The sequence below is a fragment of the Sapajus apella genome, unplaced genomic scaffold (assembly GCF_009761245.1).
Source record: "Sapajus apella isolate SASKATOON/1434 unplaced genomic scaffold, GSC_monkey_1.0 scaffold31, whole genome shotgun sequence".
Taxonomy (NCBI): Eukaryota; Metazoa; Chordata; class Mammalia; order Primates; family Cebidae; genus Sapajus; species Sapajus apella.
In genome coordinates this window covers 15,372,291-15,437,896 of record NW_022436971.1, presented here as the reverse complement: position 1 = coordinate 15,437,896, position 65,606 = coordinate 15,372,291, and the positions used below count along the sequence as shown (strand labels likewise).

At 50.7% G+C, this 65,606-nt stretch overlaps 1 protein-coding gene, 2 long non-coding RNA genes and 2 other non-coding genes across 10 annotated transcripts; 2 read left to right on the top strand and 3 right to left on the bottom strand.

Moving 5' to 3' along the window:
- Nucleotides 1-4,997: 4,997 nt before the first annotated feature.
- Nucleotides 4,998-31,402, top strand: RRM2 (ribonucleotide reductase regulatory subunit M2). 6 transcript variants are annotated; one of them, XR_004273722.1, is made up of 12 exons: nucleotides 5,067-5,247; nucleotides 5,336-5,410; nucleotides 5,725-5,868; nucleotides 6,040-6,156; nucleotides 7,041-7,174; nucleotides 9,218-9,312; nucleotides 9,441-9,574; nucleotides 10,843-10,947; nucleotides 11,033-11,146; nucleotides 22,433-22,512; nucleotides 24,241-24,516; nucleotides 31,253-31,402. XR_004273722.1 is itself a non-coding variant. In XM_032294151.1 (11 exons), the coding sequence occupies exons 1-11, from the start codon at nucleotides 5,149-5,151 to the stop codon at nucleotides 24,317-24,319; spliced, it is 1,179 nt and encodes a 392-aa protein (XP_032150042.1). In that variant the 5' UTR covers nucleotides 5,076-5,148; the 3' UTR covers nucleotides 24,320-24,517. The 6 variants fall into 6 exon arrangements, 3 of the variants coding, with proteins under 3 accessions (XP_032150044.1, XP_032150042.1, XP_032150043.1); XR_004273721.1 differs by having other exon boundaries at nucleotides 5,076-5,247; nucleotides 5,722-5,868; XR_004273723.1 differs by having other exon boundaries at nucleotides 5,077-5,247; nucleotides 5,722-5,868; nucleotides 22,433-22,923.
- A 981-nt stretch (nucleotides 31,403-32,383) lies between these two features.
- Nucleotides 32,384-32,517, bottom strand: LOC116562159. Its single transcript, XR_004273807.1, has one exon. It is a non-coding gene; the product is annotated as a small nucleolar RNA SNORA2/SNORA34 family (small nucleolar RNA).
- A 6,407-nt stretch (nucleotides 32,518-38,924) lies between these two features.
- Nucleotides 38,925-49,021, bottom strand: LOC116562039. Its single transcript, XR_004273720.1, has 3 exons — nucleotides 48,929-49,021; nucleotides 43,159-43,164; nucleotides 38,925-38,935 (listed from the first exon to the last, which is right to left on the bottom strand). It is a non-coding gene; the product is annotated as an uncharacterized LOC116562039 (long non-coding RNA).
- Nucleotides 49,022-50,693: 1,672 nt separating this feature from the next.
- On the top strand, nucleotides 50,694-57,480 carry LOC116562038. Its single transcript, XR_004273719.1, has 3 exons — nucleotides 50,694-50,896; nucleotides 56,175-56,284; nucleotides 57,279-57,480. It is a non-coding gene; the product is annotated as an uncharacterized LOC116562038 (long non-coding RNA).
- Nucleotides 57,481-61,703: 4,223 nt separating this feature from the next.
- On the bottom strand, nucleotides 61,704-61,811 carry LOC116562146. Its single transcript, XR_004273797.1, has one exon. It is a non-coding gene; the product is annotated as a U6 spliceosomal RNA (small nuclear RNA).
- Nucleotides 61,812-65,606: the final 3,795 nt, after the last annotated feature.

The window sequence follows — 65,606 nt, the reverse complement described above, 5'->3', positions numbered from 1 at the left end:
AGCTGGGCGCTGCCTTGCTGTGCTACGTTGGGAACGTTGAGCTGGGCTCAAAGGCTCATGCCTGTCATCCCAGCACTTTGGGAGGCCAAGGTAGAAGGATTGCTTGAGCCCAGGAGTTTCAGACCAGCTTGGGCAATATAGTGAGACCTCGTCTACACACACAAAAAAAACAAAACAAAACAAAACAAACAAACAAAAAAACCCCGAAAACAATGTAATTTGCAGTTCTTTTTTTTTTTTTGAGACAGAGTCTTGCTCTGTCACCAGGCGCCAGGCTGGAGTGCAGTGGCGTGATCTCGGCTCACTGCAACCTCCGCCTTCCAGGTTCAAGCAATTCTCCTGCCTCGGCCTCCTAAGCAGCTGGGACCACAGGTGCATGCATCAGCACACCCAGCTAACTTTTGTATTTTTATTTATTTTTATTTTATTTTATTTTTATAAAGACGGGGTTTCACAATATTGGTCGGGCTGGTTTTGAACTCCCGACCTCAGGTGATCCGCCCGCCTTGGCCTCCAAAGTGCTTGGATTACAGGCGTGAACCACCACGCCTGGCCTAATTTTTGTATTTTTTAGTAGGGACGGGGGTTTCACCATGGTCTCAATCTCTTGACTCGTGATCCGCCCGCCTCCGCCTCCCAAAGTGCTGGGATTACAGGCATGAGCCACCACACCTGGCCTGCAGTTCATATTAAAACAGAGTTTTTGAGAGTCTGGAATTCTGGAGTTAGTCAGACCTGGGTTCAAATCCTAGCTGTAGGGCTGGGTGTGGTGGCTAATGCCTGTAATCTCAGCACTTTGGGAGGCCAAGGTGGGCGAATCACAAGGTCAAGAGATCAAGACCATCCTGGCCAGCATGATGAAACCCCGTCTCTACTAAAAATACAAAAATTAGCTGGGCGTGGTGGTGCATCTGTGTAGTCCCAGCTACTTGGGAGTCTGAGGCAGAAGAATCACTTGAACCCGGGAGGCAGAGGTTGCAGTGGAGATCGTGCCACTGCACTCCATCCTGGTGACAGGGCCAGACTCCATCTCAAACAAACAAGCAAACAAATCCTAGCTATATTATCACCTAAGACGTCTTCTTGCCAATAACTTTTAACTTAAGTTTAATAAAGCCTTCTTTTTTTTTTTTTTTTTTTTTTTTGAGACGGAGTTTTGTTCTTGTTGCTCAGGTTGGAGTGCAATGGTGTGATCTCGGCTCATTGCAAATTCTGCCTCGCAGGTTCAAGCAATTCTCCTGCCTCAGCCTCCCAAGTAGTGGGAATTACAGGCACCTGCCAGCACATCCAGCTAATTTTTCTATTTTTAGTAGAGATGGGGTTTCCCTATGTTGGCCAGGCTTCTTTCAAACTCCTGACCTCAGGTGATCTGCCTGCCTCAGCCTCCCAAGGTGTTGGGATTACAGGCGTGAGCCACCGAGCAGGGCCTAATAATAAAGCCTTTTGACCTACTTCCAGTGTAGAGTACAGGGGTCAGGAAAACAAGTTAATCGACACGATGAATAAACAATCAGGCAAGTATAGAATGTGGGACATTCTACAAGAGAACTGGCTTGCACTTCAAAGTCAATGTTGTGGGGAAAAGAAGTGGAGGAGCTTTACTAAGAGACTAAAGCACATATAATAACCAAATGCAATGCACGTACTGAATTAGATCCTGCACGGAAAAAAAATCCAAAAAAACCCTGAGATTTTTGAAACAAGTGGAAAAACAGGAATATGGACTGGATATTAGGTGACATTGCAGAATTATTTTAGCTTTCTGAGGTGTAAGTGTGGTATTGTGGTGATGGTAGAGTGTGTCCTTATTTTTAGGAGCTGAAACATGTGGGGGGAGTCATGATATCTATCCCTCACTTTCAAATGATCCATAAAAAAGCATAAGCTTCACATACCCACAGAGGGTATTTGCTTTATTTGCTGGAAGCAAATATGGCAAAATGGAAACAGCTGTGGAATCTGAGGTGGTGGGTGAACACTAGAAATCTTTCCATTATTCTGCATGTAGAAAACAATCATCATAAAAAGTTAGGGTAGAAACGTTCTGGTGTGTGACCTTGTGCAGTTTCCTTGCCTCTCAGGCCTTCATTTCCCTACTGGTGAAACAAGGTTAAAAATACCAATCCCGGTGGGTCGGTGCTCATGCTTGTAATCTGAGCATTTTGGGAGGCCAAGGCGGGTGGATGGCTTGAGCCCAGGAGTTCAAGACCAGCCTGGGTAACATACTGAGAACCCATCTCTACAGAAAATTTAAAAATTAGCCTGCCGTAGTGGTGCATGCCTGTAGTCCCAGCTACTTGGGAGGCTGAGGTGGGAGGATGGCTTTAGCTCGGAAAGTCGAGTCTGCAGTGAGCTATGATCGAGCCACCAGCCTGGGCAACAGAGCGAGACCCTGTCTCAAAACAAAAAACACAAAAACCAGCCTCACGTGATCCAAGCGCCCAGAGGCTGTGGGTGTTGCAGCCTTAATTATTATTATGACCACCCTCAGCATGGCGTCTGGTACACAGGGAATGCTCAGCTCCCCGGGCCGCGGTTTTTCCACCTTAATGGTGGACAGGTAGGAACGGCCTTTTGAAACCCGCGCTAACCTTGGCCAGGGACCTGCAAACCTGCCCAGGCAGGGCGTGTAGTCCTGAGCACGCGCAGCGGAAACGGGGCGGGGCGCCCGAGGCTGGGAACGCAGAGGAGCCTTCCGGGGGGCGGGGCGGGACCTCCCGTGCGGACCAATGGTGGGGCAGATGCCGATGTCAAAACGCGCGCTCAAGTGGCTCCTGCCAGGAATACCGGCTCTTAGGGAGGCGGAGGAGGTAGGAATGCCTGGGGCCAGCAGTTTGAGACCAGCCTGGGCAGTCTAAATCAGTCTCCTCTGTTTACTTAAACAAAACCAATAAAACGAGCACCGAGGGAAAAAGGAGTAAATCTCGGAGCTATCAGCAGCCCTGCGCTTGCAGCGGGCGCCCTCCCAAGAGTGGCTGCATCGCCTGGCACCCCCAGGGGCGGAACCGCATGGCCCTGGGCGCCGAGTGACCCTGGGCGCCAGCACCTCCTCCGCAGTGGGGCAAAGATGCCGGACCTGGGGGGAGGAGGGCCACGCCAAGATGACACAGGCTCGCGCGGGAAGGGAGGATGGCGACATCACCCGGCCTCTAACACGTATGCATCTTTCCACTACTTCTACAGTGGCTATGTTATTTACGTGGCCAGGAACTAAACTATAAAAGAAGCCACCTCTGGCTGCTTCAGTTACAGTGAGTATAACAGAAGCAAAAAAGCACAGAGCGCCCCAGGGCAACCGAAACGAGGGCTTTGGATGTTGATTACGGGAAATTGAAATCTGAGTTGGGTATGAAATGACACCAACAAATTATAATTTTGTTAGATAATGGCTTTATCAGCCATAAAATTGTCAATAAAAATACCAGTTTCCTGGAGATGGATGCTTTAGTGTGTTGGGGTGAAACTGGCATTGTCCGCAAGTTGCTTTAAACAAATGATGCTACATCAAAGTTTTAGTTGTGACTTTGTGTAAGGAATGTGATGCTCACTACTTATCCCCGCAACACGAGAATACTTTGAATACAAGTCTATAGTACTTTTAATTAATGGGAGAAACAGAGCTAGGTGGTGAGGGTTCCTGCCCCACGCCACCCTCTATAAAGTATCTTATCTAGAAAAGGCTTTGTAAAAAAAGTCCAGAATCTCTCTAAATAACAGCACCCGAGGGCAGCTGTTGAAGGTTTCTTAGGTTAATGATTTATTTCCTGGATCTTAAAGTTTCTTTCTTCTCCTTTATTTTTGGCATTTTGCCCATTGCAGGGCCTGGCAAATCAGAAAGCCAGTGAGTAGTATACTAATTCCTAGCTCTAAAAATCATTCTGTGAGCTGTCTCCCAGGAGTTTTTGCCCACTTTGTAATTAAACAACTTTTTTCTCCTTTTTTTTTAATGGCGGGGCGTGGTCTCACTATGTTGCCCAGGCTGGTCTCCAGCTCGTGGCCTCAAACAATCCTCCCGCCTGGGCCACCCAAAGTGCTGGGATTACAGGCGTGAGCCACCGTGCCCAGCCATTTTGCAGTTCTTAAGGCGAGGGTGACAATACGGGACAGGCGCCTGACAGGAGACAGGATTTCAGTGGAAAACTGCACCATGGGCCTTCTCTCCGTGTCCTGGAGTTTGAAGGTTTACAAAGGACTGCACATTTTCATGAGTCATCTCAACGAACACGCTTCTCACCGCCCCACGCGGTGGGTACTGTTATAAGTCCCATTTTACCCACGGGGACACCGAATCTGTAAGAAGTCTGGTCGCTTATCCCATTCACAGCAAAAGAAGCCGTGGGGCTCAGCGGCCCTAACTTTTAGGTTGTAGGGTCCTCGCCCACCACCCCGCCAAAGTGTCAGGCCTCCGGGCCCTTGCATCCCTACCCCGGGACACGGATCGAAAGGGTCGCAGCAACGCCTCCCCTGCAGCTGGGAGCGTTTTCCAGGCCGTTGCACCAACCTCGTTGGCTAAGCCCCCCGCTCGGCCGCCACCGGGCTGGGAGGAGGCACTTTTGGGAGGCGGCACTTTTGGGAGGCGGGGCCGGGGCCCGGGGATACTCTCGCGCCGGCGGGCTCCAATCGCTGCGCCTCACGCAACCCCAAACGGTTCCCTGGCGAACTGGCGCCCGCGCGCGCCAAGGCCTCCGAGACCCTCAGGGGCTGCGACCCTGGTCCCATGGGACCCATGGGGGCCCGGGCGGCAGCGCCCCCGACTCAGCCAGCGGATGGGGGGGTATCCCGGGAGGTCCCGGGGGCGTCCCCGGGGGTCCCCGGAAGGCGCCGGCGGAGGCTCCCGCGCAGCGCTTGAAAATTGCGCGCGGCCCCACGGCCAGCCTGGGTAGGGGCAAAGCGCAGCCAATGGGAAGGGTCGGGGCACCGCATAGCCAATGGGAAGGGCCGGGACCCTTGCCAGAGGTAGACCCAGGCCCGACTCGCCAAGGGCAAAGCGGGGCCCATGGGAAGGGCGGAGGCAGCGCACAGCCAATGGGAAGAGCGGGGAGTGCGCGGCGCGGGACATTTAAAGGCGGCTGGGTCGGTGTGCTGCCCGTGCGCCCCTTCCCAGCCGCCCGGCCCCGACTGCCAGCTCTCCTTCGTCGCGCCGCCACCATGCTCTCCGTCCGCGTCCCGCTCGCGCCCATCACGGACCCGCAGCAGCTGCAGCTCTCGCCGCTGAAGGGGCTCAGCCTGGTCGACAAGGAGAACACCGTGAGCGCGCGGGGCGGGCGCTGCGGGCGGGGGAGGGAGGCAGGGAAGGCGAGGCCGGCCGCCCCTCACTCACACGCGTGTCCCGCAGCCCCCGGCCCTGAACGGCACCCGCGTCCTGGCCAGCAAGACCGCGAGGAGGATCTTCCAGGAGCCCGCGGAGCCGGTGAGTGGCGGGCGCGGGGCAGAGGGGCGGGGGCGGCCTCGAGCCTCTTGGCGCCAAAGCTGCATTGTTTCCTCAGCGGTTCCCACTCCCGCGCCGGCTCGTTTCCCGCCAAGGCGGCCCCTCCCCCGGGCGGCCGGTTTCCCGGTTCGGGCGTGCGCGCCCCTGCTGTGACCCACGGAGCGCGACGGGGCAGCCCCGTTTCCTTCTACATGGGGCGCCACGAAATTGCCGCCAATGGAACGGACTTGGCCCGGGAACACGACAGTTTCACGAGGTTCGCCCGTACTTCAATGCTTGCTCTTCTCCCCCAGCAGAAGACCAGAGCGGCCGCCCCCGGCGCGGAGGATGAGCCGCTGCTGAGAGAGAACCCGCGCCGCTTTGTCGTTTTCCCCATCGAGTACCACGATATCTGGCAGATGTACAAGAAGGCGGAGGCCTCCTTCTGGACCGCCGAGGAGGTGAGCGGAGGACCCCCGGAGAGCCGGGCAGGGGCCCCCGGGACGCCTCGGAAATGCACTTGGGGGTTCGGGTTGGCGAGGGGGGCTGACTGTAACCTCGGAGTGGTCGGCGTGAGTCCTGCAGGCTCCGCTCTCTTCCTTTGTGCTGAAATTGTGACTGCCGAACCGCAGGTGGACCTGTCCAAGGACGCTCGGCACTGGGAATCCCTGAAGCCCGAGGAGAGACACTTTATATCCCACGTTCTAGCTTTCTTTGCAGCCAGCGATGGCATAGTGAATGAAAACCTGGTGAGTCTCCAGAACAAAACCTTGCATTCACTTGACGATCTGGGGTCGGACCAGTGCGCTCTCTTTGTCTCTCTTTGTAAGTCCAACATTTTCCTCGCTGAGTGCATATGTGTGTGTAAGCTGGTTTTTATATTACATGGCATTTCCTGTTTTTAACACACTTTGCAGTTCTTTCTTTTGCATGGTATTTTCCTGACTCTAGAGAAACTGAGGCCATGTTAAGTGGTAGTAATAGGCTGACTCCCTGTGGCCACCACATCTGCTCCCGCCTTTTTTTTTTTTTTAAAAAAAAACGGAGTCTCACTGTCACCCAGGCTGGAGTGCAGTGGCGCGATCTTGGCTCACTGCAACATCTGCCTCCTGGGTTCAAACGATTCTCCCGCCTCAGCCTCCTGAGAAGCTGAGATGACAGACGTGCACCACCACGCTTGGCTAATTTTTGTATTTTGAGTAGAGACAGGGTTTTACCGTATTGGCCAGGATGTTCTCAAATTCCCAACCTCAGGTGATCCGCCCGCCTTGCCTCCCAGAGTGCTGGGATTACAGGCGTGAGCCACCATGCCCTGCTCTGCTCCCTCCTTTTGGTGGCTTTGCTGTTTTAATAGCAATTTGGTTGTATCTCTTATTATGAACAGATCTTTCTTGACATAAATTAGGATTTCTGTGAGCGCTCAATTATTTCCTAATTTATATGTTTCTATTTCCTGATCTTAAATTGAGCATATGATACAAAATATCACATTTTATCACAGAACTGTGAGGAATTGGATGAAATATATATAGAAAGAAATATAATGGTACAGAACGTGATGCTTCCACTATCCATTTACAAGAGTTGCTGCGGCTAGTTTTTTCCCAAGCTTGACTTTGTGTTTTGCCACTAGGTGGAGCGATTTAGCCAAGAAGTTCAGATTACAGAAGCCCGCTGTTTCTATGGTTTCCAAATTGCCATGGAAAACATACATTCTGAAATGTATAGTCTCCTTATTGACACTTACATAAAAGATCCCAACGAAAGGTGAGTATTCAAGTGGTATGCCAAGATTTTTAGGACTCTTTAATTGTTGATTTATGACAAAGTTTTAGTTCATGTAGGGATAAAAATGACTCCAGAATGACTAAGCAGACAGTCATAGACATTTCCAGCACCTGTGGTCATGTCTGCTCTTAGCAAGGGGCCTAAATTCACTTTATAATTCACGTAGAGTTGTGAAAGTGCTCCACTTTTAGAGTTGAATGCCTACCAATCTAAAGCCTTCTTTTAAAGGAATTCCTACATGTTGGGTAAGACAAACTAAAACCTATGTCTGACCATCTTTGGTCATTTGGTAAATTTGTTGAGAAACTAGAATGTGGGGCTGCAGCAGGATGAAGGGCGGGGAGGACTTCCTGCTAAGGAGTTGCAGTACACTATAGGCAAATAAGAGGAGTTACACAGGCAGAGGCAGCAGTGAGCCCTGAGATTGATTTAGGCATGCAGCAGTTTGGCTGAATAAAGGTAGCATAAGGTCTGTTTTATGTTTTGGAGATTGATTGGAGGCGATGGGTTAGAAACGGGCTGTTGGAGTAGTCTAGACACTAAGGTCAGCTTTAGGGACTGGAGCCTCTGTATGGAGTAGAAGTGGTGCTGATACCTAATGTGGCTGTTGTAAAATTAGAAGTACGTGAACAGGAAAGTGGTAACTTGAAAGGACTGAGGAAACTCGTTCTGGGTGAAGAGATTTGAATATGTTTATGTAGGTGGAAATTGAGAAACGAAGGCAAAGATTGGGGGCAAATGACCAGAAGGAGAATGGGTGGGATCAGGAAGTTCTGCTGGAGAAGCCTCAAAAGCAAGGGAGAAGCAGACCCAGGTCTCAAAGAGAAGGACAGTGAGATGGAAAGAGAATAAAAGGCAGCTGGATGCGGTAGTGTGAGCTGGTAGTCCCAGCCACTTGACACAGTGAGGCAGAAGGATGGCTTGAGCCCAGGAGTTTGGTTTTTTTTTTTTTTTTTTTTTTTTTTTTTGAGACGGAGTTTTGCTCTTGTTACCCAGGCTGGAGTGCAATGGCGCGATCTTGGCTCACCGCAACCTCCGCCTCCTGGGTTCAGGCAATTCTCCTGCCTCAGCCTCCTGAGTAGCTGGGATTGCAGGCACGCACCACCATGCCCAGCTAATTTTTTGTATTTTTAGTAGAGACGGAGTTTCACCGTGTTGACCAGGATGGTCTCGATCTCTTGACCTCGTGATCCACCCGCCTCGCCCTCCCAAAGTGCTGGGATTACAGGCTTGAACCACCGCGCCCGGCCTAGGAGTTTGGTTTTAACATGAGCTATGATTATCTCACTGCACTCTAGCCTGGGCAACAGAGTAAGACCCTCATCCCTTAAATAAATAAATAGAAATGAAAGCTGCCCAATGTCTGGTGACCTTGGCTTCAGAACACAAGGTCATCTGGGTAGGAACAGGCTGGGAAATCAGCAGCCTCTCAAGGTGGGCACCAGAATAAAGGGAGGCAGAGGTGAGTGGTAAGGGAGACCCACTTAACTGTAATACCCATGGATTTACTTTGCTGACCTGGGATTGACAGTATAGGACAGAATTTTAGTAGGAAGCAATCTTAGTTTATTGGTTTAATTATTTTATGATACAGATGTGGCAATTGGGGCCAAGTAATGCACCCAATGATAGTCCGATAATAGCATGGCAGTTAGGATTTTATGGTTTTTTAAATTTAAATTTTATGGTTCGTCACATGGAACTATGATCTGGACTTGAAATAATAAAGGCAACAAATGTCCCTGCTGTACTGAACCACGTTTTACTGTTTGTAGACCCTGAAGCTCCATATGAACTACAGAATACCCACATTTGTATTAACGTAGATCAAAAGTTGAGACTTAACACTGGAGGGAAAAGCTGACCAGTAAAATAAAACATTTCGATGTGGGTTCTTCCTTTGGGAAGAGAATCAGCAAATACTTGAATTTGGCCTTTGTCCCAGAGCTCTTATCTAGCAGCTGGTAATCGGGGGTCTTTCACTGTAATGCTTCAATTGCTGATGCTGTGTGTGCCTACTAGGGAATTTCTCTTCAATGCCATTGAAACGATGCCTTGTGTCAAGAAGAAGGCAGATTGGGCCTTGCGCTGGATTGGGGACAAAGAGGCTACCTATGGTAAGGAGACCCTTGCCCCTACTTCAACCTGAGCTGCATTTTCCGTGTAATGTTACTGGATGGTTGACTCTTCCTATGAATACCAACAGTTACTCACTAGAATAATATTGCTGTTAACTCTTAAATAGGTGAACGTGTCGTAGCCTTTGCTGCAGTAGAAGGCATCTTCTTTTCTGGTTCTTTTGCATCCATATTCTGGCTCAAGAAACGAGGACTGATGCCTGGCCTCACATTTTCTAACGAACTTATTAGCAGAGATGAGGTGAGTCTAAATCAAATCATAGGGTAACCTGAGCCCCAAACACACCTCGGGCATGCTCTGGTGTTTACTGATGGGGACCTGAGATACTAGATGGCATATATCCACGTTTAATGTGTGAGTTCAACCGTACACATACTTTACAAAAGAAGGAAATACTTTACTGAAGTTACTTGTATTCTCTATAATACATTACTACATATGTATTGCCTTATAGGCTTTGAATGCATAAAAAAGTACAAGTTTGTTTTTTGGGTGGATGGAATCTTGCTCTGTCACCCAGGCTGGAGTGCAGTGGTGCGATCTTGGCTCACTGCAGTCTCCGCCTTGCGGGTTCAAGCGATTCTTCTGCCTCAGCCTCCCAAGTAGCTGGGATTACAGGTGCCCATCACCATGCCGGGCTAATTTTGTATTTTTGTAGAGATGGGATTTCACCACATTGGCCAGGCTGGTCTCGAACTCCTGACCTCAGGTGATCCTCCCGCCTTGGCCTCCCAAAGTGCTGGGATTACAGTTGTGAGCCACTGCACCTGGCCAAAACTACAAATTCTTGATGGGATTGGGATTTTTAAGGGATGTTTTATTATTTTTGCGTGGTATTATATGTGACCCCCTTTTCCATAAATGTTCATAGTAGCCATTATGTTTCTCCTGTTTGATCTAGAAATTACCTCTCTACTTCAGTGTTAGCATCTCAGTGGAATGAACATACATTTTGGTCTAGCGTGTGTCTTTGGTTAAGTCACATTTGAAAAGGAAGAAGCCAAACTTGGCTGGTCTTACCTTATAGGAAGACCTTCCTTACTGGATTGGGAGATAAGTTGTAAAGCTTGGGGTTTAATGCGCTAACTTGCAAATTTGATTTACTTGAAATTGCATACAAATTTCTTGAACATATAAAAACTAACCTTATCACTGAATTTTGCCTTTCCTGCTGGGAGTAGTGGCAAAATAAGTGTTCATGGCTGTAAAAAGAATATTTTGAGTGAAGCTCTGACTCCTCCTTTGCCACCACACAGAGCAGAGCAAGAAATAGACTGCCTGTTTTTATCTAGGTGGCAACTTTGAGGGCCTTAAGTGGGACTGAGCTTGCCTTGGTGACATCAGCAGAAGAGAAGCCATTAGTTAGTCATCTTCCCATTGAGAGTTGAAGTGCTCTCAATATGAGTATGTTGGATAAAGAGAATGCAGAAAAGGATAAAGTAATTTCATATTCTATGTTAATGACAGAAGTCCTCTGGCTTTAGTGATCTTGAACTTTTTTTTTCTAGGGTTTACACTGTGATTTTGCTTGCCTAATGTTCAAACACCTAGTACATAAACCATCAGAGGAGAGAGTAAAAGAAATAATTATCAATGCTGTTCGGATAGAACAGGTAAGTGGGTGAGGAAAGGGGTCATTCAAGCTTGCTAGAAAATGTCTGCTTTCGTTGTATTCAGAAGCTGTATTTTGGTTCCTAGGAGTTCCTCACTGAGGCCTTGCCTGTGAAGCTCATTGGGATGAATTGCACTCTAATGAAGCAATACATTGAGTTTGTGGCAGATAGACTTATGTTGGAACTGGGTTTTAGCAAGGTAAAGTATTGTTTACATAGCCTTCTGCTTGTTTTGAAACTGGTGCTCTGTATTTATATCTTGATGTGAACCTTTTCAGGTTTTCAGAGTAGAGAATCCATTTGACTTTATGGAGAATATTTCACTGGAAGGAAAGACTAACTTCTTTGAGAAGAGAGTAGGCGAGTATCAGAGGATGGGAGTGATGTCAAGTCCAACAGAGAATTCTTTTACCTTGGATGCTGACTTCTAAATGAACTGAAGATGTGCCTTTATTTTGCTGATTTTTTTTTCCATCTCATGAAAAAAATCAGCTAAAGTGTTATCAACTAGCTACACCATGCATTGTCCATAATGTTCATTAACAGCATCTTTAAAACTGTGTAGCTACCTCACAACCAGTCCTGTTTGTTTATAATGCTGGTGCTATCACCTTTTGCTAACAGGCTGGCTGGCTGTTACTTACCATAGCAGTGACAGTGGCAGTCTTCTTGGCTTTAAAGTGAGGGGTGACTTTCTAGTGAGCTCAACACGGCAGGATTAAACATTTCATTTAACCAGCACAGGCAGTTGAAAGATGCAGCCTCACTGCTTCAATGCAGATTTTAATGTTTACTTAAATATAAAACTGGCACTTTGCAAACAAACATTGTTTGTACTCAAAAGATGATAATAACTTGATTTATTTGGTTTCTACACCAAGCACAAAGCATTCTCCTGACCACTAACAGGAGCCAATTCACAATTCACTAAGGGACTAAATAAAGTAGGTTAAACTTGTATAGACTAAGCATGTAATTTCTTTTATTTTAATGAATTAAAATACTCATTAACCAACTTTAAAGTCAATACTGTGTTTACCTAGATATTAGTCTGTTGGTGCCAGATACAAGATGGGTTGTGTGTTTCTCCTGTGGCTTGGGTAGTGTTCTGGGATTCTCTGCCCCATCTGAGTAGAGTGTTGTATGATCAAGGAATCTCTCAGGGCAAGGAGCTTCTTAAGTTAAATCCCTAGAAATTTAGGCATGATCTGGGCCTTCATATGGGTGAGAAGCCGCTTCATTTTATTTCTCACTGTAGTTTCCCCAACTTCTAGTTGATAAGATCCTTGAAGAGTTTTCATATGTGGGAGCTAAGGTAGTCTTGTAAAATTTCAAGTCATCCTTAAGCAAAATGACCCACCTAAGATCTTGCTCCTGTTAAGAGACAAAATTGTTGTTTATTCTAGTTTTGTTTGTATGTAAGTAGGTTGTGTGAGTTAATTCATTTATATTTACTATGTTTTTTAAATTAGAAATTTTTAAATTATGTCCTTTTAGATTTGCCTGTAGTTCATACTTTGAAATAATTACTGGTGTCTTATTCTAGCATTGTCTAAATCTGACCATCATCTAGGCGAATCTTAAACTTCAGTAGGAAACCATGAGTTATAAATACAGTTTCCATTCCAATATTCATTTCAGACAGAAACAAATATTTTTTTTTTTTTTTTTTTTTTTGAGACAGAGTTTCGCTCTTGTTACCCAGGCTGGAGTGCAATGGCGCGATCTCGGCTCACCGCAACCTCCGCCTCCTGGGTTCAGGCAATTCTCCTGCCTCAGCCTCCTGAGTAGCTGGGATTACAGGCACGTGCCACCATGCCCAGCTAATTTTTTGTATTTTTAGTAGAGATGGGGTTTCACCGTGTTGACCAGGATGGTCTCGATCTCTTGACCTCATGATCCACCCGCCTCGGCCTCCCAAAGTGCTGGGATTACAGGCGTGAGCCACCGCGCCCGGCCAAAACAAATATTCTTAATAGGGCTACTTTGAATTAATCTGCCTTTATGTTTGAGAGAAAAGAAAATCTGTCTTTATGTTTAGAAGCCGTGAGTCATTAATACAGTTTCCATTCAAATATTAATTTCAAAAGGAAACAAACAAATATTCTTAATAGGGCTACTTTGAATTAATCTGCCTTTACGTTTGGGAGAAAAAAGTTGAGACATTGCTTGAAAGATGATGCAAGATAAATGTTGACTTTTGGCCCCATTTGTTAATTGTATTCACTATTTGAACATTGTTGTGTTCTGTTGTTAGTTTTCATCATTTATTGTATAGTCAATTTTTAAATCTTTATATATCTTTTCCTAGCTTGTGAGTTATTATCAGGTAAAGTTAATGAATCCAGATTAAAATAAAGAAAGGCTTTGCCTTGCATTGTGGGATACAGGCAGAAGTTAGAATCAGGTTTTAGGATTCTGTCTCATTAGCTGAATAATGTGAGGATTAACTTCTGCCAACATAAAGTATGTTTTGTAAAGGCTAATGAGTTCATTTGCTTTCCACTGGTTCTGGGCAAGAGACTTGCCTTGTGCCTGTTCTGGCACATGGTATATAGGAGACAGGTAGACCCAAAAGGTGGTGCCCAAAATTAAAAACTGCCATAGTGCATGTGGGGTCTGTGAAGCCGGGGCCAAGGTAACCTCGCCACTGTGGGAAGCCACTCCTGGGCCTCTTTTCCCCATTTGCAAAACAGGCGGGGCTACAGGTCTTCCCAGCTGGCGTTTTGCTTTGCTGTCCCTCATCTGACTGACCTGTGTGGACTCCTGCACAGGTTGGGATCATTCCCTCTGTCTATAAAAGCCCTTTCCTGACTTGGAATCCTACCCACTTTCATAAAGCCTTTTAGAATTCCTGACACCCATCCATCCCCAGATGAACCAATTATTATTCCTTGTACCTCAGGCCACTGCCATTCAGTTCATTGAACAAGCAGCAGCTCTCTCAGGTACCATGTTCCACCTGCATTTTAATTCAGGAAGATAGGTCCTGAGCCAGAGGGGAGGCCCTTCTTTCTGGAGCTCAGGTTTACTCCTAGAGAGGGAAACTGATGGATGAGTAGATTGGAAGTGTTGGGCAGTGAATGGGAGCAGCAGAGAATTCTAAGGTGGGTGGGAGTGGTTGGGAGAGGCCTCATGGGGAGACGATGTATCCTTGGAGGGGTACCTGGGACTAGTGTTTGAAGTGCTGCTTCCCACTCCTGCTTCCTCATTAAGATTCCTTCCCCCTTCCCGTGCTGCTCTGTAAGAGAAAGTTGTCTTTGAGGACACACGTTTTTACCTATCTCTAATTTCTAAGCACAAGGCCTTCAAGGGTCAGGTATTTAAGTGACTGATGCATGAGGAAATAAACGAATTGGAACTGAAGTATTTTGGGATGGATGGTAACTTTGGTAAAGGTGTGTTCTGTGTCCCAGAGGACCCTGGTAGAGAGCTTTGCCTTTGCACCTACAGGTGTTCAGTGAAGGTCATTTGATTTGTAATGTCAGGTCTGTTGCAGAAGTTCAGGGCAGCCAGGCTTCAAGATGATGACCAACTACAAGAACAGTTCCCCTGCGGGTGGCCTGCAGCCCTGTTCTGCTCCCCTGTCCCCAAGCCAGCTGCCATACTCTATAGAACATGTCTGCCATGCTGCCCGAGGAGGGCCTGCAGAGTTCGGTGAGTGGTCAGGCTGCTGAGCTGATTGTCTTGGGTACTCATTAGATCATCCTCCCCCTGAATCAGTCTGGGGGTAAAACCAGGGACCCTGTAATCTTAATGGGAGATCTCAGACATTTCAGATTAGGTGGGATGGGCTGCTGACATACAGGTCAAACCAATGGGTTTCAGCCCTGGATGTGAATTATAATCACCTGGGGGCTTTTAAAAGCTACCAATTTCTGGCTCTCACTTCTGGAAAAGACAGCCCTGCTCAGTTTTAGCATGTTCCAGATGTTTCCTGATGTGCATCAGTTCTAGACATGTTTATGTAAGGGTTACATTTCATTGTGTGTGCACGTTCGTGGCACTGCCCAGCTGCAGTGGCCCTGCCTTGCTGCTAAGAGCAGACCTGCAAAAACCTCCCTTCACCTGCTGGTACTGCTGTGGCCTCTGACCTGAGGACTTCATCCTTACGAAGCAGGAACCAGATGGGTGTTTAACTGCCACCTGACTGGGGAGATAACTGGCTGTATTTTGAGGATCAGTGATCCTGCCAGTGTTGGTCTGGAGATCCCGATAATGGTTTAACGCCTCTTAGCAAGACAGCCACAGGCCCAGCCCCTCATCAGTGAGTGGCCACAGCAGGACTGTGTGGCTTGGTCTCTTCCAGCTGTCCCTCTGGAGTGCAGAGGGCTACCCTCCTGGTGTCTGTCTGGACACAGGGAACACATCAGTGGTGTCTCCCTGCCATTCCCTGGAGGGAATATGTTACATCAGGATTTTTTCTTTAATTATGAGAATGGCTGAGCCCATTGCTGCTTAAGGTTCATTAGTCATGTTTACCTTAGCCTTGGCTCTAGAGACTGGAGTGGCTCAAGCAAGGTGGTGGACTAAGGAACCAAACTCCTCCTGCTTCAAACACCTGCGTATGATAAATAGCACAGCAAAAAGTTAAGTAGGTAGGCCAGGTACAGTGGCTCACGCCTGTTATCCCAGCTACTCAGGAGGCTGAAGCAGAATTATTTGAACCTGGGAGGTGGAGATTGCAGTGAGCCGAGATCACACCATTGCACTTTGGCCTGAGCAACAAGAGCAAAACTCCATCTTGGGAAAAAAAAAAAGTTAAATAGATGGTCACCTCTTGGGAAAGGAGAATGACCTCTTTGGGGAACAAAGGAAGTGACCATGGAACCCCAGAGCCCATAGCAGCCCTAGGAGTGGTCATTAGTCCCTTAGAGAAACTGAACAGTGACAGCTGATGGGCAGTTGGATTTGGAGGGAGAGGTTGATCTAAACCAGGGGAGGAGTTGGGACCAAAACCTCGGTATAAAGTCAGGGCCCCAGTAACACAACAGATAAAAGGAAAAAATAACATGGTACGGTGAAGAAATACGTTTTCAGAATCAGGAAGAATGGGATACAGCGTAACTATTGGAGTTCAGGCTCAGAGCTCTTTCAACACAGCTTAGATTAGACAGCTGAGGAGTGGGCGCATGAACTGGAAGGGATGTGTCTGAGGGAATTATTGGAAAGTAGATGGAAGAAAGCATGGAGAGTGGACAGGCAGTGTTTGAGGAGGTAATGACTGGTGACTTTCCAGAATGGACTCATCCTTGAGATCAGGAAGTCCACAAAGAATCACAAGTGAGAAGCTAAGACACATTCATTCCTAGGCTCATTTGAATGAAGCTGCAGAACATGAACAAAAGGAAAAATCATTAACTGAAGATGTCAATAGAAACCAAAAGATTTTTATGACATATCTTCAATGCTGAGGGAATCATTGGACTAAACTGTTTAGAAGTAAGATACATTTGCATGCCAAGGTTTTGCCATTCACATCCCTGAATCAAAATAATTCCTAACAAATTGAGCCAAAAGAAAAGATGGTGGTAAGCAGAGATACTGGTTGGTCCACAGTGAATCGCCAGGATCATAGGGAAGCTGGGCATGATGGTGCATGCCTGTGATCCCAGCTACTCGGGAGGCTGAGGTGGGAGAATCACTTGAGTCCAGCCTGGGCAACAGTGAGACCCAAACTCAAACAACAAATGGAACTAGAATAGTGGACACTGCAGGGGATAAAGGATAAAGATTGAATTTCAGCTTCCAAAGTGGGTGGTGGGGTGGGGGGAGTTAAAGCTTGATGGGCTTGGTAGAAGGCAGAAAGGGTTAGGTGGGGCAGCAGAGAACAAGTCAAGATGGTAGAAATAAAAGCACAGTAGATGCAAAGAGACTTAAGAGTTAAAACTCAAGGCTCAAATTCTGGCTATAAGTGATTTACAGACAAAACAAGAATGTAAACAATTGTGATAGAAAAAAGACTAAAGCAAAAAGCCCATTGGAGATGGAAGTTACTGGCCTAAAGAATGATTGTTCCTCTGTGAAAACACAATGATAACAATATTTGGATGTGACCTCAACCCTGCCTCCCCAGGCACTGAGTCCGGTCTTAGGCTCAGAGCGGTGAAGCCAGGTGTTGTCTTGGTGCTCCCACATCCCCTTTAGTCATGTGTTTTTTACGCATTGTCCTCTGGTCCTACACATGGTCCCTGGGTTTGCTTTTATGCCACTTGCGGAGACTTCATGGCTCTACAGGGAATTGCGTGAGAGCTCGCATTCCTACCAGATGTGAGAAGATGCTCCATCCTGTGTCCAGGCAGGACCGTCGGAGTGGGCTGGGGCCAGCCTAGATGGGGTAGGGTGTGGTCAGATGACTGCTCACAAGTGAATGGTTTGGATTATGCAGCCTGGACACACTGGAATCTTTAGGGGCAGGGGGTGAAGCCCGTGTGATGCCAGGTGGAAAGCCAGGTTTGCAGATGTGCCTTGGTGGACATGTTGGGGCCTCTTAGTCTGGGGCAGGCTGAGCCCTCCTGAGTGTGGGTGGGCCTCCACCGTGTAGGGTGCTGTCCTTCCAAGCTTTGGCAAGATGGAATCTTCCTCAATGGAATCTGTGTCAGGTGTGGGTGTGGTCTTGAAAAGGCATCCTCTCCCCTAGAGGCTGCTGCTTGACACCCTGTTGTACTTTATTAGAGGTGTGGCTGGGCGTGGTGGCTAGTGCCTGTGATGTCAACACTGGGAGGATTGCTTGAGGCCAGGATTTCAAGACCAGCCTGGGCAACATAAGGAGACCCTATCTTTACAGAAAAATTTCGAGAGATTAGCTATGTGTGGTGGTATGCATCTGCAGCCCCACTACTCAGGAGGCTGAGGCAGGAGAATCACTGGAACCCAGGAGGTCTAGGCTGCAGTGAGCCATGTTTGCACCACTACACTCTAGCCTGGGCAACAGAGCAAGACCCACTCTTAAAAACAAATGCCCTGACCATAGCCTCTGAGATTCTAGATTCCATACAACCAGGACCCCATGAGCCACACTTAAAGGCTTTTACTTTGTGGGGGTGGGGAGAAGGGAGGCTGCACCATGACCGTAGGCCTGTCCAAGAGTGGGGCCTCCGCTCTGAGGAGAGGAGAGCTGATCTGCAGAGAGGCTGAAGCCTCATGACATTCATTTTGAGTCCAGCGATTCCTGAAGCCCATCTCGGATGTCTCACTGAAGTGAATCAGTACATTCCTGATAGGATAGGGTTGATTTTCCTGCCACATGCAGTCCCACCCCAACAGAATTCACTTGATCTGCACAACCACCCTGGGGCAGAGATGCTCACCCCCATTTTACAGATGTGGCTGGGAGGCTTGGAGGCCATGTGTCTCACAGAGGACTGGGCTGCACAAAAACCAGTGGTCAACCAGAACTTGAACCTGTCCATATTTGTCCCTTCACTGCACGTGCCCCTCTCGACGGAAGAGCCCACACTTGCTCGCCTCATGCTTGTCCACTCAAGGAATGGGTCCTGAAACCACCAGCTGGCCAGTGAGCCATGTGGAAGGGTTTGGTCATGCCCACCTTTAGCCTGCCCTTCCTCCCTGGTCACTTCACTGTGGTAGTGGGGGAGGGTGAGCTCTGCCTTGCCCCTTGTCACTGTGGCTGTGGGAATCCTGCCCTAATAGGACCAGGGGCTCTCTTACTGTGTACATCATGAGTGGGGCTACTTTCAATTTGCTTCTGCCTGGGACTCCCAAGTCAGTGTCACAGGCCTGTGATGCCCTGAGTACTATGCTAGAAAGGTAGCTTATGGCCATGAAGGAAAGTCTAGGGACAGGCACTCACATGCCCGGATGGATCCCCATGCTTAGGAATGGGGTGAGTGGGAAGCAGTGACTTACCTTGGAAAATGGGGAGGTTTTAGTTTCCAGAAAGCCTTTTGGGCAGCAGCTGCCTGGCGGAGGCCTGCCCTTAGCCTCTCTGAGTCTTCCCTCTCTGCTTTGGTTGGGGGGGGTCTAGCCTCTCCTCCAGATGGGGTGCCAGGACGAGATGGGAAGAGGTTTGCTTTGGAGGGCTGGAATAGGTCTTGCAGCTGCTCTGGCCTTCCCCTGGACTGATGTAGGTCCCTTCCAAATCCTGTTGGCATAGGAGCCGCTGCAGCAAATGGCTGACTTTAGGAACCATCACCTCTCTGCCTCCTGTCTTTTTTTTGAGATGGAGTGCAATCATGCAGTCTTGGCTCACTGCAACCTCTGACTCCTGGTTTCAAGCAATTTGCCTGCCTCAGCCTCTTGAGTAGCTGGGATTGCAGGCATGTGCCACTGTGCCCAGCTAATTTTGTGTTTTTAGTAGAGGTAGGGTTTCTCCATGTTGGTCAAACTGGTCTTGAACTCCCAACCTCAGGTGATCTGCCTGCCTTGGCCTCCCAGTGTGCTGGGATTACAGGCATGAGCCACTGCACCCAGCCAACTTTTGTGTTTTTAGTAGAGATGGGTTCACCATGTGGGCTGGGCTGGTCTCGAACTCCTGCCCTCAAGTGATCTGCCCATCTCAGCCTCCCAAAGTGCTGGGATTACAGACGTGAGCCACCATGCCTGGCCTGTCACCTCCATTTTGGAAAACTAACTGCCCTTGGAGCCAGTCTCACTACTTATAAAATGGTTGGGGAGGTCACATCCCTGCTCTGTGAACTAGGATTTGCAATCCAGGCTAAATGGGCTTGTGAGAATTTATATGAGTAAAGTGCCTGGCATGCTTTGATAAATAACTTTTTTCACATGCCATTCAGTTTGCCCATCTAAACTGTATGGTTCTTGGTCAGGTGTGGTGGCTCACTCCTGTAATCCTAGAACTTTGGGAGGCCGAGGCGAGTGGCTCATTTGAGGTCAGGAGTTTGAGACCAGCTTGGCCAATATGGTGAAACCCTACTAAAAATGGAAAAATTAGCCAGGCATGGTGGTAGCCACCTGTAATCCCAACTACTTGGGAAGCTGAGGCAGGAGAATTGCTTGAGCCTAGGAGGCAGAGGTTGCAGTGAGCAGAGATTGTGCCATTGCACTCCAATGCAATGGGCGATAGAGTGAGACTCTGACTCAAAAAATAAAAAGAAAATAGTAATAAAATGTGTGGTTCAGTGGTTTAGTATATTCACGGGTACCGGTAGTCATCCCTACAGTTGGAACATTTTGCCCACCCCAAAAAGAGCCTGTGTCCATTAGTCACGCCCTGTCTCCCCTCCACCGCCTTAGCCCCGGGCAGCCACTGGGCCACTTTCTGTCTCTGGGTTTGATCTGGCACATCTAAAGTAGAAGTTATTGGCAAAGGCACTGGCTCTTATTTCTAAGAGATGATTTAGAATGCCAGGGCAGCAGAGGATGGGTCTGCCTCACAGAGAGAAGTTTGATTTTCATTTCAGAAGGAGCTTTCCTGGCATTTTAGGCCGCTTGTCATTAAAAAGATTCGTGGGGCATTGTCTGGAGGGGACTTATGCCACTGTGAGCTGGTGACAAGCAGATTAGAAATGGGGGTGTCAAAGGCTGGAATCACCACCTTGGTGGGGGTGGAGGAGAGGACAGTTAGCGGATTGGGGTCTGCCCTTTCCCCATCTCTCTTGGTGACCCTTCCCCTCCATTGGGAAAATGAGGTGCTGAGCCATCTCTCTGGTCCCAGGCTTCAGTTTTCCTCTGTTCAGGGAGTTTCAGAGAGTTGACTGTCCCAGGGCCCTTGGGAATTGGAAACAAGACCTAGAACTTTCTGGAACACGGAGAGTGGTCTGTTGGGCCTTCCTTCGCTTCCTCAGTTTCCGCCCTCCCCCTTCACTCCTTTCTAGGACTTTCCTTCCCCACTCCTGGATCCTCCAATGTTAGTGGAGCAGAAGTACTAAGGCCGGGGGTCAGGAAACAGCCAGTGGGTCAGATCGGGTTCCTGTGTGGTTTTGTACAAACTGGAAGCTGGGGATGTGTCTGAAAAATCAAAAGAACATTTCGTGTTGCATGAAGATTCTATGAAATTCAAATTTCAGGGCCCATAAATAGCTTTGTTGGGGCACAGCCACACTTGTTTGTATGGTGTGTGGCTGCCTTCACCACGGATAGCAGACTAGAATAGCTGCTGTGGCCTGTATTTTCTATTTGTCTTTATGGAAAATGCTTGATGAGCTCCGAGGGTCCGTAGTGGAGCTGATGGAAGGTAGTGCGTGGCATTGGTGGTGGCTGAGCCAGCGAGTGCCCACTCAGAGAGCTGGTTATTAACGGAGTGCTAACCAGTTCACTCTAGATGAGGAATATGCAGATCAGGTTTAAACACATGGAAAGCTGTTTACAGGAAAATGATAAAATAGCAGAACATAAAATGATGGGTACACTGTGGTTATGTTGTCATAAAAATGTGTACATATGGATAGAGAGGAAGGTGTCCCACGTGGAGAGATGAAGAGGTGCCTTGGGCGGGTTGGGAGAGAGCAGTTTTTCTTTCTATTCTATTTTTCTGTTTAAATGCTCCTATAATGTTCTTATAATAAGTGTTGATGAGCACTCGCAGCCACTGGGGGAAGCAGCTACCCAGGCAGAAGACTGTTCTGGGTCCCTGGAAGGCTGTAGGCAGAGGGACCCTGAGCTCTGGACCAGGGTTAGGGGGAGGTATTCTGGGCATGTGGAGGCTGGTGGCCCAAGCTCCTGTGAGCCAGGGGCTGGGGCTGCGTCTTGCCTATGTTGCTGTCATGTATGTGCAGGGCCCATGTTGTGAGTTGTGTGTCTGCCCACTAATGTGCTTAGCCTCTGGAAGTTGCTTAGGAGTCTGGGATTTTGTGGTGAGGTGGGAGTCAGTTGCTTCTGTCCAAAGGAGTTGGCCAGTGGGGGGCATTCTGAGTTCAGAAACCTCTGGCTTTGAGCCTGATGGACCCAGCCAGGCTCAGCTCTGCTGTTGACCAGCTGTGTGCTCTGGGACTCGTGTTAAGTCTGCAGGTGGCAAAACTGTCACCTCCTATCCCATCTTCCCTTCACCCCACCCCCGATCCCTGTGTTCCATTCGGAGCTTCAGAGAGTTGGTGCCACCTAGCTCCATTCACTGACATGCATCTTGTGCTGTACTAGGATGTCGTCCCCATGTTAGTGTGTCCTCTCCGGGGAGACTGGCAGCCCTCGCGGGAGTGCATCGTCTGCTTCTGCATCCTTGGTCACTGCCAGCAGAGGCCTGGGCAGTGGTGGACATCGGATATTATCTGTGGTTGTGCTGGAATGGAGGAGGCCTGGTGTCTGGTTTTGGAGTCAAGAGCCCATGTGCTTAAGGGTTCCAAGCTCACATGGAGGAGGATGTGATTAGCTCTGGGAAGAAGAGTGGCTGGAAGGAGGGCAAGAGCCCTCGACCTGTTCTTGTTGGGAAGGAAAGAGCAGGTGAGGGTGGGGTACTGTTCCAGGCATGGGAAAAAGGCCACGGGAGTCGGCTATAGCCCGGGGCGTGGGCTGGGAGGCGGCTGCTCCAGCACACAGTCACTGAGCCGTCCTGTGCTCTCTGCGGCAGGTGCTGGGAGTCCAGGAAGTGCTGAGCAGATGGAGTCCACGCCCTCGGGGAGACAGAGACCATCACCCTCCCAGAGTGTGGTGAGTCAGAGGGTGACAAGCTCTGAAGACCAGGAAAGCAGGGAGGAAGGGGCGGGCGATGCCCTGTTCTCTTTCATGTGGGGAGACGAGAGGAAACCGCAGGAAGTGGGGACCAACCACATGGTTAGGGGAGGAAAGCGTGTTTCAGGCAGAGAGTGGCCAAGAGCAAAGGCCCCGTAGCAGGCGCGTCTGTGAGTGGTCAGAGCGGAGTGAGGGCTGGGAGATGCGCGGGTCAGAGGGGAGAGGGTGTGTACATGGCAGGTCTGCAGACCCAGGTAAAGAGTCTGGATTTCATTTCTAAGGGGACGAGAGGCTCGGGAAGGTCTGATCAGCCTTCCGTCTTGAAAGGGACACCCCTGCTTCTGCGTGTCAGGTGCGCCAGTGGAAGTGGGAGGCGGTTGCAGCTTCCAGGTGAGAAATGATGGCAACTTGCAGGGTGGGGGAAGAGGCGCCGCCGTGGAGGTGGCTTGCTGGGCCTATCACCTGCTGTTCCCTACCTCAGTGAACAGCGCCCCCACGCACCCCTGCCCGATCCCCGCGCGGCAGAAATCCAGGCCCTGCCAGCCCCTGCTGTTCTACGTGTGGCCAGGCGGGGGAGCCTTCACCCACCCGTTCCCCTCGCCGCACACCCCAGACAGTGCGGTCCTGAGATACCCCTCCTATTCCAGGGCTCAGGCCCCCAGCATGGCCAGACTCCCCTTCCCCTCCCTTCCCCCTCCCCCAGACCATTGCACACAGAGCATCTGGAATGGTCTCTCGGGCAGCACCTCAGACCGTGTGGCTGTGTCGTGTGAGCCCCTTTCCCTCACCGCAGCTCTCTGCCCTACCTGAGCCCAGGTACCTGCGGGCTCCCGGGTCACCTCTGCCTTGAACCTCCCTGAGCCTGAGCTTCTTAAACACAACATCCTCCAGCCTCCTGCCTTCACACAGGCTGTTCTGTTACCCTGGACCTTGTCCCCACCCACCCGTTCCTGATCCTTCAGGTCGCAACTTAGAGGTGACTTTCCCTAGGAGCCTCCTCAGACCCAGTGAGGCCAGATTAGGGCCCCTCCCTGCCCTCATGGCCCCGGGTGTTTAGCACTCCACTTTTTCATGCTATCAAAAGTGTATAGAATGATACATGCTTCTGATGGCTTGTTCCAGCTGTGAGTGCCCTGCGGGCAGGGATGGGGTCTATGTCCTCACTGTGGGTTCAGCTAGCACCTGGCTGGGCACTCGTAGTGTTGTTGAATGCATGAGAGAGTAAGTCACCCTCAGGGGAAGTTGCTGTGTCTGACGCGGGAACATGCGGGTTGCACTGGCAGGGCCTATTGAGACCATGACTGGAGCCTCTGGCCTGCAGAGTGGGGGGCATCAGTGGGGCTTGCATCCTCTGCCCACTTTTTTTTTTTTTTTTTTGAGACAGAATCTTGCTCTGTCGCCTAGGCTGGAGTGCAATGGTGCAATCTCGCCTCACTGCGACATCTGCCTCCTGAGTTCAAGCGATTTTCCTGCCTCAGCCTACCGAGTAGTTGGGATTACAGGCACGCACCACCACAACTTGGCTAATTTTTGAATTTTTGGTAGAGACGGGGTTTCACCATATTGGCCAGGATGGTCTCGATCTCTTGATCTCGTGATCTGCCTGCCTCAGCCTCCCAAAGTGCTGGGATTACAGGCATGAGCCACCGCGCCTGGCCCTTCTGCCCACTTTCTTCCCCTTCCCCCTCCTCTCCCGTCTCCACTCAGGCTGTCTCTCGAGTGGCTGTGGATGCTGACAGAATGCATGCCCGCCTTGCCGTCACTGTTCACGCACAGCGCCTGCTGAGGACTCTCCTGTAACCCAAAGGGGTGGTGGAAGGATGGAGCTTCAGGCCTTGAGGGCCAGAAGACGAACACGGAAGACTGAATCTTCAGGGGACCCCAGCTCTGGGCTGGCCCGGGGCTGTGTTCTGAGGACGGAAGTGGAAGGAGGTGGCAGCAGGAGCCGGGCCCAAGGCATCTCCCACACTTCCGAGGTCGAAGGTGAGGTGTCATATCTGCTTGCTGATGCATGATTTCTTTTTCAGTTTTCTTTGGAACCTGTGCTGTGCAGATGTTCACAATGTGGTGGGGAAGTGAGTTTTGAGAAGCTCTTGGCAGAGTACCATTTGGCGTCCCTGTGGTTCTAGAGATTTCTGGGGCCTCGGGGCTGTAGCACCAGCTGTAGACAGCTGCCTGCCTTCTGACAACGCTCAGCTTCTGGGCCCAGCAGCTTTCTCAGTTCTGAAAACATGTGTGACCTCACGATTCTGGCCCTTCCACCATCCCCGGCAAACTGTTCCGGCGTGTAGGTGGAATTCCTATTTTTAATAGCCAAGTTGTTGAGAAATTGTAGGACTTTCACTTCCTTTGGAACGGAAGGGCTCCAGAAATATTTATATCTTTGCTTCTATAGAACCTAGGAGATCATCTTTGCCCCGGGAGGGTCAGCATGTGAAGAGGGTCACCTGGGAGGGGTCCCAGTGTCAGCCCACACTTGCTGTCAGCAAATGGTACCACAGCGAGCACCCAGGGGCTCAGCCAGCCCCCGAGAGGGAAGTCCCGGCTGTCCACTGGGGAAGGGCAGGGAGGCATGGAAGCAATAGTGACCCCCAGGCTGGCAGGGGTGATGGCGTTATGCAAAGTGTGCAAGTGGAGCATGAGCATGGGTCGGGACCCCCCAAGGCTGGGAATCAGGGAGACACCACAGAGGAGGTGGCCCTTCCCTTGAAGGGTGAAGGATTGATAGGAGTCTGTGGGAGAGTGGAGGCTGTGGGAAGGAGGCCTGTGGGAGGAGGGAGGCTCTTGCATTCCAGGCAGGTGTGGGAGCTCCTGGCAGAGTTTGCAGAAGCCAGCAGCTCAGTGTGGTGGGAGCCGGCTGTGGGCCAGGTGGGTGGGTAGACAGGGGCCAGGTCTGGAGGGGTTTTCAGGAGGGGTCTGAAGTCCATCCTGAAAGTTGTAACTGGGGAGTGGCCTGGTGGTGGGTTAGAGCAGTGTCATTCAAAATTTCCTCCGGTTCACGCAAATAGAGACCTAGCGTGCATACTGACATCCTGGGCTTGTGAGTCGCAGTCGCCCTTGCCGTGTGCAGCTCCTTCTGGTGTGTTCTGTTCTGCTTCTATTCCGGCTCATTTGTTCTTTGAACAATGCTGTTTGCAAGCCTCTACATTGGCTTCCTGTCTCCCTGAATATTTTTGATCTGCAGTTAGAACAGCACACTGGATTGGCAAGTGGGAGACTGAGGCAGGAGCCCAGGCAGGGGCTGCTGTCAGTCAGAGTCCAACCAGGAGAGAGACACGAGTGCCAGGCAGTGGGCCTGGGGCAGGGACTCTGGAGTGAAGATGCCACCTCGGCAGTCCTCACCCAGGCTTCAAGAGACTTGGGGCAGCTCTGGAAGCAGCAAGAGGGGTCCTGTCATCGTGAGGTGCGTTGAAGATCCGGAAGTTGTGGTTTCATAACTCAGACACTGCGTGGTGTCTGAAAGCCATTTCATTAAATGTCACATGGAATCAAAATAGAAATTACATCTCTGGGACAAAGCCCATTGAGCCAGGAGCCAAGAATTCTGAATTGGGACCAGAATAGCCCCCAAAGCTGGTACTGTGGATCCAAGGCTGCTTGCGTCTGGGGGGCTAGCCTCCCTACCCTTGTTTACTCACATCTGGACTCCCTAGAGGGGACAGGTGGTCCTGGAGCCTAGCCTACCTGCTGGGAATCAGAGGCAGCCGAAGGTTTACATGTACAATCACCCATCCCCAGCGCCTTCTGGGAGGGAAGCATATCTTACGGATGGCGACCTTGAGGCTCAGGGAGGGTAAGGTCCCAGCCTGAGATCATACAGCCAGTGAGAGGCAGAGATGAGGCTTAGACTCCAAATAATGGCTTCAGAACACCCACTGTTTTCTATGCCCTGGGCTGCGTTTTCCCCAGTGCTCCTTGCTGTTTGGAACCAGATGACCAATGTGGAGAGACATGAGCTGGTTCAATCAGAGTGCATGGGGAAGGAACTTAGACCCCAGCTTTTTTTTTTTTTTTTTTTTTTTTTGAGAAAGGGTCTCTCTCTGTCACCAGGCTGTAGTGCAGTGGCACAATCTTGGCTCACTGAAACCTCCATCTCCTGGGTTCAAGCAATTCTCCTGCCTCAGCTCCAGAGTAGCTGGGATTACAGGCACCCACCACCATCCCTGGCTAAGTTTTTGTATTTTAGAAGAGATGGGGTTTCTCTTGGAGTATGTTTGAATTCGAGTTGCTGAAAAAAAAAGAAAAAAAAAAAAGAGATGGGGTTTCACCATGTTGGCAAGGATGGTCATCTCCTGACCTAGTGATCCGCCAACCTCGCCTCCCAAAGTGCTGGGATTATAGGCAAGAGCCTGTGTGCGTGGCCAGACCCTGGCATTTTAAAAGCTCCTTGGTAATTCACATGTGCAGCTAGGGTGGGGGCGGGCTCTGCTCTGCAGAATAGGGAAGGGGTGTGAGTGGCCTTGTGTCCGCCTTGTGTCCATAGCTGCCACCTGCTGGTCCATCCATTCAGCCGTTGCATGACACAGGTCATCCTCTGGGGGCTGCTAGGCCCCTCGCACTGGGCAACCTGAGTGTCCCCTCTGCCCCTGAAGCAGGTGGGCCATCCTTGGAGCGGCGCAGAAGAGCTGAGGTGAGGTGGGGGTGGATCAGGCCTTGAGGCGGTGCCTGGTAAGCCCCAAGAAGGATAGGGAGGAGAAGGAGGGAGGGGAGAGGACAGTGCAAGGGCAGTGACCCCCAGCTTGGCCCCGTTTTGAGCATGGGGACGGCGTACACAGATAGTGAGGAAATGCCTGTGTGTTCATTTTCTAATCCATTAATCTTCACTTTTTGTGTATTCTTTGTACCTTTTAAAGGTTTGTTTTGTTTCTTTTCTAACTTTCTGTGTTAGATGTATAATTTCGTTTCTTTATTTAAGGATAAGGATTTTTTGTCTTGTTGGTGGTTTTTTGTTTTTGAGACAGTCTCACTCTGTTGCCCAGGCAGGAGTGCAGTGGCACAACTGTAGTTCACTGCAGCCTCCACCTCCTGTGCTCAAGCGATCCTCCCACCTCATCTGAGTAGCAGGGACTACAGGCGTGCACTACCACACCCAGCTAATTTTTGTATTATTATTATTATTATTATTTTTTTGTAGAGATGGGGTTTTGCCCTGTTGCCCAGGCAACAAGCAAATCTACCCATCTTAGCCTTCCAGAGTGCTGGGATTATAGGCGTGAGCCACTGTGCCTGGCTAGAGATAAGGTTTTTTTTTTCCCCTAGTCCCTGAAAAGATAAGATTTTAAAACTATAGCTTTTCGTCTGAGAACTTTTTTTTTCTTTAAGTAGAATCTGCTGTGCAGTGTTTTCATCCTTATTATTTCTGTATATTCTGAGTTTCAGAGGTTTTTTGTTTTGAGACGGTATCTTGCTCTGTTGCCCAGGCTGGAGAGAAGTGGTGCTATCTTGGCTCACTACAACCTCCGCCTCCCGGGTTCAAGTGATTTCTGGCTAATTTTTGTATTTTTAGTAGAGACGGGATTTTGTCATGTTAGCCAGGCTGGTCTTGAACTCCTGACCTCAAGTGATCCATCTGCCTCAGCTTCCCAAAGTGTTGAGATTATAGGTGTGAGCCACCGTGCCCAGCCATAGATGTTGGTTTTGACTTCCCCTTTAACTTGTCAAGAGTTTTTCTCCCCAGAGGTGGTAGCTTCTTTTTTTTTCCTTTGGAGTTTGTCATACATTAAAAAAAATGTTTTTAGGCCGGGCACGGTGGCTCAAGCCTGTAATCCCAGCACTTTGGGAGGCCGAGGCGGGTGGATCACGAGGTCAAGAGATCGAGACCATCCTGGTCAACATGGTGAAACCCCGTCTCTACTAAAAATACAAAAAAAAAAATTAGCTGGGCATGGTGGCGCGTGCCTGAAGTCCCAGCTACTCAGGAGGCTGAGGCAGGAGAATTGCCTGAACCCAGGAGGCGGAGGTTGCGGTGAGCCAAGATCGCGCCATTGCACTCCAGCCTGGGTAACAAGAGCGAAACTCCGTCTGAAAAAAAAAAAAAAAAAGAATTGGGTTTAACATTCATAGTACACTAATGTAAAGGTGATCCTCCCACCTCAGCCTCCCGAGTAGCTGGGATTATAGGCTGGCACCACTGTACCTGGGCTGGTCTCAAATTCCTGGACTTAAGCCGTCCGCCCACTCGGCTTTCCAAAGTGCTGAGACTACAGGTGTGCGCCTTCACACTTGCCCTGAATTCCTTTTTCAGCATTATGTTTCCTACTAAAAGCACTTATGAAAAGTGAGTATTTTCTCTCTTACTCCTTCTTCTTTTTTTTGCCATCCAATTTTTATTTTGTGTTTCTTAGTGTTTGTCTTGAAATGTGCTTCTATCTCTATGCTCTCTTTTTCTTATTTTTGTCCCCTCCCCCACAAGAAAGATAAAGAAATCAGAGACTTAGGCCAGGTGCGGTGGCTCATGCCTGTAGTCCCAGCACTTTGGGAGGCTGAGGTGGGTGGATCACTTGAGGTCAGGAGTTCAAGACCAGCCTGGCCAACATGGTGAAACCCAGTCTCCACTAAAAATATAAAAATTAGCTAGGCATGGTGGCTGGTGCCTGTAATCCCGGCTACTCAATAGGCTGAGGCAGGAGAATCCCTTGAACCCGGGAGGTGGAGGTTGCTGTGAGCCAAGATCATGCCACTGCACTTTAGCCTGGGCAACAGAGTGAGACTCTGATTAAAAAAAAAAAAAAGAAAAGAAAAGAAGAACATCAGAGACTAACAACTCTTTTCTTCTTTCCTCCTTTTCTTCACAATTTTTGTTTACTGTATCCTTTCTAAATTCGGGATTTTTAATTTATATACGACCTTAGTGCTCACATTGGCCCTACAGATAGATTCACTGCTCACTGTCAGTTCTTTTGCTGTTTTCCTATTTTTCTCTTGATTTGCTGAAATTCCTTCTCCAGCAGTTCCATCAAAAGGGACTAAATGAAAAAGAATTATTGAGTTCTTGCATATTCAACCAGGTTTCTAGTCTTCATGTTTGATCGACAGCGTTTTAGGATATAAAATTCTTAGTCCGCACTTCGCAGGTGTCACTTGTCTCTAGAGTTAAGTGCCATCGTGGGAAAGTCTGAGTTAACTTCTGTTTTGTTTCCCTTTATGAATTGATGTTTTCACTTGACTGTCCAAAGTCTTCTCTATTTAGCTTTTTCCCTTTCTTTTATATTTTAAGTCTAGTTGCTTTCATAGAAGTTATCTTGTTATTGACAGATTTTTTTTTTTTTTTTTTCTTTTTTTGAGGCGGAGTTTCGCTCTTATTACCCAGGCTGGAGTGCAATGGCGCGATCTTGGCTCACCGCAACCTCCGCCTCCCGGGTTCAAGCAATTCTCCTGCCTCAGCCTCCTGAGTAGCTGGGACTACAGGCATGCGCCACCATGCCCAGCTAATTTTTGTATTTTTAGTAGAGACGGGGTTTCACCACGTTGACCAGATGGTCTCGATATCTTGACCTCACGATCCACCCGCCTCGGCCTCCCAAAGTGCTGGGATTATAGGCGTGAGCCACCGCGCCCGGCCTGTATTGACAGATTTTTGTCATTTTCCCCAAGACATGGTGTGCCTTTTCAGTTTGTAGATTTATCTTCTTTTATTTCAGGAAAATTTTCTTGAATGATATCTTTAAATATTTATGTTCCTTTATTTCAGTTTTCTATTCTGGGATATATGATGGGTCCTTTGTAGATTTTCCAAATCTGTCATTTTCTCTGTAATCTCTTTACAGCGTTTGTTTTCATTTCCTTTTGCTCACTTTCCTCAGCCTTGTTCTCAGTGTCTTGATTGTGTTTTGAGCATCTTTGATGCTCCTCGGCCCCGCTTTCCATTTCGTCATGACTTTGAAGATGTGATGTTTTTCCCTCATTCTCTAGTTCTGTCAGCTCCGGTTTTATGTTCCCCCTGAGCTCTTGTATCTATTTTGTTTGCTTGCTTTTTGGAGATGATTGCTTTATTAGTTTTTTTTTGAGACGAAGTCTCACTCTGTTGCTTAGGCTGGAGTACAGTGGTGTGACCTCTGCTTACTGCAACCTCCGCCTCCTGGGATCAAGCGATTCTCCTGCCTCAGCCTCTCGAGTAGCTAGGATTATAGGCCTGTGCCTCCATACCCAGCTAATTTTTGTATTTTTAGTAGAGATGGCGTTTCCCCATGTTGGCTAGGCTGGTTTCGAACTCCTGACCTCAGATGATCTGCCTACCTTGGCCTCTCAAAATGCTGGGTTTATAGGCATGAGCCACAGCATCTGGCTTATGGTTTGTGTGCCTGTAATCCCAGCTACTTGGGAGGCTGAGACAGGAGAATCACTTGACCCTGGGTAGCAGAGGTTGTAGTGAGCCAAGATTACACCACTGCACTCCAACTTGGGTGGCAGAGTAAGGCCCTTTCGCCCAAAAAAAAAAAAAAGAAAAGAAAAGATCTCTTTCAGCTCTACGATGCAAAGATGTTTTCTTCTAGGTACTTTGTAGTTTTACGTTTAGGTCTATGCTGCATTTTTAGTTAAACGTAGTTAATTTTGTAGTTAATTTCTGTGTGTGGTATGAGGTTGGGGATTTGGGCTTATTTTTCTATTCTCTTTGATCTGGTTTCTGGGAGCAGATGGAGGACCCACTAGCTTTTGTGCTGTGTCAAGCTATTATACAAGGCCCCATGGGCTCAGGTTTCTTTTTTTTTTTCTTTTCTAGGAAAAAAAGAGGAAAAGCTATCAGCAATACCGAGGAAACAGCAGGCTAAGGTTGGCATAGTTCTCAGTAAGCATCACGGCAATTCTCTGCTCCCTCCCTCACCTCTTGCCTACTGTTAATCCAAAAATGTCCAACAAATAAGACAAGACCCGAAAGCACTGAAAACTTTTTCTTGCCGCCAAGTGTAAAACACGGACCCGTATAGTGGCTTAAAAAAGTAAATTCCCAGGAACATTTATAGAGATGGAAAATAGGACAGTGGATAGCAGGGGCTGGGGAGGGGAGAAGGAGAGGTGCTGTTGAACAGGTGCAGAGTTTCTGTTTGGGCTGATGGGAAAGTTCTGGAAAAGAAAGCGTTGACGGTTGCACAACACTGTGAAATTCATAATACCATTGAATGCACACTTAAAAATGGTTAAAATGGTAAATTGGGTTATCAGTGTTTTACCACAGTTAAAGAGTATTTTTAAAAAAGCATAGTCCCTCTGGGGTTAGCTGTAGTCAACATCCAAATTCCCTAGTGATGAACTGAAGTATGGACCATCAGCATAAATGTAAATTAAAATTAAGTATTGCCAGGCAGGCTGGGCACAGTGGCTCATGCCTATAATCCCAGCACTTTGGGAGGCCTAGTTGGGGAGATCACTTGAGGTCAGGAGTTCTAGACTAGCCTGGCCAATATACTGAGACCTTGTCTCTACTAAAAAAAAATACAAAAATTAGCTGGGTGTGGTGGTGCACACCTGTAGTCCCAGCCACTCGGGAGGCTGAGGCAGGAGAACACTTGAACCTGGTGGGCAGGGTTTGAGGGGGCACGCGGAAGTTACAGTGAGCCAAGATGGTGCCACTGCACTCCAGCCTGGGTGACAGAGCAACACCCATCTGCCTCCCTCCCAAAAAATTTCCAAGCATGAGATTGCTTGGTCAGTATCTTAACAGTCACAAAGCAAGCAAGGGATCTTGAGAGGGGGAAAGGGAGGAGGTGGGAAGAAAGGAGGAGGACCAAGTTCCTCTGAGTGACTAAGAAATGTTATTTGGTTAAGTCTCTAGCTCCACAGAGTAACTGCCTGATTCTTAAGCCTAGCAGAGTTAAATTATTCTGTAAAAAAACCAATGGCTTTATATTCAAGACCATGTTGCTTCCAACTAAATTGGCCACTCACACTGGGATACCGAGCAACGAACAGCCCACAGGAAGACATCACTCTTGACCCCTGTTTGAAACCAATAGCTATAGCAAACCGCTAATCTTGATCCAGGGCCTATTGGGGTTTCTTTAATTAGCAAGTTTACATTCATGGAGTCTTGTGAAAATGGTTCGATAAATTACAGATAAATAAATATTTTGTACATCCAAGTATCTTCATTAATTTCCACCTGGCTACACGAGGCTCCCTCCTGTGGGCTTTCTCTCTGCGCCCTTTTGCCGTGGACAGTAGGTAGCCTGCTCATTCATCCAACCAGTCCATCAGCCAGGGGTGGCCCAGAGGGAGGAGTGGAGGGGACATGGGCCTGGAATTAGACTGAGCTGGGTGTCCCCAGCTGGGCCACACTGCCAGGCCCTGGTTTCATTACTATGAAATGAGGGGTGGGGTCGGTATCTGGTCTCCCACCCCTACTATGAGGGGTTCCAGGGCTGTCTTCCACCCTCTGATCCTTCCCCTCTTCTGTCGCAGTCCAGAATCCCTCTTTTCTGCCTAAACGCCTCTCGTCTTCATTTGATCATCAGCAGCTGCAGAGCCACGAGCCACCGGGCTTGGCCTGGGAGATGCCGGCCCTCCACTTCCAGCGCTCTCCAGCTGGGATTTCCTCCAGAACAGTGGCAGAGAGTTTGCTCAGAGCCGTGTCTCCTCACTGGGGAGCAATGCTGAGCCAGTTATCTGGCTCCACTTTGCCCCTAGGGAGGTGAAATTGTGCCATCAAATTCCCACAACGACATTGGTTCTTCCTTAAGGATAAGGGGGCTACTGCACAGAGCCCGTGCCGCGCCAGCCCACGCTGCTCTCCCGAGGACTTGCTTTCTCTGGCCTGAGTCTGCCTGAGTCCACCGGAAGAGGCCTGCTGGCCCCCCTGTAAGCCCCTCTAGACCTTGGAGCTCTAGCTGCTCTCAGAGCTCACTTTGAAGGGAGCCTGTAAGGCAGGGGTGTCCAGCCTTGGTTTCCCTTGGCCACAGTGGAAGAAGAATCGTCTTGGGCCACACATGAAATATGCTAACACTGACGATAGCTGATGAGCTTAAAAAAAAAAATCACAACAAACTGATAATGTTTTAAGAAAATTTATAAATTTGTGTTGGGCCGCATTCAGAGCCATTATGGGCTATGGGTTGGACCAGCTTACTGTAATGGATCAGAGATACATACAGTCTTAAAGAAGAAACAGCTCCCAGGCCTGTGAGGCCAAGCAGGCACTCACTGAGTGCCGTGAGCAGGGGAGGGGCAGGCCTGCGCAGTGGGGTCCTCTGTGGGGCCTAGCTGTGTCTGCAGCCATCTGGAGAACTGGGACCAGCACACCGGGGTCTGTTGGCCTCCCGGGAAAGTCTCATTTAGAGGAAGAGAGAACAGAGGTGCGAAAGAGAGGCCATGTTCATTATCCCTTCATTTATTCCCTGTTTATTGAGCTTTGACAACATGTGAGGGACTGCTTGATTGATTGACTGATTGAGTGATTAGGACGGGGTCTCATCTGGCACCCAGGCTGGAGTGCAGTGGCGCCACCTCAGCTCACTGCAACTTCTGCCTTCTGGGCTCAAGCCATCCTCCTACCTCAACCTCCTGAGTAGCTGGAATGACAGGCCCACGCCACCACACGCGGCTACTTTTTGTCTTTTTTGTAGAGATAGGGTTTCGCTATGCTGCCAGGCTGGTCTTGAACAACTAGGCTCAAGTGATCCTCTTGCCTTCCCTTGGCCTCCCAAAATGGTGGGATTATAGGCTTCCACAGCGCCCGGCCAGAGGAACTGTTTCAGATGCTGGAATCTATGGTAACGTGTTGGAGGAAGGGAGTTTCTGAGCTCAGCGCATTTCTTATACTTGGATCTTCCCAAAGTTCCAGTGTAAGAGGCTTCAGTGGAAGAGAAGTAAGAAGGGAATGGGCTGTGTCCCTTGGCGGTAGGGCCACGGGGTGTAGCCTGAAGTGTCCGGACAGCCCACACCATTGCAGGGAGCTGAAGAAGAGACCCATGTCGGGGTCAGGTGACAGCACTGTGCCTGACACCTTGGAAGACCCAGGGGCTTTAGGACTGTCCGGAAAGAGGCCTGGGGTGGCAGATAAAGGAAGGATGCATTTCTGGGAGAAAGTCACCCAGTGCTTGTCACAGCTCAGTTACTCATTAATGAAAAAAAAAAAGGTTCTGGTTTATATATCAGCCATGTAAACTTGGCTAATGTGAGTCTTCCTTGCAAGCTACTGTGTGTGCCAGTTCTGGCTTGGCAGTGAGGTTTCTGAGATGGGTTAGCTGACAGGTAAATGCTACCTGGAAGGCCTCTTGGAGGTTAGCCAGCTGGCTTCAGTCATCAGTAGCTCAGTAAGCAAAAGGTCATGTTCAGTTCAAGTGCAAAGATTGTGAAGCTCAGTGGTGAAAAGCCAGATGAATTCAAGTCACGTGAGCTTTTCTCCAGCGTTTGCAGCCTGGACTAGGGCTGGGCTCATGATGTGAGCTGGGGAGAAAGAAGAAAGAAGACCTATGTTACATATCCACGCTCTCCTCTCTATGTGCCAAAACCAAGTGCAGCTAGGGGCTGGTCATTCCTTCATTCCAAACTGTGCCGCTTTTCCGCCGCTCCTTGAGGCCTATGCTATGTGCAGGATGTTGACCTGACCTCTGTGTGGGGCAGAGAGGTGAGCTGACCCAGTTCTTGTCCTGAGGTCCTCGGGGTCTAGAGGGGGCTGAAATGGGGATGGAGAACTGAGCTGTGTGGGAGGGGGTGGACATTGGTCCTGCCAGGCTCTTACCTGTCTTCACCTGCTGTCCCTGGTGTTCCCTATGTTCTGGGGGTAGCTGCCACAGGGCTAGCCTGTGGCAAGGCCAGGTCTCTGCCAGCAGTCAGGTCCATGCAGCAATCTGGCAGTGGAAGGAAAAGGGTTTTGGGGTCAGACACAAAATTTCCACTCTCCCTCTTCCATGCTTTCCTTTTCTGGGCAAGTTGCTGAACTTCTCTGTGCCTTAGTTTTCTCACCTGTAAAATGGGTTCTGAGAAACGTATCTAGTAGAGCACCTCGTGCCTGATTGCTTAATTCAGGGTAACTCCTTTCCCACAAAGGGCACCCCCTCCACCCCATCTGCTTTGCTTCTCTGATGGACAACCTGATTCAGAAACCTTTTTCCACCCATGGAAAAGGTCCAGGGTAGTGAGGGCTTGCGGGCTGAGTAAAGCCAGGGAGGTGAGAACTGGGACCTTCTGTTTGCCTGATCCATACCCCAGGTCAGATTGCCACGAATGCTGCATCACATTACACAGTTCTGGGTTCCACTGTTGCTGGAAGTTTTGAGAGAATGCACAAGGAGCTAAATCAAATTAAAACAAAATTGCAATCACTGAGTTAATGACTGTGACAGTACAAATAATTCACAACCAAATTAATGTAACATTAAATCTCATCATTGTACTAATAACCTTTGCATGGCAATACAAAAACAACTGTTTGGGGGAGGAATGATTTATTACATGAGAGAACAGAGTTTTGGGAAAGTCTCAGGCCAGGCACAGTGGCTCACGCCTGTAATCCCAGCACTTTGGGAGGCCGAGGCAGGAGAACTGCTTGCGTGGAGGAGTTTGAGACCCACCTAGGCAACATGATGAGACCTGGTCTCTACAAAAAATTAAAAATTAACCGGGCATGGCGACTCATGCCTGTAGTCCCTTGGGAGGGTCTTGAACTCCTTACCTCAGGAGATCTGCCTGCCTCTGCCCGCAGCTACTTGGGAGGTTGAGATGGGAGGATCACTTAGTGTGGGAGGTTGAGGCTACAGTAGCCATGAACGTGCCATGGCACTCAATTTGGGTGACAGAGTGAAACCCTGTCTCAAGAGGCCAGGCACAATGTCCCACACCTGGTAATCCCTCTGGAAGGCCAAGGTGGGAGGATCACTTGAGCCCAGGAGTTGAGACCAGCCTGGGCAACCTAGTGAGACCCGATCTCTGAAAAAGAAAAAAAAAGTCTCAGAATTGCCTTCTGGGATCTGAAAAGGGAGAGAGAGGAGCTAAGGTTTCTAAAGGGCCTATTGTGTGCCACAAGGCAGGGGTGACAGTCCTTGCCCTTGGGAAGTACTTGGCTCACATGGTAGGACAGCCGTATTTGCAGTGACTATGAAGTGAAGGGGCCTTAGGAGTCGAGGGTTATTAGGAAGGCTTCCTGGAGGCGGAGGTTTTGAGTGAGCCTGGAAGGATGAGTAGGCTTGAGTAGGATTCAGTGGATCTTGTTCTGCTTCCTTGTCTCCCTCCCTTCTGCAGCCGGCTACAGTCTGGCCCTTGTTCCTTCTTTGTCCCTCTGATGCTTTTACCAAGTGACCTTCATGTCGCCAGACCCAAAAGTGCGTCCTCAGGGCCTTGTCTTTCCTGACTCTCAGCAGCACACACTCCTGGAAACTTCCATTGGCCTCTGGGATTCGTCCTTCCCTGGTTACCGCCAGCATCACCAGCTCCCCTTCTTTGTCCCCTTTGCTGGGTCCCCTCCCCTCCCAACCTCCTGCACCTCAGAGCATGGCACGCCTGCCTTCCTATGCTCCTGGCTCGGCCCACCAACGATGCTGACATTCATGGCTCTGTCCCGGCCCTCCTGGCTGCCACACTCAAGTATCTCATTATCTGTGAAGCGCTTCCTCTGGGATGTCTAACAGACAATTTTATTGTTTTGAGATGGAGCCTTGGTCTGTCACTCAGGCTGGTGTGCAGTGGCATGATCTTGGCTCACCGCAACCTCTACCTCTTGGGTTCATGCGATTCTGCTTCAGCCTCTCAAGTAGCTGGGCTCACAGGTGCATGCCACCACGCCTGGCTAATTTTTGTATTTTTAGTAGAGACGGTTTCACCATGTTGGCCAGGCTGGCCTTGAACTCCTTACCTCAGGAGATCTGCCTGCCTCTGCCTCCCAAAATGCTGGGATTACAGGAGTGAACCACCACACACAGCCCATTTTAAAAAACTTAATACAGAAAAATGCACACATCATAAGAGCACAGCTCAATGCATTTTCTCAAAGTACATGCACTTGTGAAGTCAGCTCCGCCCCCAGATGGAGAAAGAGGACATCATCAGTGCCCAGGAAACCCCTCCCGGCTCCTCTCAGTCCTGACCACACTAAGGTGCCACCATCTCCACTTCCATCCTTCACTTGCTGGGTCTGGTACTTCATGCAGACGGGATCAAGGATGGTACACTTTTATTTTTTTTGAGATGGAGTCTTGCTCTGTAGCCCAGGCTGGAGTGCAGTGGTGCGATCTCGGCTCACTGCAACCTGCGCCTCCCGGGTCCCAGTTCAAGCAATTCTCCTACCTCAGCCTCCCATGTAGCTGGGATTACAGGCACAAGCCACCATGCCCAGCTAATTTTTGTGTTTTTTAGTAGAGACGGGGTTTCACCTTGTTGGTCAGTCTGGTCTTATACTCCTGACCTCATGATCCGCCCGTCTCAGCCTCCCAAAGTGCTGGGATTATAGGCGTGAGCCACCGCACTGGGCCAAGGATGGCACACTTTTTGGTGGCCGTTTTTTGGCTTCTTTGGCTGAACATCGTGCCTGTGAGAGTCCGTGTTGCAGGAGCTGTAATCCTCCTTTTTCGTTGCTGGAGAGGGTATTCCATTGTTTGACTATCCCACAGTTTGTTCATTCTGCTTCTGATTGGCATTTTTGTATTTCATTTGTAAAATTGTGAATAATTCCATTAGAGGGAACTAATGGCTCCGTTTTGCTGCCTACTCCGCAAACCGACCCTGCCCACAGGAACTGAACTTGCAAATGGGGCAGGTGACATGTATTTTGGTGGGGCCCTTCCATGGCGTAACCTAGTAGAATGCCTAATGTTGGAACTTCAGGCATCACAGCCTGCCTCTTTATTTTAAATAAATGAGTGCGTGAATAAATGAAGGAATAAATGAATGAATGAGAGGAGGGGTAAGTGACTAAATGAATGCATATCTGAGACAAGCATTATTGGGTGGTCACCTGTGCCAAACACCACTGGTCATCTTCATACATGCTGCCATATGTCATCCTCGCCACACCCTTTGATGGGATGGTCACCTTGATTTTATGAAAACAATAGCAAGGCCCAGAGAATCCAGGTCATTGAATCATTGAACTCCTCTGAGCTCTGTTTCCGCATGTTTGAAATGGGTGTCCGCAGAGCTCAGCCGGTTGTTGGGAGGATGAGGGGGTGATACATACAAAGCCGGCAGCGGTCCTGGCACAGGAAAGCGCTCACCCACTTCCTGCCCATCGTTGTTCTGGGTTGTGCTCATGTAGCCTGTAAGTGGCCTGGCCAGGGATATAAATCCACAGCCCTCCGTCATCCCCGCATACCTCTGCCACCCCATGCTGCCTGTCTCTGGGAGATTAGGCGCATGAAGGGGTCTTGGCCATGCCTTTCCAGCCATGCACTCAGAGTGCAGAAGGTGAGGGGTCCCTGAGCCTCCTCCGTCTGCTCCCTGTCCTCACTCGGGGCTGCGATGGTGCAGCTCTGTAGGGCTGCAGGCCTGACTCTGGTGCTCTTCCTCTCCTCGCCTTCCTTATCCAGAGGATGAGGTTGAAATACAATTGTAGTGTCTGTCCTCACTAATTTCATTTTCTGTGTCTGGAGTAATAGGTGCCCTCAAACTCATTATGCTCATTTGAATTCAAATAATAAGCAGCCGAGCGTGAGGCCGGCATGGGGGCCGGGGCCGAGCTCTGAGCAAGGCCTGGCTGCCCCAGCTGGAGAATGGCTGGGCGCTTCTGAGGAGTGGCCTCCTCTGCCGGGAGCTCGGGGTAGGTCAGCTGGTCAGCTGTGACCAGGCAGAAGCTGATACTGACCTGACCCAACCTGGGCAGGCCCAGGAGAGTTCCTCTGCAGACCTTCACCTCGGAGAAGCAAGCAGGAGTGAGAACAGTGCCGTGGGGGCCGGGCCAGATCATCGGTCCTTTGGACGTCTTCTTCCATAAATTTACATCACACTCTCTGGCCAACAGGTGGAAGTCAGTTTCCAGGGGGACCAAATTGGCCCTAATGTTTGTTCACATTTGGTACTGAGAGGTGAGGTGGGTGTGGGTGACATTTCAAAGGGGACTCCTTTAGAGGGATCCCTAAATGAGACCAGATCACTCCCTAGTGGGTGGAGACATCCTCAGCCCAAAGGCATGAGTGGTGGGAGAGCGGTGAACAGTGGCTGCCAGGTGCCCCAGGTACCCAGACGATGAAGGCCACGCTGGCATTTCCCCTGATGGTTCCCAACCTCAGCCTGGGAGCGTCGCTGTCTCCGGTGCTTCCGGAGCCTTGTCTTTTGGCTGCTGGCCTTTGCGTAGTGTCCACTTCTGTGTCCAATTCTCAGGAGACTGAGGTCTGGCCTAGGCGGGTCTCTCCTCCGACTCAGTTCCACGCACGGGATTTGACCCCTGGGCCCAGATAAGACACAAGGTCTTTCCACAAGGCCCTCCCAGAAGGTGGAGCTCTGAGTGGTAGGATTTTAACAGTGCAGCAGGAGAAGAAGGGCTCCAGGATGACTGAGGTTTAGGTGTCACTGGGTTGAAACAGTTCCAGAGGCTTCCTTCCTGCAGGACTGCTCAGAGCCTTTATTGGCTGCTGTATTGTGTGTTCACACACAGGGAGGGAGAGAATGGGGCTTTCCCCAACACTCAGACCTTTGCTTCCCAGAAGTCTCTCCAGGAGAAGAGCCCCGCTTCCACTTCAGAAACACTGGCCCAGAGGAGCCCTGGGAGCCTGCCCCCCGTTTCTCCGGAGCTTCACGGTTGTGCTTCCTGCTGAGGGGAGGTGCCCAGGAGGCCCGGCTCTCCTCCTTGAGGACACAGCTCTGCTCTTACCCTCTGCTCAGCGTGTCTCCAGGGCCCTCGGGGGAAAGTCCAGTCCCCTCTCCCTGCCCCTCCAGGTCCTCCTGCTCTTGTGTGATTCCCTGTGTGCCCCTACATCCTGGGCAAACCAGGGGTTCCTGCTCTTACAGGCTGCCGTATTCTGCTCATGCTGGGCTCAGGCCTGGATGCCCTTCCCCTCACCTTGCACGTAGTTCAGGTTTCATGTGTGCTGCACCCCCTTCCAGGAAGCCCTCCTGACTGCCTTCTGCTATCTTTTCATTTCACTGCTCCACAGCATTTTGTACCAAACCCAAAGGCCTTCTGAGCTGAAAGCATCACACACCCTGTCAAGATGCAGGCCCCTGGGAAATCGTGCAACATCCTATTAATCCCGGGGTCCCCACTGCCTGCATGGGGTGGTGCTGAGTGGATGCTCTAGGAAATCCAAGAGCTTAAACCCGGGTTTGCCTGGTGGGCCCTGTGGCTTTGAGCAAATAGACTGAAGGTGCTTACTGTATAGAGCTGAGCAAGGGGGAGCCATGCAGGCAGGGGAGAGGAGGCCGGCATGGGCAGGGGAGAGGAGGCCGGCATGGGCAGGGGAGAGGAGGCCGGCATGGGCAGGGGAGAGGAGGCCGGCATGGGCAGGGGCTCCTCGCTAGAGGCTGCTTGGATTTGAGGCGGTTCCCTCATGCCCAGCTCCTCTCCTTCTTTCCCGTATTCACCGTAGACATTTGGGTCTCCTCTTCCCTCTGCCCCAGGACCACCTGTGCAGACCACCCCTGCCTGCCAGACCAGTCTCAGGGCATCTGATGGCTTCTCTGCCTGCTCTGCCCACATCTCGGTCCGCACCCCTGGACATCGGGACCCTGTCCCATGCAGCCCACTCACTGTATTTGCAGGCCTTCCTGGAACCCTGACCCTGCCAGGCGAGCTGGCTGCAATCTTGGGATGCCAGAACCTTCTTGCCCGCCTCTGCCTGCCCCATTGCTGCACCCTGAAGTGCCCCCACCAGGCTTTCTGAAGCGGGCCTGGCCCTGAGGCCCCTAGCCCACCTCTCCGTGGAAGTGTTTCCTGGCTGGTCACCCCATCCTTTGGAGCCTCCCTTCTTGGGGCTGCAGGAAGTGTGGACTGGGCCACCCAGCACTGAGCTCCACCCTGTCCCAGGCTGTGGTTCTTTTTGTTTTTTTGAGATGGTCTCCCTCTGTAGCCGAGCCGGGAGTGTGCAGTGGTGTGACCTCGGCTCATTATAACCTTTGCCTCCCAGCCTCAGGCAACCCTCCCACCTCAGCCTCCCAAGTAGCTGGGACCACAGAAATGTGCCACCATGCCTGACTATGTTTTCTTATTTTTGATAGAAACAGGATTTCCTCATGTTGCCCAGGCTGGTCTTGAACTCCTGAGCTCAAGTGATCCACCTGCCTTGGCCTCCCAAAATGCTGGGATTACAGGCCTGAGCCACTGCGCCCGGCCTGGTGGTTCTTTATCAGCACGGGTCCAAGACTTCGACCTCCCTATTGCAGGGCAGATACGGATGTGTGCCACCAGGGTCATGGCCTCCACCACCCGCGTGCACAAGGGGCACAGCCTCCTGCAAGTGTGCCACATGGCAACCTGGACCAGGAATCTCCCCAGCCCAGTGAGGGGCCAGCCTCGTCTCCATTCTACAGATGAGCAAAGAGAGGTGCCAAGAGGGCGCGGGATGCCCAGGTGCACGGAGGGGAGGAGGCAGGGTACAGCCGAGCTGCCAGGCCAGGCACAACTTCCCGATGAACAGAGTGGTGTGGAGCCACCCGCCACTCATGTTGCTTCTCTCAGTCAATCAAAACGCTGCCGCAGCGGGCTTTAGGATGCGGTGTGTCGGTGCGTGTGGGTGTGTGCAGGGCGGTTACTGAAGTTAGTCATAAGCGCCTGCCCAGGAGTCGGAGACGGGGGATGAGTCTCAGCTCTGCCATTTCTTAGCTGTGTGACATCTGGGCCTTGATTTCTCCACATGGAGACAGAGGAGCCCTTCCTTTTCTGTCCCCAGAAAAAGTGCCGGCCACACTCTCCTTGGTATGTCAACAGGGACGCACCTGCTGTTTAGTGGGAAACTGTCTTTCGTGGGCTCAAAGCCCTGCTTTTTGCTGGGCAGGATGACTGTGCACTGTGAGTTAGCCTAAGGGTCAGGGCTGGGAAGACACCAGCTCCCTGGGAGGCCTGGATTGGAGTCGTGGCTCTGCCTGAACTTGCTGTGTGACCTTGGGCAGGGCATCTGCCCTCTGTGGGCCTCAAGTGCTCCATCTTGACAGTAAGGCTTTGTCCACCCACGCTAGCAGTCCCAATCCACGACAGGGATGCTCTAGGTAGAGACGAATGGCCTGCATTGGCAGGGGTCTCCGGGCATGTCCGTCCCACCGCAGGTCCCAGGAGGAGCCCCAGCCTGGCTGGCTGCTTCTAAGAATAGAGCAGACAGGGTCTGGGCGGGGCCGCCAGCGGGCAGCTCCTGCACGCAGGGCCCCGGGGCCTGAGCTCATCAGCGAAGAGGTAATTATGTGTGTGCTTTGTTCCTGCACAAAGGCGCTCTCAGAGAACTTCCGAGAGGCGCTGCTTCCTTGCTGATTTGATTTTTTCAGAACTGGAGTGTGAAAGTCAAGCTGAACCTGCCTAATTGTGCCTGCGAAGGCTATTCAGAGACTGCTCTTGGAAAGAAATCAGGACAATTAGCTCTTGGCTGCAGGGAGAGGGGGAGCCAGCACATGATGATGAATGTCAGCCTGTCCCTGGGGGAACCAAAGGGCAGAGCTGGGCAGAGGAGGGTGTCTGCAGCTGCCTCTGGGGGCCAGGGCTGAGCCCACCACCTGCTCCAGGCACCAAGCTCTGTGTGTGGGTGTGGGGCAGGCAGGCTGGGAGCAGAGGCCAGATAGGACAGCAAGCTCAGGGCTGTTCCTCCCAGCTTGGTGGGGGTTGGTTGTGTGACCTTGGGCAAGTCACGTAGCCCTCTTGGCATCAGTTTCCCCCAGGTCTGCAAAATAAGAATGAGCAGATGGGGCCCGCAGGCGGGGGCTGTGGGGTCCGGGGCAGATGGTGCCTGAAGGTTCTGAAGAGGGAAGTCCTGCAGCCAGACGAACAGACTTGGGTCCCTGGACACTCAGTGGCCGGGCTGTCAGAGCACAGCTATGGAGCTGGCCTGAGTACATCTGGGCTCCACCTCACAGCTGTGTGTGAAATCACCTTGTTCTGTTTTCTTATTTGTGAGTAGAGGTCATATCATCTGTCCACATCACTGCCTAGGTGTGTGGACTGCTTCACACACTCGGACGCCTCAGAACAAGGACTGGCAGTAAGTGCTCAATACATTTCATCATCATCATCGTTGTTATTTTTGACACAGACGGTCACTGTAACGTCCACATGACGCAGCCAGTGCTGTGCGACGAGTCCACTCAGGAGCACACAGGGCTGGGTCCACTTAGCGCTCACGGGCGAGGCGAGCACGCGGGCTTGTGATTGGATTGGTCTCTGCTTGAACCCTTTTAGTTGCCGAGTAGTTTGAATGCCATCCCTGGATAGAAGATACAGTAACTTAAGGGCTACTTATAGATGCAGGGACTAGGAGACGGATGTGGGTGTGGCCAGAGAATCCAGCCCCGGGGACCACCCAGTTCTGATCTGGGTGGCCAGGGCCCTAGAGAAAGTGTCCCTGTCACTTACAAGCCAGGGCCCCCACTATCCCTCCCTGGTCCTGCAGTCCATCTGGGATGTGAGGCGACTCAATCAGGCTCAGTTTTACAGCCAGGTGCCTGGGGGCCAGCTGCCACGGGCTGCCATCACCAACTGGGAGCATTCCTCATTCTCAGCTGGCTTTACCCTTTGCTGTGGCAGCTCCTTTAACAAAGTGTTTTGAATTCTGCTGCACACAGGGGACCCCGCTTTACTCTTTTGGTTTCCTTTTGCTTTTGAGATAAGGTCTTGCTCTCTTGCCCAGGCTGGAATGCACGAACCCAGCTCACTACAGCCTCAACCTCTTGGGCTCAAGCGATCCTCCCACCTCAGCCTCCTAAGTAGCCAGGACCACAGGTGCACGCCACCATACCTAGCTGATTTTTTTAATTTTGTAGAGATGGGGTTTCACCATGTTGCCCAGGCTGGTCTCAGACTCGTGGGGTCAAGCGATCTGCCCGTCTCGACCTCCCAAAGTGTTGGGATTACAGGCGTGAGCCAGCGCGACTGGCCTCTTTTGGTTATCTTCATCAGAACACTTGCAGGGCCTTTGAGAGATCCATCAAACACATTTCCCTTTCGGCACCTTCACCGAATCCTCTCGGATGAAATTTCCAGCAGGAGAGGAACTGAGGTAGAGCCACATGGGGTGACCTCTCAATTAAAGGGCTCTGTAGCTGACGGTCCCAGAACAGGGGACCTGTGTGGGAAGAAGCGCAGACCTAGGCGAAGCCAACAGGGGTGAGGACACGGGGCAGGGGTCACATTTACCCGGCTGGGGACCAGCTGTTTCTAAGGCCCTCACCACTCCTCTGGACAAAAGGGGTATAAACATTGTAAAGCCTGCGGGAAATAAAGGTTTTAAGCAAGGTCTGGAAGTGTCACGTGCCCATGGGTGTTCCTCATCATCAGCGCTGTCATCCTCTCCTGGGTGATCAGGGTGATGAGTGACCCAAAACATGGAAAGGCAAAGAGATTAGGGAGATGGCTTCACCCAGAGAGACTGGATGCGGCCTTCCAAACTGGAAGAGCTGTGCTGTCAAAGCTGCATGTGATTCCCTGGAATAAGTTCGGGGATCCAGGGCCTGCCGATTGCTTCCTGGTCCCTGTGCACACCCCGTGGTGACTCCGTGTAGTGCTTCACAGCCCTGTTGCTGAGGAGCTGGGGATGGGCCGGGAAGGAGGCTTGGACTGGGTGCCTCGAAGCGCCAGGCAGCAGCCACATCAGAGGCATGTGAAGGCAGGAAGGGCAGCCAGCGGCCTGGGGGAGCACAGCAGCTGCTGGTGACAGTTTGCTGGGTTGCCATGGGGGCTCTGGAAGTTCCTTCTGCCCCGAGGTTTGGCTGAGCTCGGCGCGGGCAGCGTGGAGCACATCGTTCCATCTTAATGCCTTTCCCATAAAGCCTTAAAGATGACAGGCCCCATTTCCTGAGCAGAGCTGAACAGTTATTTTACACTTCATGTAATTGATTAAAATGACTCCTCTAAATTAACCAGGCCTTGCAGAGCTGAGTGCGGGAGAGTGGAGTCCGGAGACTGGGGCTGGCTGCAGGGGCACGCTGGGGCCCACAGCCCTTCTCCCGGGCCCTGTTGCCCACCAGCCCGGCTCGCACCCCCGGGTCCTGGTGGCTGGTGCGAATGGGTCAGCCGACTGGCTGATGAATGGCTTCTGTGCCCTGCGCCCGAACACCAGGCTGCCCTGAACAGGGCCCGGTCTCTCAGGGTCAGGGTGGGTCAGGGGCGCCGCATGTGCTCCCCGAGCTCTGTATACAAGTCTGACAAGTGGGTGAGCTGTCTGGCATCCCAGTCTCTGTTAATCATCCATGCTGCCCCTGGGGGTAGAGAATTATGGTCACATTTTATAGCTGGAGAAAGTGAGGCCTGTCTGTGATGTGTAGCTAGGAGGCAGAGAGGCAGGGGCCAAGGCTTAGCCTGTTGTCTACAAAGCCCATGCCCTGTTCCCTATGGCACGCTGGGCGCTTGCATGTTCCTACGGAGCAGTGCCTCGTTGTCACATTCTATTTACTGAGCAGTGATAGAACACGCGCTTTGCCCCCGCCCGTGTCCTAAGCACTTCACAAGCATGAGCGTGTCTAGATGGTGACAGTTTGCTCATGGTCCCTCTCTGAGGGCTTTTACCCCGGCGGCGCTGGAAACGTGGCAGTCAGTCACCACTGACCCTGTTAGGAAACAAGTGTGTCCGTACATTCCACTTATGATGGGGACAGGCCATGGTCACTTTGCTGGGGCCAGTGTCAGCATGATGGCAGATGCCTTGAGAACAGGGCACAGAACTCTGCCTTCTGGAGCAGGATGTCAAATGTTGTTTGGTTCATGCATGTGACACCTGTCAAGAGCCCTGTCACAGCCGCTCTGAAAACAAGCCTGGACTGCCACTCTCCCACCCCTGCATGGCACCTTCCCGACTGTGTTTTATCTGCCTTGGTTTTTCTGGGTCTCGTGTAGCATCAGAAATGATCATTGATAAACGAATGAACCAATCAAGGAATGAATGAGCCAGTGAAAGGCAAATGACTGGACGTGAACGGTGCTCTTGATGGAGTTGGGAAGAAGCTGGTCCGAGGGCCCAGGACAGCCTCTTGCCTTGAATGCCCAGGTGCTGGGATGTCACTGCTCGGCTTGGACATGCCTCTCGCCCTGCCTGGCTACAGCGGACAAACAGCGGGGTGGTGGCTGTGTGTCCGTGCCTGTGTGGAGGATGTGGTGGCTGGTGAGTGTCAGGCTCCGAACAGAGTGCCCTGCCTTGTGTTTTTCTCTTCTCTCAGGGGCTGTGCATAGTCCTGAGCAGGTGCTCTCGGCGGGCGTGTTGGTGGGAAGGTCCTCTGTCCCTTGCTCATCCTGTGTCCTGGCTGTGCCTCCTTGTGTCTGCTCTCTGGGCCAGGAGGAAGTGGAGAGGTGGGATCAGGGCTGATGTCTCCAGCCTGGGTGGTGGTGCACTGGACCATGAGTTCCTACCACGAGTTCTTCATAGCAGAGATTTATGACCTGCCTTTCCTCATTTTCCAAATTGAAGATAACTTGACCATTCTGACTTCTCTTCCCACACAAGGCCATGGGGGCCACCTCTGAGATGTAATAAGCCCTTAGGCCAAATGTCTGCTTGGCCAGAGGAATTGTCTCTGGGGCTTTCTTGGAAATGACTCTCAAAGCATCCAAACTACAGTGTTAGGGGGAAAAGCGGGTTCTCTACCCACTTGGGCTCCGTGTTTGAGGGTCTGAGAATTTCACAGTCAACAGATCAACAGTAGAAAAGACAAAGGCTGTTTTTGTTTTTATCATAGAGATGGGGTCTCATGTGATTCTTTTGCCTCACCCTCCCGAAGTGCTGGGATTACAGTCCCCAGCCCCTGGACCCGGCCTGCCTGAAGAGACAGAGTTTATTCATGCGCACAAACCCTCTTGGCTGTTTTTTCTCTGCCCTCATGCTGCCTCAGTCATCAACACAGAAGACCCCAGGGACCAGATGTGTGGGGGTTCCTCCCTACTGCCAAGCATTGGGCACCAACTGGCTGTCCTCCAATTCACTGCCAACATTACCTACCTGGACAGGGTGTCAGATCCCACAGGCTGGGGCTCAGTCCCTAAGGCCACTCTACCCCCAGCAGATACTAGTCACAAGTCAGCCTCCAGAACTTCTGACCAACTGGCTTCAAATTGGGGTTCCCACACCCCCCTCTTTGGATTTAAATAATTTCCTAGAGTGGCTCCCAGAACGCGGGGAGACCTTTGTGTTTACAGGTTTATTATGAGGGATATTGCAAATGATACAGATGGAGAGGCTCATAGGGCGAGGTGTGGGGGAAGGGACGCAGAGCTTCCATGCCCTCCCTGGGCGCCACCCTCCAGGAACCTCTGTGTGGTTCGCCATCTTGAAGCTTGAGAGCCCAGTCCTCTTGGGTTTCTATGGAAGCTTCATGATGTCAACATCTCTTCCCCCAGGATATAGGGCGACACCCTCTCTGGGGAGGATTTTAAGACCCACAGTCAGAAAACGGGGGAAGATTAGAGTCCTGCCGAGAAGTTCAGAGAGATTCTGTCTCCTGCGGCCTAACACCCGCCGTTACAACCGAAGACTGTAACAAGGGCTATGAGAGTTACGAGCCGGGAACCATGGATGAAAACTATATGCATATAACACATACGTGTATAGTAACACTGGAGAAGTGGAGGGGGTTTATCCACAGCAGGGGCCCCAGCCCCCAGGCTGCAGACTGGTACCTGTCTGTGGCCTGTTAGGAACCCGGCCTCAAGCAGGAGGAGGGTGGCGAGTGGGCACGACCGCCTGAGCCCCGCCTCCGTCAGAGGTGCCATTAGATTCTCAGAGGACCGTGACCCTGTCGTGAACTGCGCGTGTGAGGGATGTAGGCTGCGCAGTCCTAATGAGAATCTAGCGAATGCTGGATGATCTCAGGTGGACCAGTTTCATCCCGAACCATCCCCCGCACTGTCGGTGGAAAAATTGTCTTCCAGGAAACTGGTCCCTGCTGCCAAAAATGTGGGGGTGGGGGCCTGCTGCTCTGAGGACTGAGCAGGGGATGGGAGGGAGAGAAAAGGTGTCTACTGAAGAGCAAATGGAAAGACAAACCGGCTTCCAGGGGACCAGCGTGTGAGATGAGACAGTCTGTGACGAAGCTGGCTTTTGCAATGACAAAGACTGTCCCCTGGACCACACTTGACTCAGTCTCCTGGGACTCTTTCCCGCCAGGCCTCACTTTTGCACTTCTGTGTTTGTCTTTGCATTGTCCAGTTTTAGCGTGAATCTTGCTAAGTCAGTTGAGTGAGAAGTCTCCCACCTGCTCTCTGATCCCCCTTGATCCTCCTCTCTCGTCCCCCAGGTGCTGTCTGATTGCCTGGCCTGCCTTCAGCAAGAATCCTGCGAGGTCAGTTTAGCCAGAACCCCCTCTCCGGGTGTCCGCTCCGCTGACCCCAACCTGCTCCTTGGCTATCAGTTCCCACTTTTCCTCGCTGTGTATGCGGCTGAGCGCAATCTCTCTCCCCCACTGCAGGATCGCGTCGGTGGTTCATACACCTATGGCGATAATTCCTTCCCCCTGCCCCTGACGCCCCCAATAAACGGTGCCTTCTTGCCATCATTAACAAACGTCATTGAATCATTTTTCTTTAACAGCAGGTTCAAGAGATCTCCTCCACCTTCCTCCTGGCAGGATATGCCCTCCGCCCCAAAAGAGAATTTATGGCAGTTTCGCTCTGGACCTCCTTCCTGGGAGTGAAGCTGCCCCTTTCTGAAGAGGGGGTTTATGGCAGCCTCGCTCCCAGAAGTTTCTGCTTTTAGTCAGATAAGGGAAACTCCAAAAAGCCTTCTTTCGGGATCTGTTGAATCTCAAATATCTTCAGTTTAACATAATCTTGATTCCAGCACTGGGGGTTGGAGTGGGTCCCACACCAGTCTCCTATACACCCTACCTGTCCCCACAATCAGCTGAAAGATGCGCCGGCCCTCCAGCCCCCACCCTGTTGATTCATTTCTTCCCTCTCTTTTCCCCTTTTCTTTTCCCGTTATCCAGTCATTCCTTCCTTCTTCCTACCCACCCACCTGATCACCCAGTCATTCTTCCATCTTTCAATCCAACCTTTCCTCAGTACCCAGCCTGTGCAATGTACCATGGACTCCTTCAGGCAGTGGCTCCCAAAACCCAGCATAGAGCGGTACTCAATAATACCCGTTTCATCTGTTATTCAACAAACACTGGTCACTTGCTGCTTTTCTTTATTATTATTATTACTTTTTTGGAGATGGAGTCTCGCTCTGTCACCTAGGCTGGGGTGCAGTGGTTTGATCTTGGCTCACTGCAACCTCCGCCTTCCGGGTTCAAGCAATTCTCCAGCCAGGATTACGGGCAGGTGCTGCCATGCCCGGCTGATTTTTTGTTTGTTTGTTTTTTGTATTTTTAGTAGAGACAGTTTCACTATGTTGGCCAGGCTGGTCTCAAACACCTGACCTTATGATCTGCCCATCTCAGCCTCCCAAAGTGCTGGGATTACAGGCGTGAGCCACTGCACCCAGCTTATTATTATTGTAATGTTTATTTATTTATTTATTTAGAGACAGGGTCTTGCTCTATCACCCAGGCTGGAGTGCGGTGGTACAATCATAGCTCGCTGCAGCCTCCACCTCCTGGGCTCAAGCCATCCTTCCGCCTCAGCCTTCCAAGTAGCTGGGACTACAGGCACATGCCACCATGCCCAGCTACTTGTACTTTTTTGTAGAGATGGGGTTTTCACTGTGTTGCTCAGGCTAGTTTCAAACTCCTGGGCTCAAGCGATCCTCCTGCCTCAGCCTCCCACAGTGCTGGGATTACAGGCGTGCGCCACTGCACCTGGCTGCTTCTCTGTGCAAGTTCCCAAGTTGAAGCACTCCCTTCAGGCGTCGTGTTAGATGTGCAACATGAGGGGAAGTCTTAGATTAATTGCTGCATGCAGAATTGCTCTCAAAGACAAAGACAGTCTTTGCTCTAGAAAAGTGCTCACAGGCGCTGTGAAGGCCTAGATGTTCCCTGGCGGCAACTCAACAGAGGAGCCAGCAAAATGCTCTGTAGGGGGCAAGTTCTGGTTTTTGCTGCAGAGACAGTAAGAGATGCAAAGCCAGGACGGTGAGGGTGAGCTGGGGTCGGGGAGGCACCTTGGGCTCCCCAGCAGAGGGAGGGCATTTGAAGATGGGGGCAGCTGCTCCTTGGAATCTGACAGGCATGGCCACAGAATATGTGCCCCTTTCCTGGCCCCTGCAGGTCTGCACAGTCCTGAGTGCTCGTGCCGCGCAAATGAGTGTCTGAGCTTGGAGAGCTGGCCTCCGCACTGGGCTTCCTGAGGCCAGGAGGGTGCCAGCCAGCCCCTGGGGATCTGAGGAGGTCTGGGAGCTGGCTTTGAACTTCTGCCCACGCTGGAACTTGGGGAGAAGAGGGAGATGTGAGTCAGGTTTTCCTAGTTCCTGAGGGCCTGGGAGGCCTTGGCTGGCATCCAGTTTACATAGAGAGTGGCCCCATCTGACTGTTCTGATCCAGATTCTGGTAACCGAGTGAGCTAGGCCACGGGAGCAGCCAATGTCCCTGCTGTCCCTGAAGGCCGCATGGGAAGCACCTGGGACTGGGGCTTAGGCTTTTCAGAGTGAAGAGGGTGCCTTTCCCTGCCTACTTCCTGGCTTTAAAGTACACCCCAGACATCCCCAGACTCCCAGAATGAGCTCCTGCATCTGCCACGACCCCTGGAGACACTTCTGCCTTCCAGGACGACCCACCCCCAGTTTTCCCAATTACCTTTCACGTTTCCTCTTTGGACATGGAATTTGATTTTGAGGCTCAGCAAGTGGCTGGAGACATAGAGCATAATGTATCATGACTTGGGAGTTGACTGGCTTATCATGGAAATCAATGTTCTCCCACCTCGAGAAGGGGTTGCATGGCCAGGTCACTTTGATCTTGCCCTGTGGTGAAATCAGATGGCCCCTGGCTCATGGGTGCTGGAACCAGGGGGAAGTTTCAGGGTGAGTCAGGAATGCTGGAGAGGTGGGGGTGAATGGGCTGTGCTGTCAGCCTTGTTTTCCTTTCGGGAAAGAGAGCAAGAAAGGAGGGGGACAAAAGAGAGAATGATGCCAAGGAGGCGCCTGGTCAGCGGATGAGCTCAGCCCCTGGGTGACTGCAGTCATTCGGCAGTGGGGACAGACACCAGCCCTGGCTGGGAGGTGGGTCATTTATGGCCTGGGTCTCCCCCCACTCCCTCCTCCTTCTCTCCAACCTGCTTTCCTGCTGCCAGAAGTGGGTGTGCAGGCTCCTGTGTGCCGGGGCACGGCAGAGGCAGCATAGGAGACTCCATGGGGCCTGTGTGCCGCGCTCCCCCCACCCGCCCCAGCCACAGCCCTTTGAGAGCTCAGCAGAATGAATGCCTGATTAGGAATCAGATGCCAGAAAGAAGCTGTGTCTATTCCAAAATCAAGAGGCTGGGAGAGGTGGTGCCCTTTAAAAGGAGAGAAGAGAGAAGTGGCCATCAGGGGCTTGTTCCCTAGCAGCCCAGGCACCTCCAGGCTGCAAGCTCCTTTGAGATGCGGGGCCCAGCCCTCGTCAGGGGAAAAGTGGGTGACTCTCCACCTGGAGCGGACCCCGCACAGGCTGAGCCAATCATTACAGGCTGCTGGGCCGCACAGAACCCAGGCAGCGAGCCTGTGGCGGGGCAGGGTGTGGTTGGCCCAGCCTCCTCACTGGTGAACAGTCAGCTCTGCCCCCAAGGGCTGCCAGGGAATTAAATGAGGTAAGGTATCAACACAGAGCAACTCCACGCTGAGAGCCACGCAGTACCCAGCAAGGCTCAGCAAAGGGAAAGAGAAGTCAGGCGGGGCCCGTGGGCTGACGTGGGATTTGGCGGCTGCTGTTGTCTGCATCTCCTGCCCTCCTCCTAAGCCTTGATTCCAGGGCAGTCCGGCCCCTTGTGTCAGCTGGTGGCATCTCTGCAATTGTTCCTAAAGAGGGGCGTGTGGGTCGAGTGAGGTAAGCAGGGCCGGGCAGGGTGGTGCCCACTGGTCAGTGTCAGAGTCTCCCTAATGTGGTCCGTAAGACAGAGCCGGCGTCGAACAAAGGAACAGCGTGATTTGGGAGCTGCGGCAGCCTCTGTCCTGAGAGCATCTGGGTCAGGACGACACGGATGCCACTCCAGGATCCCTGGCATAGGGAGCCAAACAGGGCAGCCGGGCAGAGGCAGGAGTGAATAGTCACAGACACCTCCCAACCAGCAATGTCCCTGGAACAGTCTTTCTTATTTAAAAATATTGAGTGTCAGTTACGCATCAGGCACTGTTCTGGACATGAGGTCTCAGGAGCAAACAAAATAAACAGCAACTTGGCCCTTGTGTTGCTCAGGATAAAGAAGAGAGGACAGGGAGCTGTGAGGTGCCCCCACCTGGCCAGAGGCTGGGAAATCACAGGAGGAGGTGCTGCTTGTTTAGAAAACCAGACCAAGGGGCCCTGCCAGTCCAGGCCTGGCCAAGGCCCAAGGATGAGAGAAAGCACAGCTCCTTTGGGGTCTGCGTGCATTTTAGCATGAGTGCATTGAGAGGGGGGACGTGTGTTAACAGAGCATGGGTTTGGGAGCCAGACAGACTTGGGCTGAGTCCTACCCTATCTACTAACTAGCCTGCTGGGTCACCTTGCACGGGGTGCAATTTCTCTGCTCTTAGTCATGGATGCTGAGGCCCGCCTGTCTGTCAAGGGTCTGCAGAAAGTCAGATGAGCTAAAGGAGGCCAGGGCTGGCACCATGGTGGTCCCTGGGCCGTGCCTGCTTCCCTCCCACTTCCACTGCCTCCACCTGACGCTGCTCTGGAGGGACCAGGGTGGGCGGACAGAGGGCGATGCCCCATGCCACGCTCCTTCTCTGTTCGTCAGTGATTTATAGGAAGCCGGCTCACACGCGCGCTCAGGGAAGACGGCGAATGCCCTTTTGTTTTTAGTTCAATTTTTTGAGCAGAATGCTCCTGAGGCCAATAGATTTTTTCAGTAATGAAATTGTAAAAATAATTGAATTACACCTTTCTAGCTTCAAGGACAATCTGTGCCCTTTCCCCAGCCCTCCGCGAGACATGAGCGAGCGTTCGCCTCCTGCTCGGTCGGCCCCTTCCCTCTTCCTTCTGTCTGTGGTGCAGCCTTCGAATATAATCCCGGCGAAGGGAGGGGCTGGGTGAGCTGTTACTGCACCCAGGACTGCTCATATCAGCTACGAAATGAAATGTGGGGCCCTTTGTTGAAAAACAATGAAGAATTTCAAGACAGTGGCAGCAAAGACTTGAGCTTAGCTCATGGTCCATCTGAGCAGGGGCCTAGCGTGACCACACAGGTCACACCCTCTGATGCCCACCCCTCTGAGTCCCGGGGAACAGTGGTAAATCAGCACACAGGAAATATCTGTTGAATGGAAAAGCCCATCTCCTTCAGCTTCCTCCGTGTCTGTCCTCTCCTCCCACCCCCGTTTGACTTTCTCTCTTCTCATAGCACTGGACAGCATGGACTCTGGCTGCCTGGGTTCAAATCAGCCCAGCACCTCCTAGTTGTAAGCTCTTCAATAAGTGACTTAAACTCTCTGTGCTCAGTTTTCCACATCTGCAAAATGGGGAGTTGAATAGACTCTACCTCCAAGGATCGTTGTGAGATTGAGGTGTATGAAGCTTGCCCAGCATGAGCTCCATAGTAGGCCCTCGGGGTGTCCGCCACGATGATTATTCTTTTTTTTTTTTTTTTATGGAGTCTCGCTCTGTTGCCAGGCCTGACTGCAGTAGCACAATCTCGGCTCATTGCAACCTCTGTCCCCTGGTTCAAGCAATTCTTCTGCCTCAGCCTCCCTAGTAGCTGGGACTACAGGTGCTCACCCCCATGCCCAGCTAATTTTTGTATTTTTAGTAGAGATGGGGTTGCATCATGTTGGCCAGGATGGTCTCAATCTCTTGACCTCATGATCTGCCTGCCTCAGCCTTTTGAAGTCCTGGGACTACAGGCGTGAGCCACCATGCCCAGCTGATTATTCCTTCTCTTCTCTCTTTTCCATCTTCCTCTCCCTCCATTACTTGGTTCCCCTGTCCCTGGTCCCCTTTCTCCCCCAGTGGCATCTCCACATGTACAACAGTGGCAAGTGCCCAGCCTGTTCTTGCAGCCTGATACCCTCTGCTGGCTTCGCCAGTCGCCCCAGGAGCATCTGGACCCGCCGTGTCCTCTGGCTCTAGGGATAAGCCAGCTCCAGCCCACTGAAACCCCTGTCTATCCCTCCTCCCTCGGCAGAGGCCCAACGCAGTCAGGCCCGTGGCCGGATGGGAGTAGCTCTTCCCTCCGCCCCTGGGCAGGGCTCTGCGGAGCCTGGGAGCCTCGCCTGGAATCAGCCCTCATGCCTCAGGAGAGAAGGAGAGCGAGGAGAGAGGTGATGGGGCTCCCTGGGCACCCCGCTGCACAGTCTCCTCTGAGCTCCTGATCGCCTCGCAGCTGGGAGGCCTGCCCAGAAGAATTCGGTCTAACCCAGTTCAGCGAACTTGAAGAGAATGAGGGCCCGCGCCGGCCGGGGAAGGCAGCATTCCTGCCCTCCGGAGCCCTTGGCCTGGCACGGGTTGGTTAGGGCCTAAATCTGCCTGGGAGGCCGAGTGGCAGTTGGGCTGGTTCTGTGGGGGGTGTGCTCCGTGGGGGGCGTGATCTGGCAAAGCCTTGGCGGTGGGACTGTGGAGGCACCGTTGACTGAACAGTCAGTATAATTCCGCTGTGGATGAGCTGTGGCCCCCGCAATTCACACGTGGAAGCCCAAGCCCCCAGTGTGGCTGTATTTGCAGTAGGGCAGCAATTATGGTTAAATGAGGTCGTATGGGCAGGTGCCGAGCCACTAGGATTAGGCTCCTTAGGCCCACTGCCTTCTCTCTGCCACCTGAGGACACCAGGAGGAGGCGGCCGCCTCCCACCCAGGAGGAGCCCTTGCTGGACCCTGGGCCCTGGCTGCACCGTGACCTTGGGCTCTGGTCCCCAGAACTGTGAGAAGTAGACTTCTGCTGTTTGTGCTGTCCCGTCTGTGGCCTGAGCTAAGACAGCGGCGCCTGGGGAGAAACAGTATCTGAGGAGCTCCTTGGTGCCAGCTGCCCGGGCCCAGCGGCAGCAGAGGAAAATGGCCATGGCCGTCCCCCGTCAGCTCCCTCTCCAGCCGGGCCTTCCGTGGGCTCCCTGGGCAGGCGGGGCCCTCCTGGCTCTGTGTCCTTGGCGAAAGCGGGCCCACGAGGACCTGTGGGGTGGAGTGAGAAAGACACATTCCCCGAGGGGTCACTGTCTTCAGAAGACCTCAATGACTGTAGACTACTGAATTTTTTCCTTAAAAAAAATAAAAAGCTAGGTATGGTGGCTCATGCCTATAATCCCAGTACTTTGGGAGGCCAAAGGAACACTTGAGGCCAGGAGTTCCAGACTCGCCTGGGCAACACGGCAAGACCCCATCTCCAGCTCTACAAAAAAATCTAAAACTTACCCGCGTGTGGTGGCACATGCCTGTGGTTTCAGGTATATGGGAGGCTGAGGCAGGAGGATCACTTAAGCCCAGGAGCTAGAGGCTGCAGTGAGCTATGACTGCACCACTGCATTCCAGCCTGGGTGACAGAGTGAGACTCAAAAATGATAAAAAGAAGAAAAAAACGTTCCTAGCTGCTGTAAAGTTCCTCTTATGCAGAACCTCCTCATTTTACAGAAAATTTGGAAACAGGGAAAAGAGAAAGAAGAGGAAAAGATGCCGAAATATACCTAGAAAGGCCCTGTGAACATGCAGCTGGGTTTCCTGCTACTCCTTCCTCTACGCAGGTGGGCTTTTTCTTATTTAAAATGTTTATTTAGATATAACTCACATGCAGCAAAGTGCACAAATCTGAAGTTTGTAGTTAAGTTTTAGACATGTACACACTCTGCGCCCACCGCCTCTGTTAGGATAGAGGGCAGTGCCAGTGCCCAGGGGCACCGCAGGCCCTGCCCAGCCTCACACTCTCTTCAGCAAACCCGGATTCTCACTCTGTTCCACAGAATAGTTTGGTCTGTTCTTAAACCTCATATACAGGAACCATGTTGTATGTGGTCTTTGTGTCTGGCTGTTTTTTTTTCTTTTTTTTTCATTTTAAAAATTGTGTTAAAATACACATAAAATTGATCATCTTAACCACTTTTAAGTGTACGGTTCAACGTTATTAAACACATTCATAATGTGGTGTAATCATCACTGCCATCCATCTCCAGATCTCTTTTCATCTGGTAAAACTAAGCTCCATTCTCGTTAAACACTCTCTATTCCCTCCTCCCCACAGGCCTGGTAACCACCATTCTACTTTCTGTTCATATAATTAAAAAAAGAAATTTATTTTAGTTTTTGAGATGGTGTCTCGCTATGTCCCCCAGGTGGGAGTGCAGTGGCGCGATCTTGGCTTACCGCAACCTCTGCCTCCCAGGTTCAAATGATCCTCCTGCCTCAGCCCCCTGAGTAGCTGGAATTACAGGCACGCACCACCACGCCCAGCTAATCTTTTTTTTTTGATATTTTTTAGCAGAGACAGGGTTTCACCATGTTGACCGAGCTGGTCTCAAACATGTGACCTCAAGTGATCCACGTACCTCAGCCTCCCAAAGTGCTGGGATTACAGGCGTGAGCCACCGCTCGCCTTTGTTCCTATGAATTTGACAATTCTAGATACCTCCTATGGGCGGTTCATACAGCACTTGTCTTTTGGTGTCTAGCTTATTTCACTTAGCATGATGTCTTCAAAGTTCATCCATATTGTAGCATGTCCGAATTTGTTTCCTTTTTTAGGCTGAATACTATTCCATTATGGATATCGTGCATGTTGCTCATGCATTCATCAGTCAATGGACACTGGGGGGTAGCTTCTGCCCAAGTTTTAGACACTGTGAGTAATGCTGCCGTGAACATGCGTGCACAAATATCTCTTCAATACCCTGTGTTCAGTCCTTTTGGATATATGCCCAGAAGTGGACCTCCTCATCACATGGTAATTCTACTTCTAATTTTTTAAAGGAACCACTGTACTGTTTCCCACAGTGGTTGCACCATTTTACATTTTGCGTCTGGTTTCTTTTGCTTCATGTTGGTCAGGAAGATTCCTGAATGTCATGTACAGCACACGTTTGTTTCTTTATAATTGACGTGTTAAGGATTCCACTGTATGAATGAAACCCAATCTATTAATTCCACTGTTGATGGACATTTGGATTGTTGCCTACTGTGGCTGTTAGGAATGAAACTGCCACTAGCTTTCTTGTACACATTTTCTGGTGGTCATAGGCACCTGTTTCTCTTGCGGGTATATTTAGGAATGGAATCGCTGGATCATAGGGTAGGCAGTTTGGTAGATATTAGGTGTAAATTTTGAGGTCTTTAAAATAGTACTGACTGGGCCAGGTGCAGTGGCTTAGGCCTGTAATCCCAGCACTTTGGGAGGCTGAGGCAGGTGGATCACCTGAGATCAAGAGTTTGAGACCAGCCTGACCAACACAGTGAAACTCCGTCTTTACTAAAAATACAAAACTTAGCTGGGTGTGGTGTTGGGCGCCTGCAATCCCAGCTACCTGGGAGGCTGAGGTAGGAGAATCGCTTCAACCTGGGAGGTGAAGGCTGCAGTGAGCCGACATTGCACCATTGTACTCCAGCCTAGGCGACAGAGCGAGACTTTGCCTTAAAATAAATAAAACAAAATAGTACCGATCATCACATAAAGTTTTGAGGTCTGCCTTTTTCACTTAACATTAAATCATTACTATTTTTAAGTTAGAACTTTTATTTTGAGATAATGATAGATTCCCATGCAGTTGTACGGAGTCACACAGAGAGATCCAGTGCACGTTGTCCCGCATTCTCCCATAGGTGGACATCTTGTGGACCTATAGGGTAACATCACAGTAACTGTACTGACATTGATCCAGTACCCTCAGCTCTCGCTGGCTTTCTTTGCATCCATTCCTGTGCATGCTCCTCTAGTTCCATGCACTTTTATCACCTGCTCATGTTTGTGGCCCCACCCCCCACCACAGTTCCAATGCCACAGGGATTCCCTTCCCTCCCCATCCCTTCCTTCTTTGATTCTGTTCCCCAGGCTGGAGTGCAACAGCACCATTTCAGCTCACTGCCACCTCCGCCGTCCGGGTTCACGCAATTCTCCTGCCTTAGCCTCTCAAGTAGCTGGGACTACAGGCACATGCCACCATGCCTAGCTAATTTTTGCATTTTTAGCAGAGACAGAGTTTCTGTCCATCTTGGCCAGGCTGGTCTTGAACTCCTGAGCTCAGGTAATCTACCTGTTTCAGCCTCCCAAAGTGCTGGGATTACAGGCGTGAGCTACCATGCCTAGCCATCCCTCCTATTAGTTTCTAACGCAATCATCTACCCAGCCTCTGGCAACCACCAGTCTGTTCTCTATCCTGATACCTTTGTCACCACAAGAATGGTCTGTAAAGGGAATCAAGTAACTGGAGCCTTTGGGGATTGGCTTTTTGCAGTCAGCATAGTTCTCTGGAGAGTCATCCAGGCTGCTGTATGCTGTGGTTTGAATGTTGGTGCCCTCCTAAATTCAGATGTTGGAACCTCATACCCAATATAATAGTTTTAAGAGGTGGGACCTTTGGGAAGTGATTAAGTCATGAGGGCTCCAACTGCATGAATGGAATTAATGCCTTTATAAGACAGGGAAAGGGAGTGCGGCTGCCCCTTTCACCATTCGAGGACCCGGCACCCAACTGCTGTCTGTGAATCAGAGAGCACTCACCAGACACCGAATCTGCTGGCGCCTTGATCTTGGACTTCCCAGCCTCCAGAGCTGCGAGCAATAAGTTTTTACTCTAGAAATGATACAGTCTAAGGTATTTTTTTTTTTTTTTTTTTTTTGAGACGGAGTTTCACTCATGTTACCCAGGCTGGAGTGCAATGGTGCAATCTCGGCTCACCGCAACCTCCGCCTCCTGGGTTCAGGCAATTCTCCTGCCTCAGCCTCCTGAGTAGCTGGGATTACAGGCATGTGCCACCATGCCCAGCTAATTTTTTGTATTTTTAGTAGAGATAGGGTTTCACCATGTTGACCAGGATGGTCTCGATCTCTTGACCTCGTGATCCACCCGCCTCGGCCTCCCAAAGTGCTGGGATTACAGGCGTGAGCCACCGCGCCCGGCCCAGTCTAAGGTATTTTGTTACAGCAGCTGGAACAGACTAGACACTGTGTACCAATGATTTGTTATTTTCGCTACTCAGTGGTGTTTCTGCGTTTGGATGTGCCGCAGGGTGTTGGGCATTCACCCTCTTTGTTTGTTCGTTTTTGTTTTTCTGAGACAGTCTCACTCTGTCGCCCAGGCTAGAGTACACAGGCATGATCTTGGCTCACTGTAACCTCCGACTCCCAGGTTCAAGCAATTCTCGTGCCTCTGCCGGCCTGGCATTCACCCTTGAAAGGACATTTGAGTGCTACTGGGGTTTGCCTGCTATACAGTGAAACTGCTGTGGGGACTAGTGTATAGATTCTTTTGCGAGCTTATGTTCACACAAGAATGCAGTTGCTGGGTTGTGTGCTATTTGCCTCGTAACTACAGAAGCTTCTTAACTTACAATAGGGTTACATTCCAATAAACCCATTGTAAATTGGCAGCGTGGGGGAGTGGGAGCTGATCTCTCTGCCGCTGTCCAGCACTGTGAGGGAAGTACAGTTTCTATTGAATATATATCATGTTCGCACTATCACAGTGTCAAAAATCCTGGGTTGAACTATCATAAGCCAGGAATTGCCTGTACATTTTTTTTTTTTTTTTTTTTGAGACAGAGTTTTGCTCTTGTTGACCAGGCTGGAGTGCAATGGTGTGATCTCGGCTCACCGCAACCTCTGCCTCCTGGGTTCAAGCGATTCTCCTGCTTCACCCTCCCAAGTAGCTGGAAGTACAGGCACGTGCCACCATGCCTGGCTAATTTTGTATTTTTAGTAGAGACGAGGTTTCTCCATGTTGGTCAGGCTGGACACAAACTCCCAACCTCAGGTGATCTGCCTACCTCAGCCTCCCAAAATGCTGGGATTACAGGCATGAGCCGCAGCACCCGGCCAGATTGCCTGTATTTGTAGAGGAACACAAGGTCCTAGGTTACTCTGCCAGTTACATATTCTGATGCAAACCTTTTCTGAAGTCTTTATTATCGTGACATGCTGGGGGCCTCCGCACCCCTCATTTTTGGGGATTAGAGGTTTCTTCTGTGTAATCCAGCTCTAGAGCCACTTTCTCTGGAAGCTTCCACCCAGAGCCACCTCCCTGAGAGAGCGGCCCCAGCAATGACCTTCCTGTGGAGTGACGGAGCTCTCAGGCTCCGCAGAGGCTGCCACCCGATGGCTCCCTCCCCCAGAGGAGGGGCCCCTGGTCTCAGCTGAGGCTTACAGCTGAACACACCTGGCTCCGGACGCACCGGGAGCTCTTTCCCTGAGTGTGTCCCTGTCATGTAGACAGAGGCCTTTGAGAAAATAAACAGTCCTGAGAGAACCTCTTCCTACTGGGGGAAGCTGACTTGGTCTGGTGAAGAATATTCACTTGCTTCCAGCAGAAAATAACTTCGCTGGGAGCCTGGTGGTTATTAGAACTAAATCATTCTCTGAACTTTACAGACAGGCTGAGCATGGCCATTGTATTTCCATCACCCTGGAGAGAAATCTGTGACCAAATGGTTAAAAAAATTCCAAGTCATGCATTATTCACCCTCACTGCATAATGCATGAAGGCTACGGGCCGGGCCCATTTATGTTTTCAGCGTTGGCCTCAAATGTCAGGCACTGCCTCGGAGAGGCCCAGGAGGGCCTTGGCACTCATTGCTGGCCCCTGCTCCCCTCTGAATGAACTCAGGCCTCCAGGGCTCCTGCTCCTGCTCATTAGGCTTTCAGCCTGGATGGTCCTTCTTTCTCTTCTTCTATGAAGTCCTCTCCATTTTTCAAGGCTGAGAAATCACCTATCCCTGCCACCTCCCCAGGCAGGAAGTCATCCTCCCTCCCTGTTCCCCGTAACACTTTATTTTTATTTATATATTTTTTCGAGGTGGAATCTCGCTCTGTCACCCAGGGTGGAGCACAGTGGCCTGATTGAGGCTCACTGCAACCTCCGCCTCCCGGGTTCAAGCAATTATTCTTGTGCCTCAGCCTCCCAAGAAGCTGGGACTGCAGGCACGCACCACCACACCTGGCTAATTTTTGTTTTGTTTTTTTAATTTATTTTATTTAAAAAAATTAAAAGAAGTCGTCCTAGCGCAGGGGCCATGCTAATCTTCTCTGTATCGTTCCAATTTTAGTATATGTGCTGCCGAGGCAAGCACGATTTTTGTATTTTTAGTAGAGATGGGATTTCACCATGTTGGCCAGGCTGGTCTCGAACTTCTGACCTCAGGTGATCTACCTGCCTCGGCCTCCCAAAGGGCTGGGATTACAGGAGTGAGTCACCATGCCCAGCCCCCTGTAGTACTTTAGAATATTGATAACTACCACCACCATGATCATAACTTGTATGATTTATGTAGTTTCTATTCTCTGCTGGACACTCACACTATCTCATTTAATTCTTATAATAGCCAGTGAGGCAGATATTCTATTTCTCAATTTTAATATGATGAAAGAGGCTTGGAGAGGTTAATTAATTTGCCCAATGACATGCTGCTAGCAAGAGGCAGCATCGCAGTTTGCCTGCAGGATGGTAGTAATTGCCATCCCTTTTCTTCTCAATCATTCTCACCAGAAATGTATTAGTTTTGCAGCCTTTTCAAGGAACCAACTTTAGGTTTTGTTGATGGTCTCTGTATCTTAGTTCATTAAGTTTGTTTTCTTATTTCTAGTCCTGCTTGCTTTAGATTTATTTTGCTGTTTCTATTGTAATTTCTTGAGATAGATCTTAGTGCATTTCTTTCCAGTTTCTTCTCCCTTCTCCAGCTCAGGCTGGTCTTGAACTCCTGGGTTCATGCAAGCATTTCAGGCTAGAAATTTCCCTCTGAGCACTGCTTTGGTTGCATCCCTGCAAATACAAGTTTTGATACAATAAGGGTTTAGTATTCCATTTAAAATACTTTCTAATTTTCCTGGTGATCTCCGGGGGGGATTGTGCTCAGTCTGAGACTGCACAGTGCTCTCTCTCTCTCTTCTCTTTTTTTTTTTTTTTTTTTTGAGACAGGGTCTCAGCTCTGTTGCCCGGGCTGGAGTGCAGTGTTGCAATCAAGGCTCACTGCAGCCTTGACCTCCAGGGCTCAAGCGATCCTCTCACCTCAGCCTCCTGAGTAGCTGGGACTGTAGGAGTAAGCCACCACATGTACCTAATTTAAAAAAAAAACTTTTTTTTTGTTTTTGGTAGAGATGAAGTCTCACTATGTTACCCAGGCTGGTCTTGAACTCCTGGCCTCAAGCAATCCTTGTTCTTCAGCCTCCCAAAGTTCTGGGATTACAGGTGTGAGCCACTATGCCTGGCTCTTAATACTCTTTTCTGGCATTGAGCAAATCATTTTCCTGTCTGTCCCCTCCCCAGGATCAATGGGTCTTAGTCTTTTTTCCCATAACCACTAGGTGGTTTATTGTCGCTGTGCCCAGGCTAAGGGCTGTGCCCTGGGCAGTTGGGCTCTGGGTTCTGGGCCATTCATGCTACCTGTCACTTCTTTCCCACTCAGGAATCACATGACAGTGTGGGGGAGGGCGGCGTTCCTGCAGGGATTCCTTGGATCTGTGCTGATTTACTGCGAAAGTCAACAATTCATGAACTTGGGGCATTAGCTACAATGAGCCATACATTTTGAAGAGGGATCACTTAATTTGAAAAGGTCAAGCAGTCTACCACCTAAACACCCCCACTCTCCTGTGGAAAACTGAAGTCGTGTCAAAGAAGAATCAGAGGGGAACTGGATAAATGACTGCGTATCTGCTTTACGGTGGTAGGATGCTGTCTTATTCCATTCAGGCTGCTATAAGAAAGTACTACGGGCTGGGCACAGTGGCTCACATCTGTAATCCCAGCACTTTGGGAGGCCGAGGTGGGAGAATTACCTGAGATCAGGAGTTTGAGACCAGCCTGGCTGACAATGTAAAACCCTGTCTCTACTAAAAATACAAAAACTAGCTGGGCATGGTGGTATGTGCCTGTAATTCCAGCTACCCAGGAGCCGGAGGTGAGAGAATTGCTTAAACCTGAGAAGTGGAGGTTGCAGTGAGCTGAGATCGCACTGCTGCACACCAGCCTGGGCAACAGAGCAAGACTCCATCAAAAAAAAAAAAAAAAGAAAGTACTATGAACTAGGTGGCCTAAGAAAAACAGACATTTATTCTTCACAGTGCACAGTTCTGGACGCTGGGAGATCAGGGTGCCATCACAGTTGGGTTCTGATTGATAGCCATCTGTCTTCTCCCCGTGTCTTTACATGGTGGGAGTGGTGAATGGGCTCCCAGGGGCCTATCTTATAGGGCACTGATCCCATTCACAAAGGCTCCACCCTTATGACCTAATCACCTCCCAGAGGCCCCACCTCTTAATACCATCACCTTTGGGGTTAGGATGTCCACATATGAATTTTGGAGGGACACAGTCAGTCCATGTCAGATATGCTTTGACATTATACTAGGGACACTGAGACGCATTCTTGGCCATTCAGGGACCTCCCGCCAGGCCAGGCTATACTTTGAGAACCACCACTCTTGATTCCAAGCTCTTCGAAAGTCAGCATTGCATCTTGTGATTATTTTCTGCACCCTGCCCTATCCTGGGTGGGGAGGTTGGGGTGCCTGGCGGGGTCTGGAGGGGAGAGCAGGGCAGTTGAACTCCTGGATGCCAGTGAGCAGGCGGGGCAGGGAGTCTGGCTTCTCTGGCTGGGTGCCAAGCTGGGGGCTATGAATGGGACAGTGCTATGGAGGGTCCTTTGGCCCCCAGAGTGGCCACCCCAAGGGTGAGCTTTATGCAGGATGACCCAGGAAGCCACCTGCCCATGTAGAAGGAGGAGTCGATGTCCTGCCACCAGCTCTGGGCACACGGCACCTGGTGATCTCCTGGCACCCAGCAGTGTTGGGTGCATAGTTACTTCATCAGTGTGTGCTGAGTGTATGGAAAAGTAAATGCTCATGTCTGAGATTTGCTTTAACATACGCCAGCAAAACAAGCAAGCAGAAAACAGTGGGGCAGGAATTACATGAATCAGAATGCCAGAAGGTGGACTGCCAATCTCTGAAGCCGGATGGCAGCTATACGGTGGTTCATTGTACTAGTTTCTCTATTTTTTTTTTTTTTTTTTTTGAGGCGGAGTTTCGCTCTTGTTATCCAGGCTGGAGTGCAATGGCGCGATCTCGGCTCACCACAACCTCCGCCTCTTGGGCTCAGGCAATTCTCCTGCCTCAGCCTCCTGAGTAGCTGGGATTACAGGCACGCATCACCATGCCCAGCTAATTTTTTGTATTTTTAGTAGAGACGGGGGTTTCACCGTGTTGACCAGGATGGTCTCGATCTCTTGACCTCGTGATCCACCCGCCTCGGCCTCCCAAAGTGCTGGGATTACAGGCTTGAGCCACCGCGCCCGGCAGTCTCTCTATTTTTGTATATATTTAACAATTTCTATGATAAGAATGTTAATAGATAAAAGAAACACTGAAACAAAAGTGACTTATGGCCGGGTGTGGTGGCTCATGCCTGTAATCCCAGCACTTTGGGAGGCTGAGGTGGGTGGATCACCTGAGGTCAGGAGTTCGAGACAAGCCTGGCCAACATAGCAAAATCCCATTCTCTATTAAAAATACAAAAATTAGCCAGGAATGGTGGTACATGCCTGTAGTTCCAACTACTTGGGAGGTTGAGGCAGGAGAATCACTTGAACACAGGAGGCAGAGGTTGCAGTGAACAGAGATCATGTCACTGCACTTCAGCCTGGGCGACACAGCGAGACTTAAAAAAAAGTGATGTATTGGAGCCTTGATTTCCTCATGTAATAAAGTGGGAATAGTAGAAATATACCTCCCTGTGTTGTGGTGAGATTTAAATGAGAAAACAAGCAATGAAAAGTAGTTTTACTAACACTGGACTTTTAAATGAGATGGTCTGAATTAATGGCAAATGGAAGGTGTTGAGGAAGGTAGAATTGTTATTTGCATATGCA

Excerpts from the sequence above, each read along its gene's own strand:
- RRM2 (XM_032294153.1), top strand. The coding sequence starts at position 5,026 with ATGGGAAGAGCGGGGAGTGCGCGGCGCGGGACATTTAAAGGCGGCTGG. Across the intron at positions 7,175-9,217 it reads ATAAAAGATCCCAACGAAAG|GGAATTTCTCTTCAATGCCA; the intron begins GTGAGTATTCAA and ends TGTGCCTACTAG. Across the intron at positions 10,948-11,032 it reads ATGCTGTTCGGATAGAACAG|GAGTTCCTCACTGAGGCCTT; the intron begins GTAAGTGGGTGA and ends TTTGGTTCCTAG.